The 56,123-nt window shown below is 41.9% G+C and overlaps 4 protein-coding genes and 1 long non-coding RNA gene across 5 annotated transcripts in view; 2 read left to right on the top strand and 3 right to left on the bottom strand.

Annotated features, from left to right (window-relative positions):
* Positions 1-4,320: 4,320 nt before the first annotated feature.
* On the bottom strand, positions 4,321-10,735 carry LOC110495753 (uncharacterized). Its single transcript, XM_021571161.3, has 5 exons — positions 10,268-10,735; positions 7,889-8,123; positions 7,602-7,708; positions 7,416-7,503; positions 4,321-6,377 (listed from the first exon to the last, which is right to left on the bottom strand). The coding sequence occupies exons 1-5, from the start codon at positions 10,439-10,441 to the stop codon at positions 4,792-4,794; spliced, it is 2,190 nt and encodes a 729-aa protein (XP_021426836.2). The 5' UTR covers positions 10,442-10,735; the 3' UTR covers positions 4,321-4,791.
* Positions 10,736-13,436: 2,701 nt separating this feature from the next.
* On the bottom strand, positions 13,437-17,951 carry LOC149975456 (uncharacterized). Its single transcript, XM_090208005.1, has 3 exons — positions 17,766-17,951; positions 14,489-15,646; positions 13,437-14,151 (listed from the first exon to the last, which is right to left on the bottom strand). Exons 1-3 carry the CDS (start codon positions 17,949-17,951, stop codon positions 13,447-13,449), a joined length of 2,049 nt encoding a protein of 682 aa, XP_090064131.1. The 3' UTR covers positions 13,437-13,446.
* A 17,523-nt stretch (positions 17,952-35,474) lies between these two features.
* LOC149975455 (uncharacterized) lies at positions 35,475-37,806 on the bottom strand. The gene is made up of 2 exons (XR_016488357.1): positions 35,829-37,806; positions 35,475-35,741 (listed from the first exon to the last, which is right to left on the bottom strand). It is a non-coding gene; the product is annotated as an uncharacterized LOC149975455 (long non-coding RNA).
* LOC149975454 (uncharacterized) lies at positions 36,274-43,765 on the top strand. The gene is made up of 2 exons (XM_021571159.3): positions 36,274-36,405; positions 39,269-43,765. The coding sequence occupies exons 1-2, from the start codon at positions 36,325-36,327 to the stop codon at positions 40,982-40,984; spliced, it is 1,797 nt and encodes a 598-aa protein (XP_021426834.2). The 5' UTR covers positions 36,274-36,324; the 3' UTR covers positions 40,985-43,765.
* Positions 43,766-47,229: 3,464 nt separating this feature from the next.
* Positions 47,230-56,123, top strand: part of LOC118936284 (uncharacterized) — a 21,158-nt gene continuing 12,264 nt past the window's right edge. The window contains exon 1 of the mRNA XM_021571158.3: positions 47,230-47,529. Within this exon, the coding sequence (XP_021426833.3) occupies positions 47,452-47,529 (78 nt within the window). The 5' untranslated portion in view covers positions 47,230-47,451. The remainder of the gene's footprint in view (positions 47,530-56,123) is intronic.

The raw sequence follows: 56,123 nt of genomic DNA, 5'->3' as shown, positions 1-56,123 counted from the left end.
TTACTTTTATTTACTGTACTGTGCTGTCCAAACTTGTGAAACAGAGTCTATGATTGGTTCAGATTTGGACTGACCAAATTTAACTACTTTTCAAATGTCCATGGACGTCCGGTGTTGGTTGGTGCTCAGTGGGTGACAGGGCTGGTTACAGTGAATTGAAAGAGGGGGCTCATGGGTAGGTGTCATTAAGAACCGGGAGCTGTGACATTAACTGGAGAGAGAAGAGAGAGGGAGAGGTTGTCCAGATTCTCACACTCTTGCTTTGACCACCAGGTGACAGAAAGAGAAAGTAAACAGTTATGAGCTGAACTTAACAGTATGTCAGCGGAAGAAAGGACAGTTTGTGGCTACTATGAATTCCCATTGTAGCTATTTCAGTCATTCTGTTCCAGATTTGGCAACAGAATGATGCACTTTAAATAACTTCATAAATTGTATAATATACAGTGCCTTGCGAAAGTATTCGGCCCCCTTGAACTTTGCGACCTTTTGCCACATTTCAGGCTTCAAACATAAAGATATAAAACTGTATTTTTTTGTGAAGAATCAACAACAAGTGGGACACAATCATGAAGTGGAACGACATTTATTGGATATTTCAAACTTTTTTAACAAATCAAAAACTGAAAAATTGGGCGTGCAAAATTATTCAGCCCCTTTACTTTCAGTGCAGCAAACTCTCTCCAGAAGTTCAGTGAGGATCTCTGAATGATCCAATGTTGACCTAAATGACTAATGATGATAAATACAATCCACCTGTGTGTAATCAAGTCTCCGTATAAATGCACCTGCACTGTGATAGTCTCAGAGGTCCGTTAAAAGCGCAGAGAGCATCATGAAGAACAAGGAACACACCAGGCAGGTCCGAGATACTGTTGTGAAGAAGTTTAAAGCCGGATTTGGATACAAAAAGATTTCCCAAGCTTTAAACATCCCAAGGAGCACTGTGCAAGCGATAATATTGAAACGGGAGGAGTATCAGACCACTGCAAATCTACCAAGACCTGGCCGTCCCTCTAAACTTTCAGCTCATACAAGGAGAAGACTGATCAGAGATGCAGCCAAGAGGCCCATGATCACTCTGGATGAACTGTAGAGATCTACAGCTGAGGTGGGAGACTCTGTCCATAGGACAACAATCAGTCGTATATTGCACAAATCTGGCCTTTATGGAAGAGTGGCAAGAAGAAAGCCATTTCTTAAAGATATCCATAAAAAGTGTTGTTTAAAGTTTGCCACAAGCCACCTGGGAGACACACCAAACATGTGGAAGAAGGTGCTCTGGTCAGATGAAACCAAAATTGAAATTTTTGGCAAGAATGCAAAACGTTATGTTTGGCGTAAAAGCAACACAGCTGAACACACCATCCCCACTGTCAAACATGGTGGTGGCAGCATCATGGTTTGGGCCTGCTTTTATTCAGCAGGGACAGGGAAGATGGTTAAAATTGAAGGGAAGATGGATGGAGCCAAATACAGGACCATTCTGGAAGAAAACCTGATGGAGTCTGCAAAAGACCTGAGACTGGGACGGAGATTTGTCTTCCAAAAAGACAATGATCTAAAACATAAAGCAAAATCTACAATGGAATGGTTAAAAAAATAAACATATCCAGGTGTTAGAATGGCCAAGTCAAAGTTCAGACCTGAATCCAATCGAGAATCTGTGGAAAGAACTGAAAACTGCTGTTCACAAATGCTCTCCATCCAACCTCACTGAGCTCGAGCTGTTTTGCAAGGAGGAATGGGAAAAAATGTCAGTCTCTCGATGTGCAAAACTGATAGAGACATACCCCAAGCGACTTACAGCTGTAATCGCAGCAAAAGGTGGCGCTACAAAGTATTAACTTAAGGGGGCTGAATAATTTTGCACGCCCAATTTTTCAGTTTTTGATTTGTTAAAAAAGTTTGAAATATCCAATAAATGTTGTTCCACTTCATGATTGTGTCCCACTTGTTGTTGATTCTTCACAAAAAAATACAGTTTTATATCTTTATGTTTGAAGCCTGAAATGTGGCAAAAGGTCGCAAAGTTCAAGGGGGCCGAATACTTTCGCAAGGCACTGTATATATATTTTTAAAGTTGGGTTTTTGGTAACAGAATGCCAAGACATTAGGCAATATTTCTTAAACTTACAGAAGGGAAATCGTTTCTGCAAGTCTAAATGTTGATATTAGTTGGCAGGGGTCTTTACTTCAACATTATTGTTTGGATGTACAGTTCCAGTCAAAAAGGTTTGGACACACCTACTTATTCAAGGTTTTCTCTTTATTTTTGACTATTTTCTACATTGTAGAATAATAGTGAAGACATCAAAACTATGAAACAACCCATATGGAATCATGTAGTAACCAAAAAATGTTAAACAAAATACATTTTATATTCTTCAAAGTAGCACCCTTTGCCTTGATGACAGCTTTGCACACTCTTGGCATTCTCTTAACCAACTTCATGAGGTAGTCATCTGGAATGCATTTCAATTAACAGGTGTGCCTTGTTTCAGGTTAATTTGTGGAATTTATTTCCTTCTTAATGCGTTTGAGTAAATCAGGTGTGTTGTGACAAGGTATGGGGGTGTACAGAAGATAGCCCTATTTGTTAAAAGACCATGTTCATATTATGGCAAGAACAGCTCAAATAAGCAAAGAGAAACGATAGTCCATCATTACTTTAAAAACATGACGGTCAGTATATCCGGAAAATGTCAAGAACTTTGAAAGTTTCTTCAGGGGCAGTCACAAAAACCATCAAGCGCTATGATGAAACTGGCTCTCATGAGGACCGCCACAGGAAAGGAAGACCCAGAGTTACCTCTGCTGCAGAGGATACGTTCATTACATCCTCAGAAATTGCAGCCCAAAGAAATGCTTCAGAGTTCAAGTAACAGACACATCTCAACAACTTTTCAGAGGAGACTGCATGAATCAGACCTTCATGGTCGAATTGCTGCAAAGAAACCACTACTAAAGGACATAATAAGAAGACACTTGCTTTGGCCCAAGAAACACAAGCAACGGACATTAGATCGGTGGAATCTGTACTTTGGTCTGATGAGTCCAAATTGGAAATGTTTGGTTACTCTGAGACGCATAGTAGGTGAATGGATGATCTCCGCATGTGTGGTTCCAACCGTAAAGCATGGAGGAGGAGGTGTGATGGTATTTTGCTAGTGACACAGTCTGTGATTTATTTAGAATTCAAGGCACACTTAACCAGCATGGCTACAACAGCATTCTGCAGCGATACCCCATCCCATCTGTTTTTTTTCCTTGTGGGACTATCTTTTGTTTTTCAACAGGACAATGACCCCAGGCTGTGTAAGGGCTATTTGACCAAGAATGATGGAGGGCTGCATCAGATGACTTGGCCTCCACAATGATGGAGGGCTGCATCAGATGACTTGGCCTCCACAATCACCCGACCTCAACCAATTGAGATGGTTTGGGATGAGTTGGACCGTAGAGTGAAGGAAAAGCAGCCAAAAAGTGATCAGCATATGAGGGAACTCCCTCAAGACTGTTGAAAAAGCATTCCACATGAAGCTAGTTGAGAGAATACCAAGAGTGTGCAAAGCTGTCATCAAGGCAAAGGGTGGCTATTTTGAAGAATCTAAAATATATTTTGATATGTTTTACACTATTTTGGTTACTACATGATTCTATATGTGTTATTTCAGTTTGTCTTCACTATTATTCTACAATGTAGAAAATAGTAAAAGTAAAGAAAAACCCTTGAATGAGTAAGTGTGTCCAAACTTGACTGGTACTGTATTTAAGACCCCTTTTTCTTCTGTTTGACCAGAAATCAAAGCCTTGGCTTATTCCAAATTTTAGGATGGAAAAATGGTCGAAAAATGTATATATTGGGAGAGCACCAGCGAATACACACTGTAGAGAAACCGTACTACTGCATTGATTGCGGGAAGAGTTTTGCTCTTGAAAAAACATTTAAGTGTCACAAGCAAGCACACAAGTTCAAACTCTCTGGATAAAGAGCAGCCTATCCTTGCTCAGAATGTGGAAATACTTTTTCTCGTTCATGTGATGACTCATGTGAGAAGGGTGCATAATAAAGAGAGACCTTTCCAGTGCTCCTGCTGTGGAAAAATATTTTTCCAAAATAACTCTCACAATACACATGAGAATGCAACTGGAGAGAAACCGTACCACTGATCAGAATGTGGACAAAGCTTCTCCCAAATGAACGACAGAAAACACCACCAGAAGAGGCAACACTCTGGAGAGGAGACTTGATCTCTGTACTACAGTATGGAAGGCACAGTCAGAGACACTCAATAAGAAAGGACTACAACAAAATACAATATTGTAATATTGTCTTTATTCCAGGTTTATTTTGGTAAAATCCTTGAAATATCTTGTTTCAACAGTAAAGTTTATTTCACAAATGACTGCAGTTTTTTGTTGTTGTCATCATCACCCTCCTAGTTTCTACCCTGCATAAATGGTATTTGTTAACCCTTCCCTGCACCAAAAGAATCCCATAAGGCCATCCAACCTAATAGTGTAGTTAATATATGGACTTGTCTATTAGAATAAAAGTCTCACTGGACAATTAATATTAGGGATGTGATCATCACAGTAAAGAAATCATTTACATGCCAAGATTATGGAATCTTTTGGGAAATCCACACAACAAAACCCAATGTCTTTCACTATTCAGACTCATACACATTTGACTCAAGTTATTTGATATCCAAGTTATTGAGATTGTAGCATCATGGCATGTAATCCTCATTTCTTACTTCTGAAAGTGCGATCAGAAGATTTGCGTTAGCTACTGACACAGTTGTGCTTTTTGAAGTGTCTTGAATCAGAAAAGCCTTTTCCACATCTCTTGCAGGAGTATGGCCTGACTCCTGTGTGCACTTGCATGTGGGTTTTGACATGATTGGCTTGTCTGAATCGTGTCCCACAGACATCACAGCTGAAAGGCTTCTCTCCCGTGTGGACTCGCTCATGCCTTTTAAGATTACCGATAAATCCGAAAGTCTTCCCACAATCACTGCACTTGTGTGGTTTCTCACCTGTATGGATCAGCTCATGTATCTTAAGAGATTGTTTTGTAATAAATCTCTTTCCACAACAACCACAAGCATTGGGCTTCTCTCCAGTGTGTAATTTCTGGTGATAGTCAAAAGTAACTTTATGGAGAAAAGTCTTTCCGCATGTGGAACAAGTGTATATGTTTTCTCCTGTGTGAATTCTTCCATGTGTTTTTAGAGAACCGATGGAGCTGAAGCCCTTCAAACATATCTCACAGCTGAAGGGTTTTGGTTGGTCGGTTTGTTTTTGTTGGTTGGCCTTGTTCTTTCTGGTTCTTGAGTGCCCCTCTCCATCAGCCACGTGTGATAGCTTGTGAATTCTCAGTTGATAATTGTAAAGGTAAGTCTTTCCACAAACGTCACACATAAATGGCTTTAATGCCCCATGAACTAGCATGTGAGCTTTTAAGTTGGTGGACTGAATGAATGTCTTTCCACACGCCTCACATGTGTGCGGCCTCTTCTTCGTGTGGATTCGATGGTGTCTCGTAAGGTTCTCCTTAAAGCTGAAAGTAGCTTGACATATTTCACATCTAAATGGCTTCTCCCCTGTGTGAACTACCTGGTGCTCCTGCAATTCGACGGGACGCCAGAAGGTCTTGTCACACTGGGAGCATGGGTGTGGCCGTTCTGTACGTTCTGTATGTACAGATCTAATATGCGTTTTCAGGTTTTGAGATATACTGAAATTCTTTCCACATGTAGTACAGCTGTATGGTTTCTCACCTGTGTGAACTCGCTGGTGTACGTCAAGCATGTACTTTGATGCGAAACCTCGTCCACAAGTGAGGCAGGTGAACGGTTTCACCTCTGCATGAACAAACTCATGTGATTTCAGATTTGTCTTACTACGGAACTTCTTTCCGCAAACTTTGCAACTGAAAGGTTTCTCTTTTGAGTGAGTTTGCATGTGTTGAGTCAGCATACAGTTCAGGCGGAAGGTTTTCGCACAAATGTCACACTTAAAGGGCCCCTTCGGTTTATTGTGAACTGCTATATGGCGTTTCAACAGACAGTTCGCGTGGAAGGTCTTCTCACATATGTCACACTTGAAGGGTTTCCTCGGCTTGGAAATGCTCTGCTGTATTCCGTGGCTGTTTTCTGTGGATTCTGTGCCATTAGCAGTACGGCTGCTTGTTTCTCTTGCATGACTGCCTCTCCCGCTGCCTGTTTCCTCTGGAACAACAGCTCTCATAGGTTCACCCTTGAATTCAGTGTCTCTAAATGAGGGCTTTGTATTCAGTCCACGTGAGTCTCCCACAGAGAGAAGAAGAGAAGAAGTCTCTGTCGGTTTACTGTAAGCCTCTGCAGCACCTACAGATGAGAGGAATATACAGGCATTATGCTACTGGTTTGACAGCCATCTTTCAATACAATCCAAAATTGTACCAGCAACAACTATACGGCTGTGTCCCAAATGGCACCCCTATATAGTGAATAGGGTGAAGGGCTCGACTTACAGGGCTGCCCACTGGTTCAGGGAGGTTTTGGAAACCCTCCGGGCCAGTCAATCATCCATATTATATAATAATGATGCCAATAATTTTCAATCTAGGCTAATTGATTAAAAAATATATATATATATATATTTTTTTTTAAGTCGAGCCCTTCACCCTATTCACGCGAGAGCGTGCAGCTTTCAAACAACTGGTTGTGGAGCAGCTCACAGAAGAGCGGTAGGCATAGGAAAGCAGTAGAAAATACATTTCAAGTTATGATATCTAGCCTACCAGTGAATGTGAAGGCAAGAATTGGTGGATATGCATACCTGGTATTTAAAATGTTTGGTCTGAAGTCTTGACTGAATGGTCCGAAATGGACAGATACAATTTTTAAAAATGTATTGAATTTAATTTTAAAAATGTGTTTAATTGCACTAGTTTCTCATAATTCATGAAAAGAAAAGAATGCATCAGTGATTTGTATTTCCTGGAACTTTCTGAAGAAGTAATGCCTGTATGTTCTTTTGCCAGTTAGCATGCCGAAACTGTCCTTTAAAGGCTTTCCCAAAAAACATTCCCAACTAAATGTTGACTACAAAGTAGGCCTACCTGGCAGAATGATATCATGATGATTTGTATCAATCAGGTGGGCATTTGTTTAGCAAACTTTGCAATCACATGCACACCACAGGATGCACACTATACATTATACAGTAGGCTACAGAAACACCGCTTGCCAAACACAAAGGTCTCTTGCCAGGGTGCACAATTGAATTAAAGGGAAACTACACCCTCCCACTATAAAATATCAAATAAAAAATAAATCTGAGACCTCAAAAGTGGTCTATTGTTGTGGTTTAAGCATAGTTGTGTACTTGGAACATCCAGTTTTGTTTCTTTGGGATATTACCTTCAATGAGTGACGTTTTAGTTCCTGATTTCACCTCACTCCTCTCCTTCACAGGGTCGGTGCTAGAGCCTGTATTTCTCGCAGTAGTCTGGAATAGAGGAAAGTCATTAATTTAATATAAAACAGACATTTGTCAGATTTGCTAAAATCATACACAGAAGATGATCAGAAGTTACAAGAACATACCTCTTCCCGTACGATGACAGTGTTTACTTGACTGACATCTCCCATGCTGAGCAATGCTGAGGCCACTGTGTTTGTCTTCACATTGTTAACAGGCATCATTGGGAGATCTTAAATAACAAGCAAATAAAACTTTACATTTCCTTTGCGTTGAACGACATTGTGCTGTTGTGCATCACATCCCTTTACAAACAGGTGGAAGACAAACTATCAGTACAAGCAAACCATACAAACAAGCTTTCCTTTGCTATATTCAATAGACAGTGATGAGTTGCTGGGCCCACACTCACCAACTGGCTTAATTTTAAAGATCGTTCCATTGTGCAGAATATGGGTTGGTCTTTTCAGTTCTTCTCGCCCCTCACCCTTCTCAACCATCGCCTTCAGATCTTTATCCATCTGCTCCACCTTGATCTTCAGCTTCTCATTTTCATTTTGTAAAGCCGCAGAGACCTCTAGGAATAGTCTACAGATTTTACGAACAGCCTCCTTTGTCAAAAGGTGCATAATGGTGCCAACCTGTTTCTAGAGAGAGATTGAAGTATATTAGAACGAAGCCAACAAAGTTACACTAAATTTTTTATTTTTTTACTTTGCTACTTTCCTTAGTTATACTTCACTGGCCCAGATACTAGACTTTAAATACGACAAACATGTGTGAAACAGACAGGTGCATGTGCAAAGTGAGAACATAACATGTAAAACATTTTTGATTTTGGGAGGGGTTAGCATCTAACAACTGGATTTAATACTTTATTGTGCACTGTTCGTCACTACAAACCCTGGTTCGATCCTAGGCTGTATCACAACCGACCATGATTGGGAGTCCCGCACAATTGGCCCAACGTTGTCCAGGTTAGGGTTTGACTGGGGTAGGCCATCATTGTAAATAAGAATTTATTCTTAACTTACTGGCCTAGTTAAATAAAGGTTCATTAAAAAATGTGTTATTTCATAGTTTTGATTTATTCACTATTATCCTACAATGTAGAAAATAAATAAAATCAAATTTTATTTGTCACATACACATGGTTAGCAGATGTTAATGCGAGTGTAGCGAAATGCTTGTGCTTCTAGTTCCGACAATGCAGTAATAACCAACGAGTAATCTAGCTAACAATTCCAAAACTACTACCTTATACACACAAGTGTAAAGGGATAAAGAATATGTACATAAATAGTACAAATAAAGAAAAACCCTGGAATGAGTCCAAACTTTTGACTGGTACTGTATGTTCGTTACAACTAGAAGGAGAGAATTCCTTCTAAACTTAATGTTATGGCTTGGTTGATGGCTGACCCATTGGTCTGACCAGGTAATGCCAAGGGGTGTATTCATTAGTCGCAGACCGTAGCAACAAACGGTTTGTAATGGAAATGGTTTACCACCAGCAGTCGTGCAACAAAAACAACAGTTTCGATTGATCAAATTTGGGTAGGTCCCTCCCCGTTTGGTTATATTTGCTTCGGTTTGGCTCCTAGAGTAAACGATTTCCGACATGCTGCCGCTATGTCTTGGCCAATAGAGCGTTTGAAGTGAATCTGGGAAAAACAATATCCCTACGTTAAAATTTCAAATTAGTCAACAATGCCACGATGTGTGGATATGGATATAGCCAGCACCAATTCAAGGGATGTGGGAAGACATTTCATATGTTGTATCTAATTTATTTGTGTAGAAAATGTACTTTTTGGTTCATTTTGACAGCTTGTGGTACTGTGCAACCGCAGCAACGCATGTACGCAAATGTCTGCTTATACTAGCTGGCTTACAAAACGATAACCCATTGTTGTGGATGTTATTAAGCATGGATGAAGTGGTGATACATGTATCAAATTTAACTGCTGTTCTTATGGATTTTCTAATAGGCCTTTCACAACTGTTGAACAAATATTGTGCATTGACAATGAATGTAGTTTACATTAGCAGCCACCTAGTACTACATATACAAAAAGGCCACCACTGAACCCAGAGATTTTAACAGTCTGAGTGAACCCACTCCTAGGTTTATTGTACTAAGATACATTTACATCAGATGTAACTTAAACTGGTTAGCAATATTGAAAACATTATGGGATCATGCATTAACTACTCCAGCTTTACATTATAGTCATCAACGCTGTTTCTTTGTCCTGTAGAGAGGCGAGGTACATGTTTTCATTTCAACAGCTACATGTTGTGGAAGATAAATACGTCTTTTTTTTTCTCCATTACAGACACTGTAATACATACGTCTAAAAAAAACAATACATAGTATTGTATGAACTGAAGAGAAGCCAATAATTCCTCAATAACAATTTAAAATATAAAAACATGATTTTTAAAATTATTTTTAAATATGTATAGTTCTTATGTTGCACTCCCCAATAAATAAATCGTTCAATGAATGTATATGTCCTTGAAACATTACATTGAAATACTGTATCATAATGGCGGACGGTGACTTCAGAACAGCACCCACTATAATATACTATTGGGCGGGACTAACCTGAATTTGTCCAATAAAAACTAGTTTTAGTCGCAAAACGTTTTCCGTTTGGAAAAATTGTAACCCCGGTTATAAGAATGATAGTCAATATTTTGCCACGGTCTTGGTCTAATGACCAACAAGATCCAAACTAACACTTGCTTATTAAACAATGACAATCTTTGTAACAACGTTGCTCACCTTTTTTCCCAGGTTACTTGGTATTGGCGCCGCGATTGATTCGTTGTCCAAAAACAGTTGGCTAATTTCTGCTACTGCCGTCTCAACGATAAAAGTCATAATCGACGTTGTTTCTTTCTCGAAAATATTGCGACTGTTAAGGCTAGACATGTTGTCCCTGTTAAGTAACTTCATGCAGTAACTTTATGCAGACATTTGGCTTCGTAATCTAGCTAACGTTAGCTACTAGCTATAATCGTACACAATCGTCGCGCGACCTTTTTTTTCGTAAATCCTTAATTAACAAAAAACCGTCTTCTGTGTGGATTCAACGGATAAACACGATACCAGTTGTCCTGTGTAAAGTTGTTTAATAAGCTTTAGCGTTTTGTAGGACAATGCTATCTGACGTGACCACGATAACAACGCGTGTGTCATGAACAACATTATTTGCGTGAGCAACACTAGTGGAATCGGCGGTTCGCCTTCAAAATAAAAGCCCTCCATTGAAACTGATAATTGTGAAAACATGCCACAATTGGACTAGATAATGCTTAATAAGGTTGGAATGTTGTCATATAAATTCGTCGAAAGATTCATTTTATTACATTTAAATCGCACTGTGGGTGTATTATAATTCAGAACTTCATTGGGGTGGCAGGTAACCTAGTGATTAGAGTGTTTGACTAGTAACCGAAAGGTTGCAAGATTGAATCCCCGAGCTGACAAATCTGTCGTTCTGCCCCGGAACAAGGAAGTTCCTAGGCTGTTGTTGAAAATAACAGTTTGTCCTTAACTGACTTGCCTAGAATATAATGGAATATAACTAGGAAAAGAGAAGATGGTTTTTGATAGACAGTGAGCGGGAATCAGAGGTTGGGGGCATAATTATATGCATAGCCTAGCCTATGAAATGGGGTACCAGCCTACTCTCTCTCAGTGACCCCTAGAGAAAACAACTATGTGAAGTTTACACAGATATTAGCGTCGTAGCTCTTTTTGCAGGACTTTGACTGTCCCCTTCCCAGTCGGTCGATTGTGTTTTGAACATTCATATTGTACTGCCTAGCTATGGATTGTGTACCCATGACATGGGGCATCAACCTACTCAATGACACCTACAGAGCACAACTATGTGGAGTTTACACATTATCTGGATTGGCACTTATGATTTCTAGCTAACATTACACAAATCAAAGCAGTGGAGCATGTAGTGAAGCAAAACTTTTGTGGTCAAAACCATTTATCTTGGTTCGACAGGGGAGCGGGTTTGCAAAATGCTTTCATATCACGCAATTATACTATTTATAATATATTTTTTATACAGACTAGCTCAAAAATAAGTTAACATTAAAAAAATTATCCAATGGATTATGAAACTTTTTTGGTAAAAAAAAAAGTGGAGGTGCAAAATCGACCTAGCCCCGGCTTTCGACTTTGACAATCACCACATTCTTATCGGCACACTCAATAGCCTTGGTTTCCCAAATGACTGCCTAGCCTGGTTTACCAACTACTTCTCAGATAGAGTTCAGTGTGTCAAATCGGAGGGCCTGTTGTCCGGACCTCTGGCAGACTCTATGGGGGTGCCACAGGGTTCAATTCTCGGGCCGACTCTTTTCTCTGTATATATTAATGATGTCGCTCTTGCTGCTGGTGATTCTCAGATCCACCTCTACACAGACGGCACCATTCTGTATACATCTGGCCCTTCTTTGGACGCTGTGTTAACAAACCTAAACTTTCCTTCCAGACTCACATTAAGCATCTCCAATCCCCCCAAAATCTAGAATTGGTTTCCTATTTCGCAACAAAGCCTCCTTCACTCATGCTGCCAAACATACCCTCGTAAAACTGACTCTCCTACTGATCCTTCCTACTGATGACTTCGGCGATGTCATTTACAAATTAGCCTCCAACACTCTACTCAGCAAATTGGATGTAGTCTATCACAGTGCCATCCGTTTTGTCACCAATGCCCCATATATGTACTACCCACGACTGCGACCTGTATGCTCTCGTTGGCTGGCCCTAACCTACATATTCATTGCCAAACCCACTGGCTCCAGTTCATCTATAAGTCTTTGCTAGCTAAAGCCCCGCCTTATTTCAGCTCACTGGTCACCATAGCAACACCCACCCATACGACACGCTCCAACTAGGTATATTTCACTGGTCATCCCCAAATCCAACACCTCCTTTGGCCGCCTTTCCTTCCAGTTCTCTGCTGCCAATGACTGAAACGAATTGCAAAAATTACTGAAGCTGGAGACTTATATCTCCCTCTCTAACTTTAAGCATCAGCTGTCAGAGCAGCTTTACCTATCACTGTACCTGTACACAGCCCATCTGTAAATCGCACACCCAACTATCTCATCCCCATATTGTTATTTATTTATTTTTGCTCTTTTGCACCCCAGTATCTCTACTTGCACATCATCTTCTGCACATCTATCACTCCAGTGTTAATGCTAAATTGTAGTTATTTCGCCTCTATGGACTATTAATTGCCTTACCTCCCTAGTTTTACTACATTTGCACACGCCGTACATACATTTTTCTATTGTGTTATTGACTGTACGTTTCTTTATCCCGTGTGTAACTCTGTGTTGTTGGTTTTGTCGCACTGCTTTGCTTTATCTTGGCCAGATCGCAGTTGTGAGAACTTGTTCTCAACTGGCCTACCTGGTTAAATTGTTGTGTTGTCTTTATTGTCGTGATATCTGTTTGTCCTATATTTCAATTTGATTGATTTATTTTTAATCCCAGCCCCCACCCAGAAAGCCTTTTGCTTTTTTGGTAGGCCGTCATTGTAAATAAGAATTTGTTCTGAACTGACTTGCCGAGTTAAATTAAATAAAATAAATAAAATAAAATATCATATTCCTCTGTATCATATTCCCATCCATCATATTCCTCTCTATCATGTTCCTCTCCACCCTCCATCCACTCCCCTCCCCTCCCTCTTTATCCATCTCATCTCAGCGCAGCCCCTCTCCATCGGGTCGATTTGGAATTCAACATTTGAACACTCCCCAGATTTGTGAAACGTTAACATGTTGTGTTAATACAGTGTTGTACAGTATGCCTTAACAAAAATCAAACAGAGAAAACATTTTTTATTTTATTTTTAAATGCTTAGTTTTTTAATTGCATGCAAAAATACCATATCCGTCCCTCACTACTCTCTATTACCCAGTCTACTCATCCATCTTCAAGCTTTCATCCCTTCCCTGCTCTTCTATCACCGTCTCAGTTCCACCTCCAGCTGGTTCCCTCTTTTTCTTCTCCTCCAGTCTCTTCCTCTCCTCTCTCCTCATCTTTTCTCTCTTCTTCTCCTCCTTTTCTTGAATCTTTCTCTCCATCTCCAAGAACTCAGCTTGAGCTTTCTCTCTCTTTTTCAGCTCCTCAGAACACTTCTTCTCTTTCTTAATTCTGTCTTTCATCATGTCATTATGTATCTTCATCAGCCCCTCTAACCTCTTTTTCTCTGCCTTTTCCTTCTCTTTTCTTTCCTTCTCTCTCTTTTTCTGTTCGAACTTCTCCCTCTGCTTTTCAGCCTTCATGACTTTCTTCTGCTCTTTCATCTCTTTCTTCTCCCTCTTTTTTTGTTCCTCCTCCTTGTGTTTCATCTCCTTTCTCTCTTTCTCGTCATCTTTCAACTTCTTATTCAGTTTCTTATTTTTATCTTTTTCCTTCATCTTCAAAGATGGGATTTTCTGCATGTGGTTCATGAGCAGAAAGCCCACTCTTCCCAGGATGGTCTCTGCTCTCTCTGATGAAACCGTCACATTGGAGCACTTGGAATGGGCACAGTCTGCCTCTCTCTTCAATCCCTCCCTCGGGCTCACCTCCTCAGTGACGCTTCTCTCTTCACTCTCATTTTCAATGCCTATCCAATAATCCTAACAGGAAGACATTGACTCTAGATGTAAAATCGTTCCAATGTGGCACATTCAATACACAATTGAGTGATCAACATACAATGATGGCCTCATGGGGCACCCCATTAGATTTTACAATACCTATAGATGTTCCTGGGTCCATACTAAAAGTAATTCAAATGCTAACCCTAGTGAGGGGTGATGTTTTATACTATGAGCAAAGAGCAGCAGGGTTGGGGTCAATTCCATTTCAATTCCGATCAAAAGACTCTAAGATTCCAATTCTCTTCAACACATTGAATTGAAATGGAACTGACCACCATCCCTGTAAAGTAGTAGGGTGAAATACGACACCTACCTTTGCCTCTTCCAGGGTCCTGGGCCTGGGTTCCTCATCCTCTGTCCTGCATATGGAGGCTCCCACTCTAACAGGCGTCTTAGTGACAACGCAGATCAGAGGGGTGGGCGGCTCATCATTGCGGGTTGCCAGAGTTAAGTTAGCATCTGAGACCAGCTGGTGAGTGTGAGAGCAGATATCCACCTCCACAGTAGTGCCCCTCCCTTTCTGATCTGGCTGCTTGTGGTCATTGTCATGGATGCATGCCAGGCTTGGAGGAAGTGCATGGACAGGGCTTTTATCACCCATCAGTTCCTCTCTCTTGACAGTGGATGCAACTGCACATGCCTCTATGTCAACTGAGCACTCTGTGGTGTTCTCAACGGTCTCCTCTGGCTGTTTGTGGTCAATGTTGTGGGTGCGGGGCAGCATTAGAGGCAGTGCTGCAGGTGCAGGAGGACTATTATCAGTCAAAAACTCCTCTTGGAGGACAGTAGACACGGAAGCGGCTGCTTCACTGGCAACTGGACACTTGTTGGTTCCCTCTACTGCCGCCCCTGGCAGTTTGTAGTCATTGTCAAAGACTGGTGGCAGGCATGGAGGCAGCACTGAAGGAAGAATTCTAGCTGCCCATCGGTTCTCTCTCTTGACAGTGGCTGTACCTGCAGTGGCCTCTTTGGCAACTCGGTACTCAGTGGCTGAAACTGCAAGCTGGGAGGTTTCCGGGACATTGAATGAATTGCCAATGAACCGCTGAGCCAGTGGTGGGAGGGAGAAAGGATAGAATCTGTCCTCTTCCTTGATATTAGATATTGCCACTGGAGCAACTGAGACCTCAGTGGTTCCCTCTACTGTCTGCTGTGGTGGAATGGAGTCATCGTTAAAGAAGTGTGGTAGGTATCGATGCAGCATTGAGGATAGATGTGTATCTGGCGACAAGTCCTCTCTTTTACCAGCAGATACATCTGCAGTGGCCTCTGTGGAAACTGGGCACTCAGCAGGGACAAAGTAGGAGAATACAATGAACCGCTGTGCATCCTGAGCGCATATGGCCAATGGAGAGGGGGGATGCAACATGGTTGGTATAGGCCTCCGATTGGTGAAAGCCAGTGGTGGGAGGGAGTCAATACAGGGAGCCATGAACTCAGTAAGTGGACGGTTGGTCACATCTCTCACATCCTGCGGGAGAAAAGAAACAGACCTGATGAAAGTGATCACATTCAGTACATACATACTTTATGAGTGAACACTATTTACTTATACATCACATATACAGTGCCTTCGGAAAGTATTCAGACCCCTTCACTTTTTCCACATTTTGTTACCTCAGCCTTATTCTAAAATTGATTAAATCGTTTTTTTCGCTCATCAATCTACACACAATACTCCATATGGACAAAGCAAAAACAGAATAGTTTCAAATTCATTTCAAATAAAATTAATGGAAATTTACATAAGTACTTTGTTGAAGCACCTTTGGCAGTGATTACAGCATAGAATATTATTGGGTATTACTCTACAAGCTTGGCATACTTGTGTTTGGGGAGTTTCTCCCATTGTTCTCTGCAGATTCTCTCAAGCTCTGTTAGGTTGGATGGGGAGAGTTGCGGCACAACTATTTTCAGGTCTCTCCAGAGATGTTCGATCCTGTTCAAGTCCGGGCTCTGGCTGGGCCACTCAAGGACATTCAGAGACTTGTCCCAAAGTCAAGCCTGCGTTGTCTTGGCTTTGTGCTTAGGGTCGTTGTTCTGTTGTAAGGTGACCCATCGCCCCCAGTCTGAGGTCCTGAGCGCTCTGGAGCAGGTTTTCATCAAGGATCTCTCTGTGCTCCGTTCATCTTTGCCTCCTGACTAGTCTCCTAGTCCACGCCGCTGAAAAACATCCCCACCGCATGATGGTGCCACCACCGTGCTTCACCGTGCCGTAGGTGCCAGATTTCCTCCAGACGTGACGCTTGGCAATCAGGCCAAAGAGTCCAATCTTGGTTTCATCAGACCAGAGCATCTTGTTGCTCATGGTCTGAGAGTCTTTAGGTGCCTTTTAGCAAACTCCAAATGTGCCTTTTACTGAGGAGTGGCTTCCATCTGGCCACTCTACCACAAAGGCCTCATTGGTGAAGTGCTGCAGAGATGGTTGTCCTTCTGGAAGGTTCTCCTACCTCCACAGAGGAACTCTTGAGCTCTGTCAGAGTCACCATCGGGTTCTTGGTCACCTCCCTGACCAAGGCCCTTCTCCTCCGAATGCTCAGCTTGGCCGGGTGGCCAGCTCTAGGAAGAGTCTTGGTGGTTCCAAACTTCTTCAATTTAAGACTGATGGAGGCCACTGTGTTCTTGGGTACCTTCAATGCTGTAGAGATGTTTTGGTGCCCTTCCCTACATCTGTTTCTCGACACAATCCTGTCTCGGAACTCTACGGACAATTCCTTCTAACTAATGGTTTGGTATTTGCTCTGACATGCACTGTCAACTGTGGGACCTTATATAGACAGGTGTGTGCCTTTCCAAATCATATCATATCAATTTCATTTACCACCAATCAAGTTGTAGAAACATATCAAAGATGATCAATGGAAACAGGATGCACCTGAGATAAATTTCGAGACTCATAGCAAAGGGTCTGAATACTTATGTAAATAAGGTATTTCTGTTTTTAAGTTTAATACATTTTCCCCAAAAAATGTACAACAGTTTTTTTCGATTTGTCATTATGGGGTATTGTGTGTAAATTTTTTGGGATTACATTTTATTTAATCCATTTTAGAATGAGGATGTAACGTAACAACAGATGGAATAAGTAAAGGTGTCTGAATACTTTCCTAAGACACTGTATATATCTAGTGTCCTCTCAGATGCTCTTCACCAGTCTGTACCAACCCTGGGTCTTCTAGCTAACGGGTAAACTAAGTGTAAAAATAAATGCACTACACCCAGCATAACATTTGATATTTTAGACATTTAGCAGACGCTTTTGTCCAGAACGACTTACAATTAATGCATTCAACTTAAGGTAGCTAGGTGGGACAACTACATAATCCTGATATGAAGGTCTATGAGAGATCGCTTGGTCTTGTTATTTTTTTACATTTTTAAGACAAGGCAACCATAAGAACTGAGGACTATGTACATAACAATACTCAGAGACATACACAATACAACACAAGAAAAGTTACCAGACAAAATACTGTTAGCTTACGTTCAATGGCATATGGCACATTTTGCCAGTATATTGACATATATTTGATTTAATCAATATTGTTCAACAGAACTCTAGTCGAGTTTGTTAAAGTTGGTCTTGTTACCTCCTCAATCAGGCTTGGCATTTTCCTCGTCTCAAACCAAATCCTCTTCATCTCCTTCTCCTGCTCCCTCTGGATCTGTCTCACCAGAACCAACCTGGCTCCCAGCTCCATCATGTAGTCTGTCTGGATCTCCCTTTCCTTCAACTGACTCTCAGCCCTCCTCTGTGTCAGCGTTAAACCCTCCATGTCTTCCTCCTAGCTAACAATAACTCTGGAAAATACATAACGTTGTAGTAAGTGGTGTGTTACTAACCAAAGTATAATACATCTCTTTACGATGTGCTCACATTTCTTCCCCTTAACTTACAATTAAGCAAGTGACAATCCCAATCCAGAGCTGAATACGCAATAGGCCTATCTGAATTACTAGTAAATTGTTGGCTACTAGAAAAGCGACCAAGTTCAAATGAATCGATTTTGGTTGTTCCTATCATTATGTGCACAATATCCTTTATGACATCTTCATTGTGATGCAAGGCGTTGCCATTGGAGATGACAAAGCACAACATAGACTTTAAAAAATCTAACTTCATACTCTCTCTGTACCTTACTATTGAGCCTTATTCAACCCCCTCACGTAACGCCACTCCATATTGGTCCTGGTTCTCACAAACCACACTAATCACTTATATAATATCAGTCAAAAAGGTTTTTGGGGAAGAAAGTGACTCTATTTCCATCATGGACCAAACTTGTTGTACAGTTTCATCTATTTGAATCACTCCAGTCTTCTCTTTGAGTGCCTCTGAGTGCAACTCAATTTAAAAGAGGTACATATTTGGTACATATTTATTGAGATAATTGATTGCAATGTATGTTGGGGATTAACACAGAGATGGGGTTTTCTTTCATCAATAGAATGTATTTGCCATTAGGCTGGCTGACTACAACAACTGTAACATGCCATCTCAGATGTCAGGATGAACATTTTTCTCACAAAAAATTGATTTAAGCAAACTGTCTCTCGTCAATAGTTTCACTTGTCACCATGATTGCATGTCAGGCCTACTTAAAGGGTCATGTTAGTTCACAAGTCATTTGATAAGTAATTATTTTACAGAAACATAGTTATACAGTAAGTTATATTACAACCTACCTCTCAAGTAAGCAGCGTGTTCTCTTGCTAATGAAATAGGACATTAATAATATATCAGTGGTTAATTGAATCAGTCTCTTAGCACTGTTCTGTTTGTCTGTGCAACAGCTAACCTCCCAGAATCAGAATCTTGTGATGTCACAATGAAGGCCCCATTGCCATGACTACCCACAGAAGCTCTCATGTGTAATCAAATGCTGGAAACATTCATTTTTTTAGGTTTTTTTACCCATTGAGCACAGTCATACCTAATATTTATATTGAATCCATGTAACCACATTTTTAATAAAAATAAAATGCTCTACCTCATATCTGTCACGGATCCTCTGGTACTGCTGCTCATTCCGTTCACCAGCTCCGGAGGTCTACGTCGCCTTCTAGGTGTCACTGAATTGGATTCATTACCACCAACCCCGGACTGTCTTGTCGTCCAAATGGCGGCCAAATGAAGGATTGGCTTTGGGGGTGACCAGTGAGATATACCTGCTGGAGCGAGTGCTACGGGTGGGTACTGCTATGGTGACCAGTGAGCTGAGTTTAGGCTGGGCTTTACCTAGCAGAGACTTGTAGATGACCTGGAGCCAGTAGGTTTGGTGACGAGTATGAAGCGAGGGCCAGCCAACGAGAGCATACGGGTCACAGTGGTGGGTAGTGTATGAGGCTTTGGTGGCAAAATGGATGGCACTGTGACAGACTGCATCCATTTTGTTGAGTAGAGTGTGGGAGGCTATTTTGTAAATGACACCGCCGAAGTTGAGGATCGGTAGGATATTCAGTTTTACGAGGGTATGTTTGGCAGCATGAGTGAAGGGTGCTTTTGATGCGAAATAGGAAGCCGATTCTAGATTTAAATTTGGATTGGAGATGCTTAATGTGAGTCTGGAAGGAGAGTTTACAGTATAACAAGACACCTAGGTATTTGTAGTTGTACACCTATTCTAAGTCAGAACCGTTCAGAGAAGTGACGCTGGATGGGCGGGCAGGTGCGGGCAGCAATCGGTTGAAGAGCATGCATTAAGATTTACTTGCATTTATGAGCCGTTGGAGGCCACGAAAGGAGAGTTGTATGGCATTGAAACTTGTCTGGAGGTTAGTTAACACAGTGTCCAAAGAAGGGTCAGAGGTATACGGAATGGTGTCGTCTGCGTAGAGGTGGATCAAAGAATCACCAGCAGCAAGAGCGACATCATTGATATATACAGAGGAGAGACTCTGCCTGAGAATTTAACCCTGTGGCACTCCCATAGAGACTGCCAGAGGTCCGGACAACAGGTCCTCCAATTTGACACACTCCATAAAATAACTAGTTGGTGATCCAGGCGAGGAAATCGTTTGAGAAACCAAGGCCGTTGAGTCTGCCAATAAGAATGTTGTGATTAACGGAGTCAAAAGCCTTAGCCAGGTCAATGAATACAGCTGCACAGTATTGTCTCTTATCGATGGTGGTTATGATATCATTTAGGACCTTGAGCGTGGCTGAGGTGCACCTATGGCCAGCTCGGAAACCAGATTGCATAGCGGAGAAGATACGGTGGGATTCGAAATGGTCAGTGATCTGTTAACTTGGCTTTCGAAAACCTTAGAAAGGCAGGGTAGGCGCAGTGGTTAAGGGTGCGGTACTGCAGCGCCAGCTGTGCCACCAGAGACTCTGGGTTCGCGCCCAGGCTCTGTCGTAACCGGCCGCGACCGGGAGGTCCGTGGGGCGACGCACAATTGGCCTAGCGTCGTCCGGTTTAGGGAGGGTTTGGCCGGTAGGGAAATCCTTGTCTCATCGCGCACCAGCAACTCCTGTGGCGGGCCGGGCGCAGTGTGCGCTAACCAAGGTTGCCAGGTGCACGGTGTTTCCTCCGACACATTGGTGCGGCTGGCTTCCGGGTTGGATGGTGCTGTGTTAAGAAGCAGTGCGGCTTGGTTGGGTTGTGTATCGGAGGACGCATGACTTTCAACCTTCGTCTCTCCCGAGCCGGTACGGGAGTTGTAGCGATGAGACAAGATAGTAGCTACTAAACAATTCCTCCTGGCTCGATGCCCACTCTAGCCTGGCCGATACGAGGAGCTGCAATGTAGCGCACCGGGCTATGCGTGCGCACTAGGGACACTGTGAGCCTCACCGCATAACACGGTGCCTGCCCGGTCAACCTCTCTCCACGGTAAGCACGGGGAGTTGGCTGAGGTCTCCTACCTGACTTAGCCACCCCGTGTGCCCCCCCAATAATTTTTCTGGGCTGCGTCTCGTCCCTGTTGCGCTGCCGTGCTAACTCCTCATATCGCCGCCGCTCGGCTCTAGCTGCCTCCAGCTTTTCCCTGGGGCGGCGATATTCCCCAGCCTGTGCCCAGGGACCCTTACCGTCCAAAATCCCCTCCCAAGTCCAGGAGTCCATAGTGGGAAAACAGGCTGCCTAAGTATGGTTCTCAATCAGAGACAACGATTGCCAGCTGCCTCTGATTGGGAACCATACCAGGCCAAACACATAGAAATACAAAACCTAGACTACAACGCCCTGACCAAACTAAAACAGAGACATAAAAAAGGAACTAAGGTCAGGACGTGACATAGTGATACATTTTTACATCAATTTTTCCATTATTAAAGTGGCTGGAGTTGAGTCAGTATGTTGGCAGCAGCCACTCGGCGTTAGTGGTGGCTGTTTAACAGTCTGATGGACTTAAGATAGAAGTTGTTTTTCAGTCTCTCGGTCCCTGCTTTGATGCACCTGTACTGACCTCGCCTTCTGGATGATAGCGGGGTGAACAGGCAGGGGCTCGGGTGGTTGTTGTCCTTGATGATCTTTATGGCCTTCCTGTGACATCGGGTGGTGTATGTGTCCTGGAGGGCAGGCAGTTTGCCCCCGGTGATGCGTTGTGCAGACCTCACTACCCTCTGGAGAGCTTTACAGTTGTGGGCGGAGCAGTTGCCGTACCAGGCGGTGATACAGCCCGACAGGATGCTCTCGATTGTGCATCTGTAAAATTGTGTGAATGCTTTTGGTGACAAGCCACATTTCTTCAGCCTCCTGAGGTTGAAGAGGCGCTTCTGCGCCTTCTTCACCACGCTGTCTGTGTGGGTGGACCAATTCAGTTTGTCCGTGATGTGTACGCCGAGGAACTTAAAACTTATTACCCTCTCCACTACTGTCCTGTCGATGTGGATAGGGGGTTCTCCCTCTGCTATTTCCTGAAGTCCACGATCATCTCCTTTATTTTGTTGACGTTGAGTGTGAGGTTATTTTCCTGACACCGCACTCCGAGGGTCCTCACCTCCTCCCTGTAGGCCGTCTCGTCATTGTTGGTAATCAAGCATACCACAATAGTGTCGTCTGCAAACTTGATGATTGAGTTGGAGGCGTGCATGGCCACGCAGTCGTGGGTGAATAAGGAGTACAGGAGATGGCTCAGAACGCACCCTTGTGGGGCCCCAGTGTTGAGGATCAGCGGGGTCGAAATGTTGTTGCCTACCCTCACCACCTGGGGTGGCCCGTCAGGAAGTCCAGTACCCAGTTGCACAGGGCGGGGTCGAGACCCAGGGTCTCGAGCTTAATGATGAGTTTGGAGGGTACTATGGTGTTAAATGCTGAGCTGTAGTCGATGAACAGCATTCTCACATAGGTATTCCTCTTGTCCAGATGGGTTAGGGCAGTGTGCAGTGTGGTTGCGATTGCGTCGTCTGTGGACCTATTGGGGCGGTAAGCAAATTGGAGTGGGTCTAGGGTGTCAGGTAGGGTGGAGGTGATATGGTCATTGACTAGTCTCTCAAAGCACTTCATGATGATGGAAGTAGTCGTTTAGCTCAGTTACCATAGCGTTCTTGGGAACAGGAACAATGGTGGCCCTCTTGAAGCATGTGGGAACAGCAGACTGGGATAAGGTTTGATTGAATATGTCTGTAAACACACCAGCCAGCTGGTCTGCGCATGCTCTGAGGACGCGGCTGGGGATGCCGTCTGGACCTGCAGCCTTGCGAGGGTTAACATGTTTTAATGTTTTTCTCACGTCGGCTGCAGTGAAGGAGAGTCCACAGGTTTTGGTAGCGGGCCGTGTCAGTGGCACTGTATTGTCCTCAAAGTGAGCAACGAAGTTGTTTAGTCTGTCTGGGAGCAAGACATCCTTGTCCGCGACGGGGCTGGTTTTCTTTTTGTAATCCGTGATTGACTGTAGACCCTGCCACATACCTCTTGTGTCTTGAATTGCAACTCTACTTTGTCTCTATACTGACGCTTAGCTTGTTTGAATGCCTTGCAGAGGGAATAGCTACACTGTTTGTATTCGGTCATGTTTCCGGTCACCTTGCCCTGGTTAAAAGCAGGGGTTTGCGTTTTCAGTTTCGTGCAAATGCTGCCATCAATCCACGGTTTCTGGTTTGGGAATGTTTTAATAGTTTCTGTGGGTACAACATCGCTGATGCAGTTGCTAATAAACTCGCTTACCGAATCAGCGTATTTGTCAATGTTGTTGTTTGACGCAGTGCGGAACATATCCCAATCCACGTGATCGAAGCAATCTTGAAGCGTGGATCAGATTGGTCGGACCAGCATTGAACAGACCTGAGCGCGGGAGCTTCCTGTTTTAGTCTCTGTCTGTAGGCTGGAAGCAACAAAATGGAGTCGTGGTCAGCTTTTCCGAAAGGAGGGCGGGAGAGGGCCTTATATGTGTCGCGGAGGTTAGAATAACAATGATCCAGGGTTTTACCAGCCCTGGTTGCACAATCGATGTGCTGATAGAATTTAGGGAGCCTTGTTTTCAGATTAGCCTTGTTAAAATCCCCAGCTACAATGAATGCAGCCTCAGGATATGTGGTTTCCAGTTTACATAGAGTCAAATAAAGTTTGTTCAGGGCCATCGATGTGTCTGCTTGGGGGGGAATATATACTGCTGTGATTATGATTGAAGAGAATTCTCTTGGTAGATAATGCGGTCAACATTTGATTGTGAGGAATTCTAAGTCAGGTGAACAGAAGGACTTGAGTTCCTGTATATTGTTATGATCACACCACGTCTCGTTAATCATAAGGCACACCCCCCCCTCTTCTTACCAGAAAGATGCTTGTTTCTGTCAGCGCGATGTGTGAAGAAACCAGCTGGCTGTACCGACTCCGATAGCGTGTCTCGAGTGAGCCCTGTTTCTGTGAAGCAAAGGACGTCACAGTCTCTGATGTCTCTCTGGAATGCTACCCTTGCTCATCAACCTTGTTGTCAAGAGACTGGACATTGGCAAGTACTATGCTAGGGAGTGGTGTGCCCGTCTACGGAGCCTGACCTGAAGACCGCTTCGTTTGCCCTTTTTACGGCGACGTTGTTTTGGTTCACCGGCTGGGATCCGATCCATTGTCCTGGCTGGTGGGCAAAACACAGGATCCGCTTCGGGAAAGTCGTATTCCTGGTCGGAATGATGGTGAGTTGACGTTGCTCTTATATTCAGTAGTTCCTCCCGACTGTATGTAATGAAACCTAAGATTACCTGGGGTACCAATGTAAGAAATAACACGTAACAAAACAAAATACTGCATAGTTTCCTAGGAACGCGAAGCAAGAAGGCCATCTCTGTCGGCCCCGGAAGTACCAGCGCAGGTGTGTAGCAGTTTGGGTCTAGAATGTCTCCCCCTTTGAAGAGGGGGATGACAGTGGCAGCTTTCCAATCTTTGGGGATCTCAGATGATACAAAAGAGATGTTGAACAGGCTAGTAATAGAGGTTGCAACAATTTCGGAGGATAATTTTAGAAAGAGTCTAGCCTGGCTGATTTGTCCAGACTTTGCAGCTCTTTCAGAACATCAGCTATCTGGATTTGGGTGAAGGAGAAATGGGGCATGCTTGGGCAAGTTGCTGTGGGGGGTGAGGGCTGTTGACCTGGGTAGGGGTAGCCAGGTAGAAAGCATGGCCAGCCGTAGAAAAATGCTTATTGAAATTCTCAATTATCGCGGATTTATCAGTGGTGACAGTGTTTCCTAGCCTCAGTGCAGTAGGCAGCTGGGAGGAGGTGCTCTTATTCGCCATGAACTTTACAGTGTCCCAGAACTTTTGGGAGTTTGTGCTACAAGATGCACATTTCTGTTTGTAAATGCTAGCCTTTGCTTTCCTAACTGCCTGTGCATATTGGTTCCTAACTTCCCTGAAAAGTTGCATATCGCGGGCACTATTCCATGCTAATGCAGTACGCCACAGTTTTTGTGCTGGTCAAGGGCAGTCAGGTCTGGAGTGAACCAAGGGTTATATGTATTCCTGGTCCTGCATTTTTTGAATGGGGCATGCTTATTTAAGATGGTGAGGAAAGTACTTTTAAAGAATAACCAGGCATCCTCTACTGACGGAATGAGGTCAATATCCTTCCAGGATACCCGGGCTAGGTCAATTAGAAAGGGCTGCTCGCTGAAGTGTTTTAGGGAGCGTTTGACAGAGATGTGGGGTGGTCGTTTGACTGCAGACCCATTACGGACGCAGGCAATGAGGCAGTGATCGCTTAGATCCTGGTTGAAGACAGCAGAGGTGTATGAGGGTGCCCGTGTTTACGGATTTGGGGTTGTACCTGGTAGGTTCATTGATCATTTGTGTGATATCGAGGGCATCAAGCATAGATTGTAGGATGGCCGGGGTGTTAAGCATGTCCCAGTTTAGGTCACCTAACAGCACGAGCTCTGAAGATAGATGGAGGGCAATCAATTCACATATGGTGTCCAGGGCACAGCTGGAGGCAGAAGGTGGTCTATAGCTAGCAGCAACGGTGAGAGACTTGTTTCTACACCACTAGTGGAGGTTCCTTAAAAGAGGTGTGATTTTTTGGTCTGATTACAGAATATGCCAGTCACAGGTGGTTGGTGGCACCTTAATTGGGGAAAACAGGCTTGTGGTAATCGCTGGAGCAGAATAAGTGGAATGGTATCAAATACATCAAACATGGTTTCCATGTGTTTGATGCCATTACATTCGCTTCGTTCCAGCCATTATTATGAACATTCCTCCCCTTAGCAGCCTCCTGTGATGCCAGTGCTTTTTCAGGATTGCTCTCATTTTCTCTGAACACTTGGTGTACTTCATGCAGAAGACTGTTGCGTTGGTTTTCTTCTTTGGTTTAGTTTGAGTAGTTCCTCTCTTAGTGTTTGGGATATTTTTATCATTGCATCATCAAGAGTTCGTTTTGAATTTGTCTGTAATTTTCTTAGCATTGGTGTCAAAATATGACAGTTGGGCACAGATTCATTTTATCTTCCACAACTGGCCATATGATAAACCATTCTTGAGGGGAAGGGGATGCATACTGTCCGCACGTAGCAGGCTGTTGCGGTCTCTGGGCTTTGTGTATAAGTCTGTGTGTAATGCATCATTCTCTTTAATGATCCAACTCTCTTGGCTAAGACTTGAGGAGAGACTGACTGCATTACTTCTTGTTTTTTCTAAGAAATATTAATGTGTTGAAAATCCCAAATCGTTTGCATAGTCAATTTACACACAGCTCTGACACACACACGTACTCCACCAGACATGCCACCAGGGGTCTTTTCACAGTCCCTAAATCTAGAACAAATTCAAGAAAGTGTACAGTATTATGTAGAGCCATTATTGCATGGAACTTGCTCAAATGAACAGCAAACCTGGTTTAAAAAAACAGACAAAGCAGCACCTCACAACACAATGCCTCTCCCCTATTTGACCTTGATCATTTGTGTGTATGTACTGATATGTAGGCTACATGTGCCTTTTAAAAAATGTATGCAGTTCTGTCCTTGAACTAATCTAGTCTATTAATGTTCTGTATTATGTCATGTTTCATGTTCTGTGTGAACCCCTGGAAGAGTAGCTGCTACTTCATCGGGATCCAAATAAAAATGTATTCAATAACTTCCTTCCCAGCTCACAAAGACATCTTTCTCTTCCATAGGAGGATTTTAGACAGGAGGGGTGTGTCTGTTTTGTAAATGAGTGCTTCCTCAAATTGTCCCACATACAGATTCACATAGTTAGGAGCAAAGGGAGAGCCCATGGCCACACCCCAAATTTGGAGGAAAAAGTCTGACTGAAAGACAAAGTAGTTGTTGGATAATATCCGTTCAGTCTGTTGCAGGATGCATTCATTGGATGGAGCAAGGGTAGGGTCTCTCTGCTGGAGAGGTGTTGCAGCTCCCACAAGCCTTCCATATGTAGGATGTTAGTGTACAAACTCTCTACATCAAAAGTGGCCAGCAGGGTGCCTTCCTGTATCCTACCTAGGCCATCTCTCAATGAGATCATGTGACTGGTGTCTTGGTCATAAGGTGGAAGATGCTCAACCATCGGTTTGATGTGGTGGTCCACAAAAATGCAATTCCTTCTCCTTTGTCACATATTTAATTCATAATAATCGAGCGATCTGATTCTAAATCCGAATCTAAGTCTACTCAGGTTATCATAGGATTTGTGATTCTGATTGTCTTTCAGGAGGTCACCGTTATCACTTTCAACAATCCTGCAGAAGGTTTCTATGATACTAACTGATGGTGTAGGGGTTTACTAACATCTGTCTGAGCTTACTGAACTAAAATCCACAAATAGCAGTTGAGCATAGGCCTTGGGGTTCTCCAGATGTTGCGGGATGAGATGCACTATAAGAGGATTGCATCATCAGTGCCACATCGGAGCTCGTTTTTTCACCGAGTTCCCAATTGACTTGAAAGCCCGGAAGTCAAACATCAGATTTTCATTGATGGGGTTTCAAGAGAAACTCGGATCCTCTGAATTAAAAATGGTGTAAGTTTTTTTGCATAGAACGTCCTATAGGTTGATTTTGATACATTCCAATTTGGAAACTGGAGCTTATCTTTCTACGAGTTTCCATGTCAAAAATATCTGTGTTTCCGAGTTCCAAGTTGTCTTGAAAACGGCACAACTTCCGAGTTGTCTTGAACATATCATATACGCTATGCAAGTGACACATCATTTTCCAGGAAGAAGCCTTGTAGGTTTTATTCTATTGTAGGCTTTTTGAATGGTCTTCAGCGCAAAAAATAATAATAAAAGGCATCTGGCAGAAGTAAATTAATTCACAAACACAAATATAATTTTATATATACACTATGTATACAAAAGTATGTGGACACTACTTCATATTCGTGGATTTGGCTATTTCAGCCACACCTATTGCTGACAGGTGCATAAAATCGAGCATATACCCATACAATTTCCATAGACAAACTTTGGCAGAATATCCTTTGTGAAGAGCTCAGTGACTTTCAACGTGGCACCGTCATAGGATGCCACCTTTCCAAGAGGTCAGTTTGTAAAATGTCTGCCCTGTTAGCGCTGCTACTGTTAACTGTAAGTGCTCTTATTGTGGTTTGTCGAGATCGGTGTGGAAGAACTTGACTGGCCTGCAGAGAGCCCTGACCTCAACCCCATCGAACACCTTTGGGATGAATTGGAACACCGACTGCGAGCCAGGCCTAATCGCCCAACATCAGTGTTCGACCTCACCAATGCTCTTGTGGCTGAGTGGAAGCAAGTCTCCGCAGCAATGTTCCAACATCTAGTGGAAAGCCTTCCCAGAAGAGTGCAGTCTGTTATAGCAGCAAAGGGGGTACCAACTCCATATTAATGCCCATGGTTTTGGAATGAGATGTTCGACGAGCAGCTGTCCACATACTTTTGGTGATGTTGTGTACACTCTATATACACACTCACACACACTACATTGACACGCCCACACAAAACCCACACACATTCACTACATACATACATACACACACACTCACACACACACACACACACACACATAACACACACATGCATACCGACACAACATAAACACACACACACATACAAACACACACACTTTTACAGTCATTGTTTGCTGCTGCTACTCTGTTCTTTATTCTACTCTTATTATTTATCCTGATGCCTTTAAACGTTACCCTGCCTTCATATACATATCTATCTCAAATATCTCATACCACTGCACATTGATCTGGTACTGGTACTCCCTGTATATAGCTCCACATTGATCTGGTACTGGTATACCTGTATATAGCTCCACATTGATCTGGTACTCCCTGTATGTAGCTCCACGTTGTTCTGGTACTGGTACTCCCTGTATGTAGCTCCACGTTGTTCTGGTACTGGTACTCCCTGTATATAGCTCCACATTGATCTTGTACTAGTACGTTCTGTGTATAGCTCCATTCTTGTGTATTTTATTAAATTCCTCTTATATTGCTTTTTACTCTGCTTCATTGGGAAGTGCTCGTAAGCAAGCATTTCACAGTAAAGTGGCCTAACCAATCAGAGCGCTGATGTTATACCAGTTGTATTCGGCACATGTGACAAATAAGATTTGATTTGGGTGAATGGAAAGCGAATCAGCTAATTGGGCAAATTTGTTACCACTCAAGACCGTTTTGCGTGGCTCATTAGGCTGCACGATGAGTCGATTATTGACAACTAGCATTTTAGCAAGTGTTTTTTAGACCGCATATGTCAAGGTGTAGGGCATTCAAGGAGTTGGTATGATGGGAATCAGTGATGTCATCAGCTTCTCCCCTTGCTTGAGGAACAATAGAGGAGCAATAGAGAAGAAAAGAGGAAAGGCCCACCCCTCCCACTTGTGCAACGCCCACTTTCAGACACTCCTAGAAGAGTGAATTTAGAGCAGCCAAATTATTATAGACGACGTCACACATGCCGTAGCAGCCGGTTTGTCTTCTACCAAAACCATTGGGCGCGTTCGAGTGGATCACTTTATTGTCAAGACGTTGACCAACTTTGGTCACAGCCTTTCAAAGTGTGTTGTATTATGGATATCCAAATTGTCCGACTTGTGACTACTTGTTGACTGCGTGACCTTTACAACAAATCAAATCAAAGTTTATTTGTCACGTGTGCCGAATACAACAGGTGTAGACGTTACAGTGAAATGATTACATACAGGCTCTAACCAACAGTGCAAAAAAGTATTAGGTGGACAATAGCCATGTGATCAACAACAACGTGATCAAAGGTCATGAAGTTTTGACTGCAGTCGATTGGACATTCCTGCAGTTGCTCCTCACCAACTGCAACTTGAAGTCATGACCATAGAGATGGAAAGAGTCCTCATCGTTGTATCCGTGCCATTATGGCATCTGTGATAGCCTCAATGGTGCTGCCCATGCTATCTCCATTTTGAAGATGTCAGTTTTCTTCTTAACGATTGGCTAATCCCTCCTGATGACCCGGTTGGAAATGACTCCAACAGTTGGAAGTTGATTACATTAAAATGGTGGAAACCCTGAATGGCGATGCCCATACCAATATGGCCTTTTGGCCACTAGAGGCCTCTATTATTCTCTATGGTCGGAACCAAAGCATTGTGGAAGACAACCTTCTTCTGTTCTTTTGGAAGCGAAAGGCACTACATGTTCATAAATGGTTGATGTCCCACCTATCATTGGTTATTATCAATGCATGTGTACTATTTTTAGCTTAAATACATATTTATCCTTACAATCTAATTACATTCTGTATACATCTGGCCCTTCTTTGGACACTGTGTAACAAACCTCCAAACGAGCTTCAATGCCATACAACTCTTCTTCCGTGGCCTCCAACTGCTCTTAAATGCTAGTAAAACTAAATGCATGCTCCTCAACCGATCGCTGCCCACACCCGCCTGCTTGACTAGCATCACTACTCTGGACGGTTCTGACTTAGAATATGTGGACAACTACAAATACATATGTGTCTGGTTAGACTGTAAACTCTCCCTCCAGACTCATATTAAGCATCTCCAATCCAAAATTAAATCTAGAATTGGCTTCCTATTTCGCAACAAAGCCTCCTTCACTCATGCTGCCAAACATACCCTCGTAAAACTGATTATCCTACCGATCCTTGACTCGGTGATGTCATTTACAAAATAGCCTCCAACACTACTCAGCAAATTGGATGTAGTCTATCACAGTGCCATCCGTTTTGTCACCAAAGCCCCATATACTACCCACCACTGCAACCTGTATGCTCTCATTGGCTGGCCCTCGCTACACATTAGTCGCCAAACCCACTGGCTCCAGGTCATCTATGAGTCTTTGCTAGGTAAAGGCCCACCTTATCTCAGCTCACTGGTCACCATAGCAACACCCACCCGTAGCACGTGCTCCAGTAGGTATATTTCACTGGTCATCCCCAAAGCCAACATTTCCTTTGGCCGCCTTTCCTTCCAGTTCTTTGCTGCCAATGACTGTGTTGGGGTAGGTTCCTTGTTCCTTGTCAATCATTGGCTTATTGGTAAAATTAGCGATCAGACAATATCTTCTTTAAGTAAATCAATCAAACCTTTATTAATGCAATTGCAGACAGAAGTTGACAACGGAAACACAGCACGCATGTTTCAGAGTAAGTTCTGCAAAATAAAAAAGGTCAAAGTTGCTTTAATATGCTTGCAGTCAACCCCTAGTGATGCAACTGCCTACGTCAACACCTTCTACTCATGAGACCAAGCCCATGCATATACAGTTATACAAACTTGCAGGAGAAAACAATAGTACAGTGTTTTCTAAGGGCTCAGCGGTAATTTTCCATTCCTGTGTGGTTTACAGCGGTGTGTCTGACTTGTCTCTTATCTATTTACTCCCCTGCAGGGTTCTGTGTCTATGTATCTCTTTTAGCCTTGAGGCGCTTTCTCACACACTCCCTATTCTGACTGCAATAGCTCACACATCTCTCAGACCATTTCTTATAAGAGGCAGAGCCTAGAAAAAAACTGTGGAACAGTATTAAACCTTATAATGCATATATTGCTAATCTGTGGTCCAGGACCCTATACCTGTAGTGGGGGAGGGTCTTATAGCCCTTCCCCTTCTATTAATACAACATAAGCATAATCAATTATTATAATACATCAATCATTTGGTGCAGCCCCTATCATGACCCCAAGGTGAACCCCATCAACTGGAACGAATTGCAAAAATCACTGACGCTGGAGACGTATATCTCTCTCACTAACTTTAAGCATCAGCTGTCAGAGCAGTTTACCGATCACTGCACCTGTACACAGCCCATCTGAATATAGCCCACACAACTCCCTCATCCCCATATTGTTATTTATTTTTGCGCTTTTGCACCTCAGTATATTTACTTGCACATCATAATCTGCACGTCTATCACTCCAGTGTTAATGCTAAATTGTAATTACTTCGCCACTACGGCCTATTTATTGCCTTACCTCCCTAATCTTACCTCATTTGCACACATTGTATATAGATTTTTCTATTGTGTTATTGACTGTACGTCTGTTAATTCCATGTGTAACTCTGTGTTGTTTTTTTTAATCGCGCTGCTTTGCTTTATCTTGGCCAGGTCGCAGTTGTAAATGAGAACTTGTTCTCAACTGGCCTACCTGGTTAAATAAAGGTGAAATAAAATAAATAAAATAGGCCTACATGTGATCCAAATTTCTAACATAAAAAATTAAATATCCTACTTGCGACAATATAGCTAATGTATTTATCTAGATGTTCCTGTAATGTTGTGTCCCATGTTATAGCCTACAATTTGTCTTGTCTGTAATATTGTTGTTAACAAACAAACTCAAATTTGTTGATTGTCTATTAAGTGTGAAGAAAACTGAATACATATTGCAGGCTACACATGGGTTGTTGTAGGGGATTTCTACACGGGCAATTTTAAAGGCTTAATCTGTGTCTGGGAAACAGTCCCTTAATAAGTAAGTACCCTAGACACAAGTTGTGGGGTCAATACCAAGTGCATTTGACTGCTTGGCATATTGTTCACCCAATAACTTGTGTACTGATGTACATGTATAGTCAGTCTAAAGTGAGTGTTTTGTCCTTCCTGCAGTGCTTGACTTGGGCAGGAGCTCACCGGAACTGAGTACCGGTACCTCAAATGTTCTACTGCTTGAGCTCCTGTTCCTCTTATAGAACATTAGCTCAAAAGTATTGTGGAGCTCCTGCAACTAAATATAAAACAGTACTGGCACCCAAAATGAGTACCGGAACCTATTTCAGTCCAAGTCAAGCACTGCCTTCATGTCATTTAATCAAATGAAAGTGATTTGCATGCTTACTGACAAAGGCGACATAAAGGTTGAGAAGTAAAGAAATACACTGCAGGCATGCAATCAATTATCATACAGTAAGAATCTTTGTGGGCTCCATTTAATCACATCTGTTATAATTCCATGTTACACAATCACAAATAATAATGAGGATGGTACAACAAGGGGCAGCAGGTAGCCTAGTGGTTAGAGTGTTGGGCCAGTAACTGAAAGGTTGCTAGATCGATATTCATTCCTTGCAACATGTTAATCATGTTCTGTTTTGTGTAGAAGTGGAATTTCAATAGCATCCACTTCATCAGCAATAACAAAGCCGAATGCCATGTCTGCCATTGTCGTGTTTCGACTTCTTGTCGGTGCATACGTACCTCGTCGACTTCCGGCTAGAGTCGGCTACTTTCGCCTTCGCCTCAAACGCGCCCATTACCAAACCAGTCAGATGGTTGTAGATTCGAAGATGTTGGAAATGTGCTGTAGAGCATGAGACAGAGGATTGTGTCGTTTCGGTGGAAAAAGTTGCGTGTCAACTGTGAGGGAGCCCATGTTGCTGGGGATCGGAAGTGTCCGGTGCAGGAAAACTCCTGATAAAATTGTGTTGCTGATATTCAGAGCTTAAATAGCCAAATTGATTAGCTACAGGAATCAGGACTAATAAAGCAAATGCAACAGCTTGTTTTGCAAACGTGGGCGTACCACATTGATGGGAATCCATAAAATTCCATTGCGGGCTGACACAGTAGGCTACACCCCCACAGGTTGAAACTCCTGGACAGCAGTTGTGGGTATCCTAATTGTCCATTCCATTTTGTCCTGTCTTGATTTTAGGATATATTGTTTGTTTAAAAAAACTAATTTGATTGGGCGCCATTTAAGTTAAGTCATTTGATCAAAAACCAGCATGATGTAAAATGTGTCGGTCTCATTATATGGTCATACATTTTATCTCAAGCCTACAGAAGGCTACAGAAAAGTCCACATTACTATTTCTACCATATGCTATATCCAGGGGTGAAATAATGTATTATAGAATTTAGTAGGCTACAGAAAAGGCCACATACTATTTCTACCATATGCTACATCCAGGGGTGAAATAAGAATGTATTTCTTCCCGGTACGGGACCAAGCGTGTTTTATGGTCCTAATCACATATATCATATCATATCATATATACATTCCTTATTAATTCAATATGATCTACGTGGGCCTAGTAATACAGATTTTCAAAAATATATTACATTTTATTGTTGCATAAACACAACCAGTCAAGAAGTTTTCATCTGATTATCAAACAATCACTTCCAGGGGCTCCTTCATAGGCTACCTACTGTCTACTGTCTCAGAACAGTGGTGAATGGAAAGAGACTTCTGTTACACAAAACACCAAAAAGTGTCATGACAAATTTGGCTATCATTATTAGGGCATACTTTATGCGTCCACTGGCGCGTTTTGGTGTCGGCCACTCATCTCTCTCTACCTTGGCAAAATGTCACAGTTCGTAAAACCACATCGCATTTGAGTGTAACACCCGTTTTCAAGTCCATTATCTCATTTTCATGTCTCTGCCATGCGGTAACCGATAATGATACAAAAAAAGTGATGTAATGGCCTAAAGTTGTCTTGACATGTTGCTTCAATTATTGTGAATGGCTTATGTTTTATCCTAGCTATATCTGCTACATGCTTTATGTTAGATTTTTTGTTGTTGACGGAACTTTGGTGGAACGACGTAGCGATTCATCGCTTCAACAACACCCTGGAGAGGAGCGTTGCTGCGCTGGAAATGTACAAGCGAAATATTTTGCTCACCTGCCTTTGACAAAGTGGGCAATGCTTATCACAGGGCGCTCAAAAATATAAACGCAACATACAACCATTTCCAAGATGTTACGGCGTTACAGTTCATATAAGGAATTCAGTCAATTGAAATCAATGTATCTATGGTTTTCACATGACTGGGAATACAGAAATACATCTGTTGCTCATGTAACGGATGTGAAACGGCTAGTCAAGTTAGCGGTGCGCGCTAAATAGCGTTTCAATCGGTGACGTCACTTGCTCTGAGACCTTGAAGTAGTAGTTCCCCTAACTTTTTAAAAAATGGGCCTCAGGATCTCGTCACAGTATCTCTGTGCATTCAAATTGCCATCGAGGAAATGCAATTGTGTTCGTTGTAACCATAGGGGAGGCACTCAGTTCACAATGTTGACATCATCAAACCGCTCACCCACATGACGCCATTCACGTGGTCTGCAGTTGTGATGCCAGTTGGAGTACTGCTAAATTCTCTAAAATGACTTTGGAGGCACATTATGGTAGAGAAATTAACATTAAATTATCTGGCAACGGCTCTGGTGGACATTCCTGCAGTCAGCATGCCAATTGCAGGCTCTCTCAAAACTTGAGACATTTGTGGTGTTGTGTGACAAAACTGCACAGCCTTTTATAACCAGCAGAAGGTGCACCTGTGTAATGATCATGGTGTTTAATCAGCTTCTTGATATACCACACCTGTCAGGTGGATGGATTATCTTGGCGAAAGAGAAACGCTCACTAACAGGGATGTAAACAAAATTGTGCACAAAATTCAAGAGAAATATGCTTTTTGTGCAAATGGAACATTTTTGGGATCTTTTATTTCAATTCATGAAACCAATACTTTACAAGTTGCGTTTATATTTTTGTTGTGTAAAAAGCACATATGCCACTGGTTGAGATCAATTGTTATTGTTTTGGGGCAGAATTGTGTGAGGTTTTGTGTGTTGTTGGAGATGTGTCTTGGTCAGTTCAGCTCAGAAAATTCTTCCCTCAGCAATCTACCGATTGCATGAGTGTCTGGCCCTGAGGGTGGGGATCTTGAGTAGTAGACCTGTGCCAGCACAGAGGGATAGGTCAATGAGTGACATGCTTCAGTAAGGTTGGCTTCTTAGCAATGCTTATCATTGATCAACTGTACCTCACAGAAAATAGATGTTGTGGTGGCAGCTGCAGAGAAGTACTTGGGTGTATGAGATTTGACTTCAGAAGAGTTACAGGGTGTGTTGAGCAGTAGTGTCTGGTCTTCCCAGGCCGTTGGCATGGTACAGGAGCCGATAGGGTTAAAGTAGTGGAATGGATTAGTGGGTTTTTAACGAGTGTAGGGTTAGTTGGAATGGTTTACCCCACCCCGATTTTGTATCACAAAGTATAATGGATTTATACTATAGTCCAGTTGGTGGCGATAATGCAACATATTGGAAGCCAACCGCCGTTAAACCCCACCGAAGAAAAATAAGAAACTGCTTAGCGATTTCGATGCATGCCTCGGAGCTCGATATCAAACGCAACATCACTAATCAAATGTAGCGAAAAGCTTAAATTGCTAGCAGCAAAATAAGACAAACCTGTTGTGTATAGAATAGCACAAAATACTTCGTTGGTTTTACTGGTGGGATACAAAACACACAGAGAAAATGGCGGAACTTCAGAAGGAGGCAGGACTGCCCGAAACCATTCCGGAGAACGGAGACGAAGAGGAGCCGGCTAATTCAAAGGTATCATAATGGCTCTGAGACTCCGATTTTCACTTTGAAAGAACAGAGTTGCTGGATCAGACTTTTTTTTCGGGATCTTTAGTCCGGTAATGGCTAGAAGGAATCCAACTTTTGTAAAATGAACGTCAGATTTGACTTTTCGCAGTAGGTAGGTTAGGATCATTAACGTAACAGGTTAGGGTTAGCTAAAATGACGAAAATTATACTTTTGATGTTCATTTGACTAGTCCCTTTAGTCCGGAAAATTACAGATCCGAAGCTTCTGCGCATGTTGTATCACTTTCTACGCAGGTGTATATTTTCTATGCACAGATAACAGGCTACTCAGGCGAATGGTGCTTGTTTAATAACGTTCGATCAAAGCTGAACGTCTGCAAGATTACATAATGATCACAGTATTCTACCGAACGACTATAATAGGACAGAATAATGTTACTGGTCTTACATTAACATTACACTATGCTATTTGGTTCTGTTATGCAGAATTCCTGATTTATAATGTGATCTTGCAGACATTGATTGGACTTTGATCTAACTTTTATTAAAGGAATACCATTCGCTTGAGTAGCCTGTTCTCTATGGGTGAAGGAGAATAATACACATGCGCAGACGAGCGGATTTACTGATTTGGAGGCCCCAGTCAGAGGCCAGTCTAAAGAAATGCTTATTGTATTCCCCTTGAGTCTAAGGTCCCAGGGCTGGATTTCTAATAAGATAACCTATGGAATTGTTTTACGATGGTCATACCAAGGATCATTTAGCTATTTGATTTAGAATTTTAGGACCCCAGTAGGTATAAACAAAAAAAAGTATTTGACAAAACATTGATTTTGTCCTTACTGCTACTAGACCATAGAAATGCATTGAATAACAGATTCATACATGTAAAAACATGTAATCAAAATGAAGTATGTTTTGGTGTCTGCCTTTTTCTGAGAGATATAAGAAAACTCAGGAAAAAATACAATTACATTGGAATTGCCTGTATACCTTTTTTACATGGAAATGCCCTATTCTCTTCCATTCAAGCATTCGTGAAAATACCGATTTTTCAGAATGTCTCTTGGTCGGACGAGTTTGTCAGGTATTTTCGGCCACCTTCCACCACAGTTGCGGAAGGCTGACAGGCAGTGCGCGCTAACCAAGGTTGCCAGGTGCACGGTGTTTCCTCCGACACATTGGTGCGGCGCGCTGTGTAAAGAAGCAGTGCGGCTTGGTTGGGTTGTGTATCGGAGGACGCATGACTTTCAACCTTCGTCTCTCCCGAGACCGTACGGGAGTTGTAGCGATGAGACAAGATAGTAGCTACTAAAACAATTGGATACCACGAAAAAGGGGTAAAAAAAAAAGGTATCTCTAGCTTATGTCCAGCTCATGAGGCCCCTTGATGACATGAGACCTGGGGAAATTGCCTCTTCTGCCTGATGGTAAGTCTGCCAGTGTGCGCAGAATGTGATCTGCACATGCGCAGAAGCTTCTGGAAGCTCCGGATCTTTTTCTTTTCACACTAAAGATCCCGAAAAAGCCTCAGCCTTAAAAGTATGCCAAACAAACGCCATTGATTGCAAAGTTAAACAAACCATACAACTCCATGCACAGCAAAATGATTACTTTTAACAATTTCCACAAAACACATTTACTCAAAGACAGTGCAGATGTAAAGTTTCAAAACAGAATGACGGTAAAATAGTACTTTTTCCAAAAACTCTCAAATATCTTCTCCGAATTAAGAACAAAAGATTTCTGCAGAAAGAATTGGTTGTTGGCTATGATATTAGGCCTCGAGTTTAATTTATTTTATTTTGCTTATTGAATTACAGTAAGTAATTAACACCTGGTAACATAATGCTGGTAACAGAATGACGTCATGGGTCCCTGATCTGTACTATACAGAAATCCATAATTATGAATGTCATTCTCTTCATGATGATGCATCCTGAATAGACACAAAAGTAGAAAAATGTCATTTCTTCCTTTGCATGTTTGGGTATTATGCCTCTTCTACAGACTGGCTGTTATTCTAATGAGGTCCCCAAACAAGACCACATTTGGTTTGTCCGGACCTAACCTAATATGTACCAATCACAGACGCCTGTTTCACAAGTTTGGACATCACTGTACAGCACAGTAGAGTACACTTCAGTACATCATGAACATACAGTACAGTGTCGGTCGTTCCTCAGTGGGCGAGAGGGCTGGTTACAGGAAATGGAAAGAGTATGGTGTCAGTAAGAGACAGGAGAGGTGACATTAGCTGGAGAGAGAGAGAGAGAGAGAGAAGAGACTGGGAAAGAGAGGGCGGGTTTGTCCAGACGGTTTTCACATTTGCACCATGTGGCAGAAAGCGAATGAAAAACAGTATTCCAATGGATGGGAGGACAGTAGCAGGTGACCTAACTGTGGTTTGTGACTACTATGAATTCCCATCGCAGCCAGTTCAGTTGCAGTCATTCTGTTATAATTTTTGGGTCATTCTGTGCCTTAATTTAAAACAAATATAGACTCTTAGCTTTCATTTGACACCAAATTCAATGTGCTCCTGTGAAATTAACATGCTAGTGCACATGGGGCTTCAATATGATATAGCAATCAATATGCTATATCATGGGGATCTCTAGGCCGACAAACAAATCCTCATTATCATATTGGTACTGCTAGGTATTCAAATTAGAACTACCTACTACTGTAAAAATGTATAGACTTAATTTATTTGTTTGGCTATTTATTGTATATGCTATCTATTCTAATTTGGACTTTAATCATAATAAAACGTAGGCTATGTTATCTATTACAAATTATGTTATTTGAGAGAACAGAGACAATAGGCCTACTAGTAATTATGCCATTTTAAATGTATTTCCAGGCAGAGGAGATGGACACCTCAGAAGACCTGCAAGATGACAACCTGATCGAGGGGGAACACTTCCACAGTTCTAATAATGAGCAGCAAGATGGACATTTGGCAGTTAGGAGGAATGTAATATTAGAACGAACAAAATTCAACCAAAGACAACAAGAAGCAGGAGAGACTGCTGATGATTTTATCTCTGCGCTTCATTGTTTGTCAGAACATTGTGGTTATGGAGCTCTACTCAGTGAGGAAATAAGAAACAGGCTTGTCATGGGCTTACGTGACAGAAGACTGTCTGAGCAATTACAAATGGACCCAGAAATTACACTGGATGAAGCTGTCACATGCATTCGTCAAAAGCAACAGGACCTGCCGGAGAATACCTTCAAAGCTACCAGCAATGCTGCAAATGTAGAGGGTGTGCTTTCACATAGCAAACAGCAATGCCCAGCCAATGTCCAGTGCCAATCAGAGAAGAATCAAAACTCAGAAAGACCACAACAACCCCAAACAACGCAGGAGAATGAAGAGGAGCCTCTAGACACTGATGACTTCATTGAGGATTTCAGACCTGGAGGAGAAAAGCCTCACTACTGCGCCTACTGCGGTCAGAACTTTCAAAAAGTAAGGGATCTTATAAGACACCATCAAACACATACAGGAGTGAAAGAAATGTTCTGCCCTGATTGTGGGAAAGGTTTTACCCGCTCTGATAATCTGAAAAGGCACCAGAGGACACATAAGAAAGGGGGTGATTGTCTTTACTGTGATAAAAGCTTTTCTGAACCGGGAGAACTAAAAATACACATGGAAGTACATAGTCAAGAAAGGCCATACCTTTGCCCTGACTGTGGGAAGCAATTCAAACAGTTATGGGTGTTGAAAAATCACCAGCTAAAACATACAGAGAAGATCTCACCACAGGAAAGGCATCACTACTGCTCCGACTGTGGAAAGAGCTTTACACGAAGGCATAGTCTTAGAAGACATCAGCAAGAAACGCATACAGATGAAAAGCCGTACCACTGCTCTAATTGCGACAAAAGTTTTGCGGGACGTGAGAGACTTAAAAAACATCAACTAACGCACAAGGAAAAGAAACATAAACATTACCGCTGTTCAAGGTGTGATAAAAGATTTCCTGACATGGCAAAACTAAGATCACACCTTCCAGTACATTCTGTAGACCTGGCACTCCACTGCTCGGACTGTGGAAAGTGTTTCTTAAACAAGACAAAGTTTGAAAGACACACAAGAATACACACTGCAAGTGGAAAAAAGCCATTCCTCTGCACTGACTGCGGGGATGGTTTTACAACTTTACGACGGTTGGAAGAGCACCAGCGAACACACACCGGAGAGAAACCGTACCACTGCACTGAATGCGGGAAGCGTTTTGCACGTGAATGGACATTAAAGAGTCACAAGCAAGTGCACAAGTTAAAACACTCTGGAGAAAGAGCTGCCTATCCTTGCTCTGAATGTGGAAAGTCCTTCTCCCGTTCACGTGATGTGATGACTCATGTGAGAAGGGTGCATAATAAAGAGCGACCTTTCCAGTGCTTCTGCTGTGAAAAACGTTTCTTCCAAAAGAACTTCCTTACAGTACACATGAGAATTCACACTGGAGAGAAACCATACCAGTGCTCAGACTGTGGACAAAGCTTCTCCCAAATTGGAGACCGAAAACGGCACCAGAAGAGGCAACACTCTGGAGAGGAGACTTGACCTCTATACAACAGTGTGGATGGCCCCCTAATTTGGGAAAAAGTCGCTGACTCCGCCCTCCTCGTGAACTGGAAACCGATGAGTGGTCGCCATATGTAGGAGATTGCCTCCTTTGTCAGAGGAACATCAGGGAAGAATCTCAATTGCATACTCGCATCCCCTCTCCTCCTTCTCAAAACCCATTGGAGGAGAAGGTCATATGGGAGGGACCTCTGGCTTTCTCATCCAATGGGTTTGAGAAGAGAGGAGAGGGAACACGAGGAGTACTCGATTGACATTCTCCACCTGTGTATCCTACAGGCTCCCGATCACAAAACAAATCTTTTATCTATAAAATGTCTGGAACAACCAGCTAAACTTGTTTTTACCACTTTACACATTTTGGGATTCCTCCTATGTAAGCATCATTTGCTTGATGACGTGCAAGTGGAGTAGGAGAGTAATTTCATACATGCTACGGTTTGTTTTCACGTTTCCTTTCACTGATTACTTTTGATCTTTTTCAAAAGGAGGCGAGGAGAGTTTGCAAAACCAATTGAGAATCTCCCACAGACGCTCAATAAGAAAGGACTACAACAGTAAAACAAACATACAATATTGTCATAGCATCAGTCTTTATTGTAGTTTTTTTTTGTCAACTTTGTCAAACAATTATTTGAATATTTTGTATCAAAAGTTAACTCTTTATATACATTTTTATTTTATCACCCTCGTAGTTTCCACCCGGCAAATTTGTATTTGTTAATCCTCCAATGCACAAAGCATCCCATAAGGCCTGGCGGGTAGGGGCGTTGGGCCAGTAACCCGAAAGGTTGCTGGATCGAATCCCGAGCGGACAAGGTAAAAATCTGTCGTTCTGCCCCTGAGCAAAGCAGTTAACCCACTGTTCCCAGGGGCGACGAAGACATGGATGTCGATTTAAAGCAGCCCTCCGCACTGCTCTAATTCAGAGGGGTTGGGTTAAATGCGGAAGTCACATTTCAGTTGAATGCATTCAGTTGTACAACTGACTAGGTATTCCCCTTTCCCTATGTCCTGACTCCTGTGTGCACTTGCATGTGGGTTTTGACATGATTGGCTTGTCTGAATTGTGCCCCGCAGACATCACACCAGAGAGAACAGTCTATGACTAGGGTGGCTGGAGTCTTGGGCAATTTCTAGGGCTTTCTCTGACACCACCTGGTATAGAGGTCCTGGATGGCAGGAAGCTTGGCCCCAGAGATTTACTGGGCCGTACGCACTACCCTCTAGAGCACCTTGCCGTCGGAGGCCGAGCAGTTGCCATACCAGGTGGTGATGCAACCATGCTCTCGTTGGTGCATTCCCGCCACCTACTGTGCTGGAGTGTGGGCCAGAGACACTGCTAGCAATGGCAATGGGTGCGGTTTGTAGTAAATGATTTGTTGTGGGTGCGGCATGTAATAACCGTAGACTGCAGATATACATTATTGAGGCATTTGGGTAGCCAGGCAATCCATATCAAAGATGATCTATTATATTGACAAGAAAACTGAGTTGACTGTTGATTCAATGATTGAGTCAGGTGAGATCAGGTGGGACCATTCCAATGAGACAGGGGGGTCACCATTGAGACCAGGGTCTCATTCTCAAGGGAGCCCTGTGAACATGAACACACAATTCAGTACAACATAAAGCAAAATAACAACATCAACACAATACAACAAATACAACAAGATTAATCAAAACAAACACAATGATCACATCTCCCTCAAAATTGATGGTGACCAGCGAGTCCTGCTTCAAGGTGGCCTGAAGGCTATTCCGCCCTATGGGATTCCCAATCACGGCCGGTTGTGATACAGCCTGGAATCGAACCAGGGTCTGTAATGATGCCTCTTGCCCTGAGATGCAGTGCCTTAGACTGCTGCGCCATTCGGGAGCCCTCTGCTGCATAAATAATGTAATAGGCCAGGGCGATATGTATACTGTAGCTAATAAAGTAATACTAAGTGTATGTTTTGAGGTAAGCTGTTAGTAGCCCATGTGCCTCAGCATAATAATTTGGTCTGTTTTCACATCTTAATTTCGCCTAGTGTTCTGATTTGGTGATGCACATGTAACCTATAACCTATTTTTGCGAAATGTAATCATTGAATATTGTAAGAGCTTTCATTGTCTGCTTATATACCCCCTTTATTTATCCTACGGTTCTGACTTGATGTACAGGCAGAACAATGTAAGAACGGCCCATGTTCTGAAGTGCTTAACAAATAGTTACATTAACAACGTCCGTCTTAGCTCGCTCATTAACGTCTTAATCGAAATGACGGATTGCCTCTTATCCGCTTGTCTTCCCCTTATGCCATAGTTTCTACATCGCAATTGTCAGTAGAAACCACATTTGTTAAAGCAAGTCAGCCATATCACCTATGTTTTTTTTAAAGGCAGTAAATGAGACTGAATGATATCTTTCCCTGCCAGACAAGGCTCTGCTGATAGCCAGGTGTAGCAGTGGTATAGTGCAATTCATGTATTGTTTAATGTTGTGTAGTGGCTTAGCTGGCATGCATCCCACTTTAAAAAAATAAAATAAAAATTTGTTGGGGGTCACACCAAGATTTACATGCTAAAATCGCCACTGCCCATATAAATAAAGCCACACTGCGGGTTTCCTGCTGTTCAATTGTTTTTTCAACCCAAATAAATGCCTGTATTATGCAATCATAACTCAAAATATAATACTGTATCAGTCCATTGTTTTTATTTTTATATTTGAGTATTTCTAGACAAACAATATAAACCACCATTGACATCCTTGTATCCACAGCCTTGTCCATGTGTGAGTGGGTGTGTGTTCCAGCTCTGTGTTTATCAGATAGGGGCAGGCTATAGAAAGTGAAACATATGTAGCTACAATCCTTAATTAAAACAATAACAAGGGGCTCACTCCGCTGTTATTTTACTTATACTGTGGTGTTATAGTTAAGTAATTACATTTTTCAGAGGATGCGTAACAATCAATGGAAGACCCTGATCAGAAAGTCAGCCAGACGACATGAAAAAGTGCAGAGATGCACAGCCATCTACAGATGGCCAAAAAGGGACATCTTGTACACCATTGAAACAAGCAAAACTACAACCAGGAGGATCACACACCTCACGAAGCCGGCTTAATCATCTTGTATTTGACTTCATAGAGGATGTGCAACCCTTTTCACTAGAAGAGGTGCCTTCCTTCCGCAAGCCAGTAGAAGGAATCAGTGGGGGGAGAAAGGTCATGTGTAGAAAGACCATTGATTCAATGAATTGCAGTGGCAATTTATATTGACTACATCCTTCCTAGCTTGCTCAGAAATTTCTTAATCGAAATTACGGATTGCCTCTTATCCGCTCATCGTTCCCTTATGCCATACTTTCTACATCTCAATTGTCAGTAGAAACCACATTTGTTTAATAACCTCTACAGGAACGGTGTCCACCCCACGGGACGGTTAAGCTAACGTAGGTTAATGTGATTAGCATGAGGTTGTAAGTAACATGAACATTTCCCAGGTTATAGATATATCTGATATAGGCAGAAAGCTTAAATTCTTGTTAATCTAACGGCACTGTCTAATTTACAGTAGCTATTACAGTAGAATAATATCATGCTATTGTTTGAGGAGAGTGCACAATTATGAACTTGAAAATGTGTTAATAAACCAATTAGGCACATTTTGGCAGTCTTGCGACAACATTTTGAACAGTTATGCAATGGTTCATTGGATTAACCTAAAACTTTGCACATGCACTGCTGCCATCTAGTGGCCAAAATCTTAATTGCGCCTGGGTTGTAATAATACATTATGGCCTTTCTTTTGCGTTTCAAAGATGATGATACAAAAAAAAAACATATTTTATCTTTTATGAGATCTAATGTGTTATTCTCCTACATTAATTTCACATTTCCACAAAGTTCAACGTGTTTCCTTTCAAATGGTATCAAGAATATCCATATCCTTGCTTCAGGTCCTGAGCTACAGGCAGTTAGATTTGGGATAAGTCATTTTAGGCGAAAATGTCAAAAAAGGGTCAGATCCTTCTACGCAAGTCAGCCATATATATATATACACACACACACACACACACACACACACACACAGAGACTCACACACACAGTGGGGCAAAAAAGTATTTAGTCAGCCACCAATTGTGCAAGTTCTCCCACTTAAAAATATGATAGAGGCCTGTAATTTTCATCATAGGTACACTTCAACTATGACGGACAAAATGAGAAAAAAAAATCCAGAAAATCACATTGTAGGATTTTTAATGAATTTATTTGCAAATTATGGTGGAAAATAAATATTTGGTCACCTACAAACAAGCAAGATTTCTGGCTCTCACAGACCTGTAACTTCTTCTTCCTCCACTCGTTACCTGTATTAATGGCACCTGTTTGAACTTGTTATCAGTATAAAAGACACCTGTCCGCAACCTCAAACAGTCACACTCCACTATGGCCAAGACCAAAGAGCTGTCAAAGGACACCAGAAACAAAATTGTAGACCTGCACCAGGCTGGGAAGACTGAATCTGCAATAGGTAAGCAGCTTGGTTTGAAGAAATAAACTGTGGGAGCAATTATTAGGAAATGGAAGACATACAAGACCACTGATAATCTCCCTCGATCTGGGGCTCCACGCAAGATCTCACCCCGTGGGGTCAAAATGATCACAAGAACGGTGAGCAAAATCCCAGAACCACACAGGGGGACCTAGTGAATGACCTGCAGAGAGCTGGACCAAAGTAACAAAGCCTACCATCAGTTACACACTACGCCGCCAGGGACTCAAATCCTGCAGTGCCAGACGTGTCCCCCTGCTTAAGCCAGTACATGTCCAGGCCTGTCTGAAGTTTGCTAGAGAGCATTTGGATGATCCAGAAGAAGATTGGGAGAATGTCATATGGTCAGATGAAACCAAAATATAACTTTTTGGTAAAACTCAACTCGTCGTGTTTGGAGGACAAAGAACACCATACCTACTGTGAAGCATGGGGGTGGAAACATCATGCTTTGGGGCTGAATTTCTGCAAAGGGACCAGGACGACTGATCCGTGTAAGAATGAATGGGGCCATGTATCGTGAGATTTTGAGTGAAAACCTCCTTCCATCAGCAAGGGCATTGAAGATGAAACGTGGCTGGGTCTTTCAGCATGACAATGATCCCAAACACACTGCCCGGGCAACGAAGGAGTGGCTTCGTAAGAAGCATTTCAAGGTCCTGGAGTGGCCTAGCCAGTCTCCAGATCTCAACCCCATAGAAAATCTTTGGAGGGAGTTGAAAGTCTGTGTTGCCCAGCAACAGCCCCAAAACATCACTGCTCTAGAGGAGATCTGCATGGAGGAATGGACCAAAATACCAGCAACAGTGTGTGAAAACCTTGTGAAGACTTACAGAAAATGTTTGACCTCTGTCATTGCCAACAAAGGGTATATAACAACGTATTGAGATAAACTTTTGTTATTGACCAAATACTTATTTTCCTCCATTTCCAAATAAATTCATTAAAAATCCTACAATGTGATTTTCTGGATTTTTTTTCCCTCATTTTGTCTGTCATAGTTGAAGTGTACCTATGATGAAAATTACAGGCCTCTCTCATATTTTTAAGTGGGAGAACTTGCACAATTGGTGGCTGACTAAATACTTTTTTGCCCCACTGTGTGTGTGTATATATATATATTTTTTTTTACAATTATTTAAAAAGTCAGTTAAGAACAAATTCTATCGGCAATGTTTTTTAACAAGGCAGCAAATTAGGCTGAATGAACTGTTTCGCTGATAGACAGGTGTTGTGGTGGTAATGATTCACTCCATGGTGCTGAAAAGAAAGCTCTGCTGTTGGGACAGATTTATGTAGGCCCTAACAGTTTGTGGGCACCTTTTGTCACCGTTATAATGCAATGAATGTATTGCTTGGTGTTGTGTAGTGGCTTTGGTGGCATGCATCAAAAACATGTTGGGGGGGTTTGCCCCACCAAAATGTACAAGCTAAAATCAACACTGTCTCTCATTGACTTCTCTAAACCCAACAAACCCCGGCCTTGTCAGCTTCGTTTGCTTCGCAAGCTTTCCCGGAAATCTCGCGATGTTTCATCTCTGGTTTTAGAAAATCAATACTCTGCATTCAGACGTAAAGTGAAACGTATGCAAGCATTTTACGACACTTCGTTCTCAGTCGGTAGTTAGGCTTGCTGCATTTTCTTGTTCTTTTTTAACCGTAACACGTTCTGATGTGAGAGAGGAATACCAGACAGTGGATATACGTGCAGCAGCACAACAACGGTCGTGTGAGATATTTTTTCCCCCCACTTTGAATCAAATCTAACCGAAAGCTTCAATTTGCTACCTGCAAAAGCAGACACAGATATTGTGTATAGAATAGAACAGCAGGCTTGGTTGGTTTGCAGCCTCTGGTTTTACCCGCAACCCTTCTGTTGGGATACAAAACACATAATAGAAAATGGCGGAACTTGAGGACGCAGGACTGCCCCAAACAATGCAGGAGACCCGAGATGAAGAGGAGCCGGGCAATTCAAAGGTAACATAATGACGCTGAGACTCCAAATGTTCACTTCAAAAGTATGCCAAACAAAAACCATCGATTGCAAAGTTAAACAAACCATACAACTCTTTGCACCATAACTACTTTTAACAATTTCCACTGAAGATTGAACAAAAACACATTTACCCGGGAACAGTACAGATAACGTTTTTTAACTGAATGACAGTATAATCTCCATCAGTTTGTGACCACGTTTTTCAATATATATTTCCATATTGAACTACAGTAAGTGAATTGGATTAACTCCCAGTAACATAATGATGGTAACAGAATGACATAATGGGTCTCTGATCTGTACTATACAGAAATCCATAATTATGAATGTCATTCTCTTCACGTTGATGCAACCTGAGTACACAAAAGGTAGAAAAATGTAATTTCTTCCTTTGCATGTTTGGGTATTCTACACACTGGCTATTATTCTGAGTTCCGTCCCCAAACAAGACCAAGTTTGGTTGGTCTGGACCAGACCAAATCTGTACCTATCATAAACATCTAAGTTTCACAAGTTTGGACATTAAAGTACAGCACGGTAGTGTAGAGTACAGTATAGTTCAGGAGAGTACACAGTAAATTATACTGAACTTTAGTATACTAAACTCTACTGTACAGTACTTTATTGTACCGGACTATACTCTAACCTACTTTTATTTTACTGTACTGTCCAAACTTGTGAAACAGACATCTGATTAGTTCATATTTGAACTGACCACATTTCAACTATTTTTCAACGTCCAGGGTCGGTTGATGCTCAGTGGGGGAGGATGCTGAGTACAGTAAATGGAAAGAGAGGGGGCTAATGTGTAGGTGTCAGTCAGCACAGGGTTAGTTAACATTAACTGGAGAGAGGGAGAGGGAGGGGTGTCCAGATGTCACAATCTTGCTTTGACCACCACCTGACAGAAAGAGAAAGTAGGTCTACTTTTACTTCTGTGAGCTTAGAAAATATCTTAAAGATATGTGAGTTTTTGGTGACAGACTTACTTGCATTTACAAGTAAGTCTAGATGTTTTCTAAGACCCCTTTTCCATCTGTTTGACCAGTGTTAGGTTCTGAACAAACAGAGTAGAAACTAAAATGGACAGCTAGAAAAAGCTCAAACCAAGTTTATTCCACCCTCTGGGTGCTTTAGCTGCAGACACAACATACAAATCACACAAGCATATATTTATACCTTCCGACTAGGCAAGTCATCTCCTTGCATGTCTAAGATTAAAAATCCTTCTCTGTTAGGCAGAAACAAAGTAGATTCCTCTTACTGGTATTGGCATGGCTTGCCTATGATCCTTATGGGTGTGGAAAGGTGGTCTTCAGGGTGGGCCCCTGTAGCCCCCCTCCCAGCCAGTGTCTTCTCTCTTCAACGGTTGACCTTATCTCGAGTTGAGTTCCACATCCCCCATGGTCCTAGTTCCAAAGCAACTGGCCTGCCTTATCAGGAACTGAAACTAGACTGTTTGTCTTTGCCTTCTTGCTCAGGAATATTCATTTTCAGCCACAAGTTTGAACAGAATATGAACTTTCTGAAAATGAACTTTCTGCACTTTCCCTTCTCACACTAACTTTCCATACACAGTGTTCCTATTCACACTTAATTGACTCCCAACATATACATTTCTTATACATGTAAAATAATAACTTCTAGTTTGGTAACATAAGTATATTTCAAGTTCGAATCCAACAGTCTCCTTATTGAATAGTATCTCCATACTGTTTAACATTTTATATAAACGTTGAGATTACTTATAAATGAACATAAAATAAAACATTCTTATTCATTTGTGTTATATGTTCACACCTCAGAGATTTATGGCCTCTGGTTAAATAATCTGATTCCATGGCATAAGGCCCTGTCCTCAATTCTAATCACACTCTTACTTCCCCCCCTATCTGCCACTACCCCTTTAATTTCTCTTCTTCCTTTTGGGTTCCTAAGAGAGTGATGGCAAAAGACCTGAAAAGAAAACACACAATGAGCTGCATTAGCAATGCTTTAAGCTATGCATAATCATATATGGCAAAACCCGAAGTTAGATTACATGACGTTTCCCACTCTCCCATAGCCTGGGTCAAAACCTTCGGGATACTGTTCTGCTTGGGACCACAAAAATGAAGGCTTTATACACCTCCTCATGCTTGTACCCAGACATTCCCCTCAGGCTGCAGGTTCACAGGAGATGTTCCCATGCCTGGCTGTTTGGAATGGTGGAAAGATAAGTGGTGTTGGGAGAGTGTCCAACTGTACAAAACTCTGAGTGACATGTTTCTTAATCACACCCTGCAGGAGATGCGTTGCTACTAACACAGATAACTTCCCTTCTGGTGAGGTGGCTTCCTGTATACAGGGATCTGTGGCTAGTCTTTCAAGAATTTGCTTTCCTCGATGAACCCCTCACTAAATGTTGATAATAGCGTCTGAAATGACAACATTATCTCTGCTACTACAGTGGTTGCTCCACTAAAAGTTTTGTGATTATGCTGCGGCACTTTGTGGTAATTTGTGGTTTAGTACGGTGCCCTGCATCACCACTTCATTGCTCCAGACCAGCGCAAGGGGGAGTTAGACCACTGATTATGCTTTTGGGTCCTACTGTGTCTGACGATGAATGGGTGACATAAACCTAAATAGAAACTGATAATTGTGCACGACTAAAACTGTTACACTAAGGTTTTATTTTGTTAGGATTATTTTGCTCTTACTGTAGTACTGTAGGGCACTCCCGACCGGTCACGCTGTACGGTGCCTGAGTGGAGCAATGGTCTAAGATACTGCATAGCAGTGCAAGCTGTGTTGCTATAGATGTTGGTTCAATACCCATGCTGGTCTCAACTGGGAGACTCATGAGATGACTGAAGGTTTTTCTCCCTCTAAAAAACATAAATAAATAATTCTAAATAACAAACTGGCTTTATTTAAAAATTAGTAACAATGTCTCACCCCAGAATAGAATAGCCATTTTCTAACTCATTTTACGTTATTTGAAAACAAAATAATCTCCAAAATATATATTTTTAAACAAAGCGATTTATTAATTTAGAATGATATAAAAGCCCCTCGGATATTCTCACAGATATTATTAACCCTGTTATTAGCAGGTGAACGTTTATTGGTCATGGTTCCCAAGTGGAGCAAAATGGAATTGCTTTGCAGTTCTCCAGCTGTATCCACTGAAGCGTGCAAGGTTCAAGGCACGAGGGCAGGGGGCACGGGATGGGCCGCAGAGCTGCGCACAGAAGGTGGACCTAACCTATGGGGAGGGCTACCCAGTGGGGTTTAAGGGGCATTTGCAAGGGGCATTGCACTAATAATGGCGTTGACTAGGGAAACGTTCCCTCTGTTCTTAGTGCCAGTCTGCACGTTCAAACTAAAACAATAACTAATAATGGCATCTTTATGCTTTCGTTAATAAAATAATTTATAAAAATACTCTTTCAAAATGCCAATGTTTATTTAGTTATGTATCCATTGCGAATTACTGTGGGAATACATTTCTCTGAATTACAGAAATATTGGAACAAAGTTGTCTAATGAAGGTAAACAAATTGTTGCTTACTGGAAAATACTCTTAACTTTTTTGGGATATGGGGCAGTATTTTCACGTCCGGATGAAAAGCATGCCCAAAGTAAACTGCCTGTTTCTCAGGACCAGAAGCTAGGATATGCATATAATTGGTAGATTTAGATAGATAGAAAACACTCTAAACTTTAATTATACGCCCAAGTTCTCCCTATGGTTTCCACTAGATGTCAACAGTCTTTAGAAAGAGTTTCAAGCTGGTTTTTAGAAAAATGACCTGGACATTTTAGTTTTTCTAGGTGTCTCCCATTTTGGCTTTAGTGATTCCAAGCGCGTGGAGGAAAGCTGGTTCTTTGTTGTTTATCTCCGGTAAATACAATAACGATTCTCTGTCTTAAATTTGATTGTTTATTTGCTTATTAGGATACCTAAAGGATTGATTATAAATGTTGTTTGGAAAAGTTTATTAGTAACGTTTGGGGTTCATTTTGAATGCATTTTGACAGAGGGAAACTGAGTGGATTATTGATTGATGCGTGCCAGCTAAACTGAGTTTTTATGGATATAAAAAGGACATTATCGAACAAAAGGACCATTTGTGATGTTTATGGGACATTTTGGAGTGCCAACAGAAGAAGATCTTCAAAAGTAAGGCACGAATTATATCATTATTTCTGAGTTTTGTGTCGTGCCTGGCGGGTTGAAATATGATTGTCGTGTTTGTTTGATGGGGTGCTGTCCTCAGATAATCGCATGGTATGCTTTCGCCGTAAAACCCTTTTGAAATCTGACACCTTGGCTGGATTAACAAGAAGTTAAGCTTTATTTTGACATATTGCATGTGTATTTTCAAGAATGTTAAATATTTACTATTCTGTAGTTTGAATTTGGCGCCCTGCACTTTCACTGGATGTTGGTCAGGTGGAACGGTAGCGTCCCATCTAGCCTATAGAGGTTAAACACACACGGTCACGTTGTACAGCGCCATTATGGCTATTAGCAGGTAGCTGGACAATAGACTTGCCTAGACGGAGGGTAGTGGGAGAATTCTATCGTCAAATGCATTTCTTAGTTAGGTTGACTGTATCACAACCGGACGTGATTGGTTGCAATTTCAGTTGAATCCATCAGAAAAGACAAAACAAATAATACAACAAAAATTATTCTTATTATTATTATTCTGTATCACATCTGACAGTGATTGGGAGTCCCATAGGGCGGTGCACAATTGGCCCAGCGTTTCTCTCCCTCTAAAAACAGAAATACATTTTATTTTGACCTTTATTCAGATTACAATCGTTTACTTTTTTTTTGGATAATGAAATAACCTCCAAAATACCATTACATATTATCAGGTTGATGGCACAGTCATATAGCGGTACCTACATAAAGCTGAGTGTCTCACTCGTTCATGGCTTTGGATCAAAATAAATAAGTACCAACATTCTTTCTGATAGTCTTTAATAAAGAAATGTTTTGGTTATCCTGACCTGGACACCATGTGCAGTTTTATAATAGCCCATTATGGGCTATTAGCAGGACAATATACCTTTACCAACACCTCTCTGTATTTTGATACTTTGTGGATGGGGCCTCCCCAGTGGCAAAGCTGTCTGTCACCACATTGCAATGCAAAATAAGTTGCTACAGATACCCGTGCCGGCAACCACCGGGAGACCCATGAGGCGGATTTTGGTATTAATTTAGAATCCATCCTATCCTCTGTTTGTAAATATAGCGTAGTCACGTCATATTTTTCGTTATACTGTAGGCCTACCATAGGTGAAATGAGTCTCACTAGTGTTGAGTAAAATGCTGTTAAAAGTGGTGTAGGTCTTATTTATTTAAAGAGCATATTGAAGTTAGAAGCAATAGGATTTGAAGCAATAGCCTACTATTTTTATTTAATTTTTATTTTTTTTATTTTACCCCCTTTTCTCCCCAATTTTGTGGTATCCAATTGTTAGTAATTACTATCTTGTCTCATCGCTACAAGTCCCGTACGGGGCTCGGGAGAGACGAAGGTCGAAAGCCATGCGTCCTCCGAAAACACAACCCAACCATGCCGCACTGCTTCTTAACACAGCGCGCATACAACCCGGAAGCCAGCCGCACCAATGAGGAAACACCGTGCACCTGGCGACCTTGGTTAGCGTGCACTGCGCCCTGCCCGCCACAGGAGTCGCTGGTGCGCGATGAGACCAGGATATCCCTACCGGCCAAGCCCTCACTAACCCGGACGATGCTAGAGAGATGAACACAGGCGCATACACACACGATAACATGAGCGCTATACACATATGTGCACATGGATTTTGTGTTTTAGAGTAGTGGCCTGGGGGCACACACTTAATGTGTTATGAAATCTGTTGTGAATGTAATGTTTTTAAAATGGTCTAACACACTTAATTTTGCTGCACCCCATAATAAATACATGGTCCTGGTATGCATGACATTCAACTTATCCTCATAATAGTCTCAATATTGTGCTCAGTTAGCGGTCTTTTCTCTACTGTGAGCTCTCCCCTGTACCACTACACAAAGAGGAGTGGTATCATACCCCAGACTTTATTACCTACTAACTTAATCTGAGCCATGCAGATCTTTGCCATTGTCACATTCAATTATTCTTTCCCAATAACATTAATGCCTTGGTTTTTGGGACTCCATAGTAGAGGTCGACCGATTTCTGATTTTCCGATACCGATTATTGGAAGACCAAAAAAGCCGATGCCGATTTTAAATTTTAAAAAATTTATTTGTAATGATGATAATTACAACAATACTGAATTAACTCTTATTTTAACTTAATATAATACATCAATAAAATCAATTTGGCCTCAAGTAAATAATGAAACATGTTCAATTTGGTTTAAATAATGCAAAAACAAAGTGTTGGAGAAGAAAGTAAAAGTGCAATATGTGCTATGTAAGAAAGCTAACGTTTCAGTTCCTTGCTCAGAACATGAGAACATATGAAAGCTGGTGGTTCCTTTTAACATGAGTCTTCAATATTCCCAGGTAAGAAGTTTTAGGTTGTAGTTATTATAGGAATTATAGGACTATTTCCCTCTATACCATTTGTATTTCATTAACCTTTGACTATTGGATGTTCTTATAGGCACTTTAGTATTGCCAGTGTAACAGTATAGCTTCCCTCCCTCTCCTCGCGCCTACCTGGGCTCGAACCAGCAACACAAAGACATCAGCCACCATCGAAGCAGCGTTACCCATGCAGAGCAAGGGAAACAACCCCCCCAAGGCTCAGAGCGAGTGAAGTTTGAAACGCTATTAGCGCACGCTAACTAGCTAGCCATTTCACTTCGGTTACACCAGCCTCATCTCGGGAGTTGATAGGCTTGAAGTCATAAACAGCGCAATGCTTGACGCACAACGAAGAGCTGCTACACTAGTTCATTTAGTAGACAATATTTGCTTAGAATTCCATGACATTATATTTTATAGTTTGAATAATACAATTGAACTAACGATTTCAGGTAGCGCACACGTGACTATTCTGTGTTGAGCGGTTAACAAAGAAATAGGTACTCCTATATGCTTAATTTAGAGTTATTAATGGAACTTTAGTTTTCTACAAACGTAGGGCTATATGTTTGATTTTTAATACATTGTAAAGTTGTGTGATGCGACTAATGATGATTTGACAAAAGTCGCTTAAAAGGCATGATCTCTGCTTTGTTTTCTTGTGCAGGCTGTACACACTTCATTAGTCTCTCACAATTTTACAAGCACTTCTTAATGCCTTGAATTTCACAGGGGCACCCCCTTTGTGGTTGTTATGCACCCTAAAAATATCCTTGCCTTTTGTGGCCGTTGTGCCCTTGGCCCGGAGTGCTGCGCAATCCGAAGTGCATCTCACTCACATGGCTCACCATCACGTGATCGGGTCTTTCTCACAGGCTACAAGTGAAGACGGATACATCGGGGACGCAACTGTGCGCGTCCTTATCTATTTCCGATGTACATTTTGAAGATATTGTAAGAACTGTCCACATTTACTTTTCGTCAGCCAACAAGATGAGCAGTCCTAACAAACCGCAAAAGCACTAGCCTATGTCCATCTACTGTCCTCCATAGTAAAAAAGTCAACCTATTCTATGCTACAAATAAATATTCCAAACATAGTCAGGGACAGTTGTGTGATGCGATAGATCCCAAACTAATACAACCACTAGCATAAAATAAAACGTTTTTACGCAGTGTGGCTGACGCAACCGATCAGAACGTTTAGCTTAAAATGTTGATAAACTATTAGGCTATTTCTTCACATTATAAGTAGAGGTCAACCGATTATGATTTTTCAATGCCGATTACCGATTATTGGAGGACCAAAAAAAGCCTATACCGAATAATCGGACGATTTATAAAAAAATATATATATTTTTACATATATTTGTAATAATGACAATTACAACAATACTGAATTAACTCTTAAAAACAAAGTGTTGGAGAAGAAAGCAAGTGCAATATTTGCTGTAAAAAAAAAGCTAATGTTTAAATCCCTTGCTCAGAACATGAGAACATATGAAAGCTGGTGGTTCCTTTTAACATGAGTCTTCAATATTCCCAGGTAAGAAGTTTTAGGTTGTGGTTATTAAAGGGCTCTTTCTCTCTATACATTTGTATTTCATGTTCCTTTGACTATTGGATGTTCTTATAGGCACTATAGTAATGCCAGCCTAATCTCGGGAGTTGATAGGCTTGAAGTCATAAACAGCACAATGCATGAAGCACAGCGAAGATCTGCTGGCAAATGCAGGAAAGTGCTGTTTGAATGAATGCTTACGAGCCTGCTGCTGCCTACCATTGCTCAGTTAGATTGCTCTATCAAATATCAAATCATAGACTTAATTATAATATTATAACACACAGAAATACGAGCCGTAGGTCATTAATATGGTCAAATCCGGAAACTATCATTTAAAAAACAAACCGTTTATTATTTTCAGTGAAATACAGAACCATTCTGTATTTTATCTAACGTGTGGCATCCCTAAGTCTAAATATTGCTGTTATATTGCACAACCTTCAATG

This window comes from Oncorhynchus mykiss, chromosome 18, assembly GCF_057628025.1.
Source record: "Oncorhynchus mykiss isolate SJ-2025 chromosome 18, ASM5762802v1, whole genome shotgun sequence".
NCBI lineage: Eukaryota > Metazoa > Chordata > Actinopteri > Salmoniformes > Salmonidae > Oncorhynchus > Oncorhynchus mykiss.
Note: the sequence above shows the minus strand (reverse complement) of the source record. Positions and strands in the feature narration are given on the sequence as shown.

What these genes read in the sequence shown, in the direction of transcription:
- LOC149975454 (XM_021571159.3), top strand. Translation starts at nt 36,325, where the DNA reads ATGGCGGAACTTCAGAAGGAGGCAGGACTGCCCGAAACCATTCCGGAG. An exon ending in AGGAGCCGGCTAATTCAAAG is followed by an intron (nt 36,406 to 39,268) that starts GTATCATAATGG and finishes ATGTATTTCCAG; the next exon opens with GCAGAGGAGATGGACACCTC.
- LOC149975456 (XM_090208005.1), bottom strand. Translation starts at nt 17,951, where the DNA reads ATGGAGGGTTTAACGCTGACACAGAGGAGGGCTGAGAGTCAGTTGAAG. An exon ending in TGCCAAGCCTGATTGAGGAG is followed by an intron (nt 15,647 to 17,765) that starts GTAACAAGACCA and finishes TTTCTCCCGCAG; the next exon opens with GATGTGAGAGATGTGACCAA. An exon ending in GGACCCTGGAAGAGGCAAAG is followed by an intron (nt 14,152 to 14,488) that starts GTAGGTGTCGTA and finishes TCTTCCTGTTAG; the next exon opens with GATTATTGGATAGGCATTGA.
- LOC110495753 (XM_021571161.3), bottom strand. Translation starts at nt 10,441, where the DNA reads ATGAAGTTACTTAACAGGGACAACATGTCTAGCCTTAACAGTCGCAAT. An exon ending in CAAGTAACCTGGGAAAAAAG is followed by an intron (nt 8,124 to 10,267) that starts GTGAGCAACGTT and finishes ATCTCTCTCTAG; the next exon opens with AAACAGGTTGGCACCATTAT. An exon ending in CTTTAAAATTAAGCCAGTTG is followed by an intron (nt 7,709 to 7,888) that starts GTGAGTGTGGGC and finishes TTGTTATTTAAG; the next exon opens with ATCTCCCAATGATGCCTGTT.